The sequence below is a fragment of the Pelobates fuscus genome, chromosome 12, assembly GCF_036172605.1.
Source record: "Pelobates fuscus isolate aPelFus1 chromosome 12, aPelFus1.pri, whole genome shotgun sequence".
Taxonomy (NCBI): domain Eukaryota; kingdom Metazoa; phylum Chordata; class Amphibia; order Anura; family Pelobatidae; genus Pelobates; species Pelobates fuscus.
This window is the reverse complement of record NC_086328.1, coordinates 139,312,955-139,385,043: the sequence shown is the minus strand read 5'-3', so window position 1 is coordinate 139,385,043 and position 72,089 is coordinate 139,312,955. Positions and strand designations below refer to the sequence as shown.

General features: G+C 42.4%; 1 protein-coding gene across 1 annotated transcript; it reads left to right on the top strand.

Moving 5' to 3' along the window:
• Positions 1-34,738: 34,738 nt before the first annotated feature.
• On the top strand, positions 34,739-61,517 carry TSPAN32 (tetraspanin 32). The gene is made up of 8 exons (XM_063437433.1): positions 34,739-34,850; positions 35,319-35,433; positions 38,049-38,146; positions 48,827-48,901; positions 55,667-55,768; positions 55,877-55,957; positions 56,941-57,024; positions 61,178-61,517. The coding sequence occupies exons 1-8, from the start codon at positions 34,785-34,787 to the stop codon at positions 61,340-61,342; spliced, it is 786 nt and encodes a 261-aa protein (XP_063293503.1). The 5' UTR covers positions 34,739-34,784; the 3' UTR covers positions 61,343-61,517.
• The last annotated feature ends 10,572 nt before the right edge of the window (positions 61,518-72,089 follow it).

Below are 72,089 nucleotides of genomic sequence, written 5' to 3'. Positions count from 1 at the left end.
AGGGGGTATCACGAGAAAGGAATGGGCAAGGATTAGATAACTAGTTCAAATATTATCTCTCTGTACTGTGAGTGGGGTTTCATGGTTAATGCTGAATTTAACTTCTAGGCTATATAGCACTGTTAGAGGTATTATACCAGTATAAAGAAAATAAGTAAATATAACAGGGGGGGGGGGGGGGGGTGTATGGTAAACCTGGTATTGCATTTAAAACATCTAGCATATTTTCCATTCAATTCAAAAAGGTGTTATGCTATTTTGCATCTTAGACAAGATCAGCTATTTGCACCCCCTCAAAAAAAAATTATTGTCAACTTTGCATGAAGTTTTCTCCCCCAGCCCCTTCTCTCTCCCCCCCCCCCCCCCCCTGCCCAGCACCTTTGTGGGTCTCTCTCTCCCCCAGCCAACTGGCATGTCTCTTCCCCCCCAACCTCTGTGTGTGTCTGTTTGTCCCACCAGCCCCTGTGTGTATCTCTCCCCCGGTTTCTATGTGTGTCTCTTTGTCCTCCCCCTCCCCCCCTTAGCTTTGTCATTGGCTTCAATACCATTGTTCCTATTGCTGAGATACTATTTCTTCTATTAAGTAATTTTGATTTAGTGCACAAATGAGATGCAGAGACAAGAACATGGAAAGGAGGGGGAGATAGTGTTTTCGTACACCCCTTACTCAGATTTCTGATCTATTTGTATTGATGCTCAGACACGGTCTGGAAATTGATTTTTTTCAAGTGGACTTGAATGTTAAACCGAGATTGGACAAGTGTGATGCTGTGCAACATCCTGAGTTCGGATAGTTACATTGATTTGATTGCTTTGAAAGAGAAACCTGCCTGTCAATAGCAAAGAAACACGGCCCCTTATACAATCTTTCCGTCTTGGGGGGGACACGGCACGTATAATTATTTAACCAATACCAATATGCAGAAGTGTTTTAGGGGGGGAATTGCTATCCATTACCATTATTGTATTTATTACCACAGACCCTACCATATTAATGTTATTACCACCTAGAAGATAGCGAACATTTATATTTAAACCATTTGTTTGAAGTTTGTCACCGCTTGCCCAAGCTGAAGGTTAAAATTAATTGAAAGCACAATCTTTAGGGTTGCAGCTCTGGTGCAGATTGTGTGGTTTATAGATGTGTTTGTTTACAATTTGTTTCATCCATAAACAAAATAATTAGTCTAAATACAAACTCTGTTTAACCCACAGCCAGACAAATCGATTCATAGAGGCGTGGATTGAAAAGTCGAGTTTATAGCTTGCTCTGTCCTTTGTGGACCTGCTCTCTCTGTTTGTGACTCTCTTCACAGTTGCCCCCACACCTAACTAACTCCATAGAAATTGCAGCATGCCAATCCAAGGATATAGGGATCTGACCTCGATTCTTTCTTGTAAAACGTTAAATCCGGCCACTCTAAGGCCTTACATCATCTTACATCATCTTAAATGGTTACTCCAGGCACCATGACCACTTCAGTAATTTGAAGTGGCCCTGGTGTCTGGAATCACTTTGAAACGCTGAATATACAGAGATAAACCCCTCTCTGCATGAGGTGTAACTCCCCCTCCAGGAGAGCCAAGGGGTTGTCATCAGCCAATCTTGGACTAGAGTTCCAGACTGGCTAATGTCAATTCTGTGCACCGAATGGCTGAGAGTGATCAGCTCTGCAGAAGCTGGAAGCACATCACTAAACCACCAGGGAGCATTGGAGCTCAGCGAGGACCAAGGTAAGGAGGTAAAAAAGGGGGCAAAGAGGTTGGCCAAGATACGTCTAGCATCATAGTTACTACAGAAGGATCTAGTGTTTATAATGCTTACCATAACCTTTAATGATATGAAACCTAGCAGGTCTATAAATGCCCACCTAAATAAAATAATGTCATACATGCCATCCTTTATTGACTTCTAAAAGCCTCCTAATTATGAGGGAGGAGTTCAACTCCTTATGACAGAGGAGACAGATTCTATCACCCCATCTCCTTACATTCTCAATCACTTGAAACTACATCAGTATAATGAGAATATAATAGTATACTAATAATATAAGCAGTATAATAATAATATAATAGTATAATATAACAATCTGTATAATAATAATAATATAAGCAGTATACTAATAATATAATAGTATAATATAACAATCTGTATAATAATAATAATATAATCAGTATAATAATAATATAATAGTAATATATAATAATCAGTGTAATAATATAATCAGTATAATAATAATATAATAGTATAATATAACAATCAGTATAATAATAATAATAATATAATCAGTATAATAATAATATAATAGTATACTAATAATATAAGCAGTATAATAATAATATAATAGTATAATATAACAATCTGTATAATAATAATAATAATATAAGCAGTATAATAATAATATAATAGTATAATATAACAATCAGTATAATAATAATATAATCAGTATAATAATAATAATATAATAGTAATATATAATAATCAGTATATTAATATAATCAGTATAATAATAATATAATAGTATAATATAATCAGTATAATAATATAATCAGTATAATAATAATATAATAGTATAATATAACAATCAGTATAATAATAACAATATAATCAGTATAATAATAATATAATAGTATACTAATAATATAATCAGTATAATAATAATATAATAGTATAATATAACAATCAGTATAATAATAATAATATAATCAGTATAATAATAATATAATAGTATACTAATAATATAAGCAGTATAATAATAATATAATATAACAATCTGTATAATAATAATAATATAATCAGTATAATAATAATATAATAGTATAATATAACAATCAGTATAATAATAATATAATCAGTATAATAATAATAATATAATAGTAATATATAATAATCAGTATATTAATATAATCAGTATAATAATAATATAATAGTATAATATAATCAGTATAATAATATAATCAGTATAATAATAATATAATAGTATAATATAATAATCAGTATAATACTATAATCAGTATAATAATACGTAATCAATCAGTGTAATAACAATATAATAGTACAATAATCAGTATAATATAATAATAATAATAATATAATCAGAATAATAGTAATCCGTATAATATAATAATATAATCAGTACAATATAATAATCAGTATAATAATAATATAATCAGCCTAATATAATAATCAGTATAATAATAATATAAACAGTATGCTATAATAATCAGTTTAATAATATAATCAGCATAATATAATATTATAATATATTAATCAGTATAATAATAATATAATCAGTATAATATAATAATCAGTATACTATTATAATATAATAGTATAATATAATAATATAATTAGTATAATATAACAATCAGTATAATAATAATATAATCATTATGTGTTATGCTTATTGGTAGATAAGAAGTGGGACACAATTGCAGAAGGCTTAAACAATAGTTCCTTTAATTTAATAGAGACCTGTAGCTTTAATGATATTTCAATAAGGTTAAAGGAACACTATAGTCACCTAAATTACTTTAGCTAAATAAAGCAGTTTTAGTATATAGATCATTCCCCTGCAATTTCACTGCTCAATTCACTGTCATTTAGGAGTTAAATCACTTTGTTTCGTTTATGCAGCCCTAGCCACACCTCCCCTGGCTATGATTGACAGAGCCTGCATGAAAAAAACAAACAGGTTTCACTTTCAAACAGATATAATTTACCTTAAATAATTGTATCTCAATCTCTGAATTGAACTTTAATCACATACAGGAGGCTCTTGCAGGGTCTAGCAAGCTATTAACATAGCAGGGGATAAGAAAATCTTAATTAAACAGAACTTGCAATAAAGAAAGCTTAAATAGGGCTCTCTTTACAGGAAGTGTTTATGGAAGGCTGTGCAAGTCACATGCAGGGAGGTGTGACTAGGGTTCATAAACAAAGGGATTTAACTCCTAAATGGCAGAGGATTGAGCAGTGAGGCTGCAGGGGCATGTTCTATACACCAAAACTGCTTCATTAAGCTAAAGTTGTTCAGGTGACTATAGTGTCCCTTTAATTGCTGCAAGCGGTTATAAGCAGGAGATATTTTGTATCAGAAAGCAATATAGTAGCAAAACGGAACAGTCCAAGAATATTAGTGAGTCCAATAAGTAGTATTTTACTGAACCAGTAAGAGAAGCAGGAAAGTAGCTCCTAAGTTGCTGTTACAGCAGAGAAAGCAGGCACAGTCCAAATAATTACTTCATATTAAGAATACCGCTGAGTAGAGGGAAGATGACTTCACGTCCGTTTTGTTAAGTCCTGGAATGTGGAGTCTCAGGGAAAAATCCAATTCTTGGAGAGGAAGTAGAGAAGAACTTGATACAATCCGAGGACAGGGAGAGGAGAAAGAAGGTCATCGGTAATCAGTCCAGGGTTCGGTACACGGTAATCAGAATAAGCAGTTGTTAGGAGCTGGTCACAAAATCTAGGGGAAGCCTCAACAATAATGCAGCACTTTGAACCTCGCGCGGTCTCCCTATGTAGCGTGAGGAGGCCGCGTCAGAGAGTTCACTTGGTCCAGGTTGCGCCGCATCCGCTACACGTGGTCCAACCGGGGAGTCCACCCGATGCCAAGACGGATCAGAGGAAGAATGACTCCGAGATTGCAATTAGAAGGAAAAGTCCTGGGTATGGTGCACCATTCCCGCGCAACCCTTTCGTCCCGCCCCTGGGAGCGCCTGACCTACACAAAGGCCTCCCGTTGTGCATTAACATACCTTCTCCCCCTGGGACTACGGCTCCTGCCATCCCCCTGGGAGACCTGCTCCGCCACCCCCGGGGGTCTCAGAACTGTCCCCCGCCCCCGAACTGTCCCCCTGCCGCGCCGAACCGGGGGAGGAACAACCACTCCTCGACCCCCTACGGGACCCAGCCCTCATGGACCTGCCGCGTGACCGGCGCCTCCTGTGGCACCTAGACCTGGGGGATGGACCCCTACCCGCCAAAGTATGACCCACAGGGTCATCCTGCTCCCCCACCTGGCCCATCACTCCCCCGCCTGAGACGCGGTGTGACCGACCCGCTTGCCCCCTATCCTGGGCCGTTGTATGCCAACTCTCTGACCCCCCACCTGCCCGATGATGTTCCCCCCCTGCAGGCACCCGCACCCCTCCAGCCCTTGGAGGGGGCCCACGCAGCACCCCGCAGGCCTCCCTAGCAGGACCATCTACCCCCTGGCCGGACTCAGATCCCCTCCAGGTGGCACCCACCCCCCACTACACCCGCTCATGACTGCCCGCTGCCCCACACCAGCTCCTCCAGCTCCAAGCCCGGCAGGAGGGGACCTCCCTGCCATCACAACCAACCCCACCCGCCGGAGGGGGATCACTGAAGATACCTTGGAGCCCTGAGACCTGCCTGCCTACCCACCGAATGCACCCCATTTCTACCCCCAGACTCACCAAGGGGGCCCCCAGAGAGACCCTCCATGTCGTCCTGGCACCGGTATTACCATCCGACCGTCCCTCTCCGCCAGAGGCTGCCCTCCTGGCTGGCTGCCCCGTGTCACGCGGCCCCAGCCCACCCATAGGCCGCGCTGCCCGAGTCCTGGGCTATGGCCTATCTGGAGAAGCCTCTCCTAGGTTCCGGCGGCACGCCGGGAGGCAGAGCCTCAACCCTACGGCCACCTCACCTGCGTCCAGATTCATGGCCTGCTCCTGCCGCCTCCTCACTGCCTGGTCTCGCCACACAGGGGCCAGACCCCAGGCTCAGACGTCATCGGGCCTCCTGGCTCTTGCAGGCCGACCGCCGCCGCTGTCTTGTTCCTCCGCCGCCACCAGCAGCGATCCCAGCTAGGCCCAGATCCAATCTGCTCCTCGGTTTCTCACCACCGTCCTGAGGCCCTCCAACATCTTCTTCACAACATCCATCCTGCAGGGGAGAGAAAAAGATAAACCTACCAGGCCAAATGAGCGCACACACGAGGTGTACACAAACTCAGCCAGGTGACTCTTCCAAGATGTCTGCCTACTTATATAGCCCAGCCCCTTACCCACCATCAACCAATCCCAACTAGCTTCCTCCTAAGGTGTGTTACATCTATCTGACACACTCTATTGGTTGGTGCTTTGTACACTTGCAGATTATAGTATCGTGATGTGTGAGATTCTCAATAACCATTTGTAAACCCCTAAATGCTGAATTGATAGGGATTATGTTGGTGACCATTTTCTGCTATTTTTGCATATAAATAAGGATATATCTATTCAGACTCTATCCCTTCATTTTAAGAACCCCTACTCATCTGAACATATCTGTACTAATAAAACTTCATTGTGCATGGAGAGTAATGTGGACATTTTCCAGCATAACTTTTAGCGATGTTCTTATTTTTAATGCATGTACACCACATATTTATTCCACTTACATATTTTGTCTTATTAATGCATCTCAATTTTAAAGTCCACAATATCTTCCGAATTTTAAAAGTAATTTTGAACCATAACGCTATTTAATTTCCCTTACAGACTCTCTTCCATTTTTCTCATTAATTTTACTTTTTTCTGCCAGAGGCACATTTTAAAATTTCCACCTATGTATAAGGTTAACTTGGTGTCAATTTTGGACATTCTTCTTCTCACAACACTCGGATAAGACCAATTTTTATAATTTAATAAGATCAGCGTATACACCATTATATCTAGGTTATTATGTATCACATGAACATAATAGAATAATGTATTCTATAACTGTAACATTTGTTAAGAAAGCTTCTTTGTATAAAGTCGTCATCAGCAGTTTTACAACAAAACTAAATCCTAAAATTCAACCTCTAAATATTTATCTAAATTACACTCATATCTAAACTTCTTTATTTACCTCTTTCCACTAATTTATTCATCTAATTCATGGGTCGTCAACCTGGTCCCTACCGCCCACTAGTGGGCGTTTCAGGAATCCAGGTGGGCGGTAGGGATTTCCTCATTTGGAGAGATTGGGTGGGCGGGCGGGCAGGTAAACGAATAAGGGCCCCCCTGGTCGACCACACACTCAGAGTCGTGTGGCGCTTGTTAACCGATTGCAACATTGTTGCAATCGGTAATTAGAGGCTCTCCTAGGTGGCCGTCGTTCGACTACCGACCATGCGGCGGTCGGCCATCTTGGATCCTCTATTCTTCAGCGGTGTTTTGTTGTCGAGCGCCTGGAACCGAAATCGGCTACTCGACGACACGAACACCGCTGGACTTCCAGACCGTTCGGGAGCCCGGTGTTCGGTAAGATCGTTCCCCTAAGTACGATCGACAGATTGAGAGGAACTTTAATGTCAAACCTTATTTGTTGCGGCGTTCGGTCAGTTCAGCTGGGAGCTGAGCGGTATTCTCACAAAAGATGCGCTCAGACCCCAGCTATCTACCGAACGTTCGGTCACGTTAATCTACCGAATAAAACTCAGAAATTGTATTTTAATGTAAATTGCTAGTTCTGCTGCACGAGGGGATAATCCACCGTCCATTTTAGTGGGAATATCCTTCTCGTGCAGCAAAGCCTGTTGGGAGAATTATACTGCATGATGGGAGAAATCCCCTGAAACATCTGTACGGAAACCCCTTGCATGGGGAACTGTATAAATATGCCAGCTTGTGAATAAAGCCAGTTAGTTGACTGCCAAACTGTGTTTCGTCCGGTTATTGGGAGGATTGGGATATTGCCTTACTTTTCAGCGCTGACTGTGGATTTACCTGTTATACCAGCGGAGATCGTGGATTCTAATATTACACTCCGCTACAATTGGTGGCAAGCGACGGGATCCGACCTTACAGCCGAAAAGCGCAATTCGTGCAATTGTAACTGCCGAATAAGAAAAGGGAATGGCAAGCAGAATACAGCGAAAGAACCGACTACCGAAGTGAATGGAGACGGATTATTCTAAGCTAAAGAGACAAACATTAAAGGAACTGCTGGAAGCCAGAGGAAAGATAGCCAGCAGCAAACCAAAGGCTTCACTAATTGCCGAGCTGATGGAGGGAGACAGAGCCCGCAGCGCTACACCTCCAGCAGCCATGGAGGAGACCCTATACCAGAGGGAAATGAGGACCAGGCTGGAATTTTTACCCCAACCTGTACCACGGGACATGCTATCCGTGGTGATGGCAGATGTGCAGGAGTACGTGATGGCACACAGTCCGCGGAATGCATCTTCCCGAGCAGAATCCATTTCGGAGTCACTCAGCAATCCAGTAAGACCCAAAATCCCATACCATGCCTTTAAAATGTTTTGTGAGGAGAAGGATGAGATCGATGGGTATTTGCAGGATTTTGAGAGGCTGTGTGAGTTGCACGATTTGGAACAGACGGTATGGGTGCCGGTACTAGCAGGCAAGCTAGCCGGTAGGGCTGTACCCAGAGAGGACAGCAAGGATTACGCTAAAGTAAAGAGAGCGATATTGGAAAGATATGCAATTACCCCAGAGGCATACCGGCGCAAGTTTAGGGGCCTGCGCAAGCCAGAAAGAGATTCCCATGCAGAGTGGGCCCACAAGCTGGATCAAGCATCTCAGGGGTGGATACAGGCCCGCCAAGCTACCACCATGGAAGAATTGCGACAACTGATGCTGTTGGAGCAATTCTTTAACGGTTTGTCCCCAGAAGCACAAGAATGGGTGAGAGATCGGAAACCTCTCACCCTAACTGAAGCAGCCAAATTAGCAGATCAGCATTTTGATGCCAGGAGGCACCATGGACTACTGCCTAAAATGTACACCCGACCCACGGGACAACCCAGTCCTCTACAACCTACCAACCCCATTGCGACTCCTTTTCGCCCAGCACCAGGGAATCCACCACCCCCCTCACAATACAACGGATGGGCGAATATACAATGCCACACCTGCAAGCAGTGGGGACATATGGCACGTGAGTGCACCCAAAATCGGAGCAGACAAGCTTGGAACCAGGTCAGACAGAACCTGGCCCCAAGGGTGGCTGCTCACCATTACCAAATAGAGCCAGCCGCTCATGAGGTGTTGAGCACCCAAGCCGAGGAACCCCTGGGGATTCTACATGAGGTGATGTCGGTCCGAGCCACGGATAACCGGCAACATCACCGCCAGCTAGTGACCGTAGAGGGGAAGGAAGTCCAGGGACTTCGGGATTCGGGAGCTACCTTAACCCTGATCGTCCCCCATTTGGTTCCTGATACAGCACACACTGGCGGATCTGTGGCAGTACGAGTGGCAGGGGGAGCAGTATACCGATTGCCCACTGCTAAGATTCATTTGGATTGGGGTGCGGGGGAGGGCATGGTAGAGGTAGGCTTGATGCAAAACCTACCAGCGGATGTGGTACTGGGGAATGACCTGGGTCAGATGACCTCTGCTTTTGTACCTCAGGCTCCACATCAGGAGGCCCACCCAGTAACCACCCGGCAGCAGGCACGCACCACGGCCCCACCAGCTCACACCGAGGCTCAGGTAAGAGACCATGACAACCCCTTGACACGTATGACCTGGGACACTCCCACCCAATTTGAGGCAGAGGTAAAAGCTGACCCCACGCTGCAGGTGTACCGGGACAAAGTGAACACTGATCAGGCTGGGTTAGAGGGGGAGCGGTACATCTGGGAGAAAGGGTTATTGTACCGCATAGCAGAGCGGGGGGGTAGGCGGAGCAGTCACTGTGACCACTAAGCAGCTAGTAGTACCCCAGAAGTATAGGCAGGAGCTGCTTAGGATAGCTCATGACATTCCCCTGTCAGGTCACCTGGGAATGACACGCACCCGCTACAGATTGACCCACGCCTTTTTCTGGCCTGGGATCTCTAAGGATGTAAGGCAATATTGCACCTCCTGTGACGTGTGCCAACGAGTAGGCAAACGAGGTGACCGCCATAAGGCTAAATTATGCCCATTACCCATTATTGAGGAACCCTTTAGCAGAGTAGCTGTAGATATCGTAGGGCCTCTACCCAAGCCCAGTCCCTCCGGGAAGAGGTACATTTTAACCGAAGTGGACTACGCCACTCGGTACCCCGAGGCCATTGCTCTCTCCAACATCCATGCAGAGACGGTAGCTGAAGCATTAATACAAATATTTTCCCGGGTAGGGTTTCCCCAAGAGATAATCTCTGATAGGGGCACCCAGTTCACCGCCGAGGTTACCCAACAACTTTGGAGGGTATGTGGTATTAAACCCATAGTTAACTCAGCCTACCATCCCCAGTCCAATGGGTTATGTGAGAGATTTAATGGGACCCTAAAACAGATGCTCCGTACATTTGGCGAGACTCATAAGGACTGGGAGCGCTACCTACCCCATCTACTTTTCGCATATAGGGAGGTACCCCAAGAGTCGACAGGTTTTTCCCCCTTCGAATTGCTATTTGGGAGAAGGGTGCGGGGGCCATTAAACCTCATTAGAGAGCATTGGGAGGGGGAGAGTAGCCCCGATGGTAACCCCATTGTATCTTACGTGCTGGAGTTCAGGAACTGACTGGAGGCATTGACCCAGGCTGTACGCACCAACCTCCAGGCGGCTCAACAATAACAGCGCCGCTGGTACGATAGGGGAGCCAGAGACCGTAGCTTTCATGTGGGGCAGAAAGTTTTAATTTTAAAACCTGTCCGCACAGACAAGCTGCAGGCCATCTGGCAAGGCCCATACCAGGTAGTAGAGCAGCGATGCGACACTACCTATGTGATTGGCCCCTGCTCAGGGGTAGGGAAGCAACGCATGCTTCATGTGAACATGCTCAAACCCTACCATGAGAGGATGGAGGACGTGGCGGCATATGCTCCTCGGCCTCTGAGGATCAGGAGAATCTGCCTCTACCTGACCTATTAGAATCAGAGGACCAGATAGAGCCCTCCAAGGGTGTTCAGCTGGGGGAGCAGCTAAGCCCTTCAGAGCGTGCCCAGGTACAAGAGTTGATCATAGCTAAAGGGGCTATCTTCTCCAATTTACCTGGGTACACTCCGCTGGCCACTCACCGAGTGGAAACCCCAGGACAGCTACCTATGCGGCAGACCCCATATCGTGTCCCTGAAGCAGTCAAGGCACATATGAAGGCAGAAATTGACGAGATGTTGCAACTAGGAGTTATCGAACCGTCAGACAGCCCCCATCGGCGGTAGTGTTGGTGCCCAAGAAAGACGGCACCACACGCTTCTGCGTTGACTACCGGAGGCTAAATGACAAAACGGTGTCTGATGCCTATCCGATGCCCCGGATAGACGAGTTGCTAGATAAAATGGCTAGGTGACAGTATCTTACGACCATAGACTTATGCAAGGGATACTGGCAAATTCCGCTAGCCGATGACGCCATCCCCAAGTCGGCGTTTGTCACCCCGTTTGGCCTGTACCAATTTCGGGTCATGCCTTTCGGGATGAAAAACGCTCCGGCGACCTTTCAAAGGATGGTAGATCGGCTACTGGACGGGTTACAGGAATATGCATGTGCATACCTGGACGACATTGCCATATATAGCCAGAGCTGGGCAGAACACCTACGGCATATAGGAGCAGTTATTGACCATATAGGGGAGGCAGGGCTGACCCTGAAACCTAGTAAGTGCCATATCGGGATGGCAGAGGTGCAGTATTTAGGTCACCGGGTGGGGAGCGGGCACCAGAAACCCGAACCGGCCAAAATTGAAGCTGTTGCCAAGTGGCCCACCCCTAGGACCAAGACCCAAGTACTGGCATTTCTAGGTACAGCGGGGTACTACCGAAAGTTCGTGCCCAATTATAGTGCCCTAGCCAAACCCCTGACTGACTTGACACGTAAGAACCTTCCCCGACAGGTTACTTGGGCCCCAGAGTGTGATCAGGCATTCCAACAACTAAAGACTGCTCTAACTAATGCTCCTGTACTCGCTGCACCCGATCCAACTAAAAGATTTCTTGTTCACACAGACGCTTCGATGTTTGGATTGGGGGCAGTGCTGAGCCAAGTTGGAGCAGATGGCGGAGAACACCCCGTAGCTTACTTGAGCCGAAAGTTGTTCCCCCGTGAAGTAAGCTACGCCGCCATTGAAAAAGAATGCCTGGACGTGGTGTGGGCCCTCAAAAAGTTGCAGCCGTATCTGTATGGACAACCTTTTTCATTACTCGCAGATCACAACCCGTTGGTGTGGCTAAACCGTGTAGCTGGAGACAATGCCAGGCTGCTGCGCTGGAATTTGGCGCTGCAGCCCTTCGACTTTACTATTCATTACCGCCCAGGGAAACAAAACGGTAACGCCGACGGGCTATCTAGACAAACTGAACTTGAGAAGTGATCTGTGAGTACTTCCCCGGACATCCCCAAGCCGATCCGTTGGGATCAGACTGTGTATGCCGGCTTGGTTCTGGGGGAGCATTGTGGCAAACCTAGCCACTTCTGGACTATAATGTATGAAAGGTTGTCTATAGGCTGTATGGTATGCTATGTATATTTGTGCTGTGTATTAAGCTAAGGTAGTTCGCATGCTGGCAGCCGTAAGCTACCAGCCTGCAGGTACTTCGTTCGACGAACAGCGACTATCCGGGCTGTTCGTCAAACGAATAAGGGCCCCCCTGGTCGACCACACACTTTTAGAGTCGTGTGGCGCTTGTTAACATTGTTGCAATCGGTAATTAGAGGCTCTCCTAGGTGGCCGTCGTTCGACTTTCGACCATGCGGCGGTCGGCCATCTTGGATCCTCTATTCTTCAGCTGTGTTTTGTTGTCGAGCGCCTGGAACCGAAATCGGCTACTCGACGACACGAACACCGCTGGACTTCCAGACCGTTCGGGAGCCCGGTGTTCGGTAAGATCGTTCCCCTAAGTACGATCGACAGATTAAGAGGAACTTTAATGTCAAACCTTATTTGTTGCGCCGTTCGGTCAGTTCAGGTGGGAGCTGAGCGGTATTCTCACAAAAGATCTGCTCAGACCCCAGCTATCTACCGAACGTTCGGTCACGTTAATCTATCGAATAAAACTCAGAAATTGTATTTTAATGTAAATTGTCAGTTCTGCTGCACGAGGGGATAATCCATTTAACCGTCCATTTTAGTGGGAGTATCCTTCTCGTGCAGCAAAGCCTGTTGGGAGAATTATACTGCATGATGGGAGAAATCCCCTGAAACATCTGTACGGAAACCCCTTGCATGGGGAACTGTATAAATATGCCAGCTTGTGAGAAAAGCCAGTTAGTTGACTCCCAAACTGTGTTTCGTCCGGTTATTGGGAGGATTGGGATATTGCCTTACTTTTCAGCGCTGACTGTGCATTTACCTGTTATACCAGCGGAGATCGTGGATTCTAATATTGCACTCCGCTACATGGTTGATTTTTGCTTATAATGTAATAGCGTTTCTTACTAATAGCAATGTGTAATTGAGATTTTATTTTCATTATCTTCATGCTGTATTGCTGCACGCGATATTGTTTGTTAACATTGTTTTTGTAACATTTCATATATCTACTTTGTATCTGTTAACATATTTATATATTCCAAGTTGGGGACAGCAGTCTATAGGAAGAATTAATTCATTTGTCTCTATGTAATAGAGGATTCAAAACAGCTTGATATCGCTATCTAGGGATTTTGAAATGTATTAATGTCAGGATCGGGACAGGGATCCAACACGCAGAGTACAAACAGTAGCCAGATACGTATACCGGACCTTAGAATGGCCGGACTAACGTAAGTAGTACAGTATAGAATGGTCAAAGACAAGCCGAGGTCGAGGGTAACAGAAGACAGGTAAGCGAGAGACAAGCCGAATCAAGGGTAACAGAGATAAGCAGAGTAAGGTAATCAAGCCGGGTCAAAACCAAAAGGGACAATAGAATACACAAGCACTGAGTGACTAGAACACGACAGGGCAATGAGCTAATGAAAGAAGCTCTGTTAAATACCCTGTTCAGAGCAGTAACCACGCCTCCGAGGCGTCCTGATTGGTCCTGCAGCAATTGAGTGACAGGTCGTTCCAGAGGAGTGTCCTGATGACAACTTCCTGCCTAGATGCTGTAAAAGGCAGTCACTCCCTCGCGGCCGGCCTTGCATGACCGGATAGACCGCGGGGAAGGGAGCCATCAGGCCGTCTGGATGGAGGAACAGCCAAGTCTCTACCTCTTTCGGAGGTAGAGACCACAGGTACCCTGACAATTGTTTATTAAAGATTTCCTTATGTTTTATTTATCTAATTTGTATTTATGTAGCGCACATACTCTTTTTCTTGTTTTGAGTTTTTTCCTCCTCTAGTCGCTTGGCAGTGTATGTAGCGCCCATTTAATTATATAATTTTACATTGCATTTACCTATTTATATAGTTTAAAAAAAAAAAATAAGAAGTACATAGTGTAGTACAGTAAACAAAGAATTTTCGCTCTAATATAGTGCACTCACAAGAGTTAAGTAGGTTAAGTGCTCCAAAGGTGCCTCCTCGATGGGAATGGGGGGCTCCAAGCCCTTCCTGGATCCGCCCACTCCAAGGTAAAACAGGACTCCGGGTGATAGGTGTACTGTTAAAGCAGCTTTTATTGGTATATAAACAAAACTAAAATTGTAGTAAAATGTGTATAAAATTAGCTGTAGGTCCTACGCGTTTCGTCCCCAGTGTATGGGACTTCCTCAGGGACCAATATTTGAGCAGTAATGACAAGTAAGCATGTAAGAGCAGCCTTAGTTAATAGAGACCATCTGATTGGTTACGTGCAGTATTTTGCTGTGCATGCACATTAACCCCCCCCCAATACTAGCACAGTATTGGCTGAGATCATTAATGTTCATGATCTCAGTCATGGAGGCCGGCTGGTCAGAAACCCGCACAGCGAGGTCTGAAAGGTAAGTAAATTTCACCCTTCAAGCCGTGTATTCGTGCATTAATAACTACAGACAATCACACAGGCATAAATATACAACTCAACACACTAACAGCATATATACATAACTCCCATCAATATATCGTTAAGTTCCCATGACTGCTTATGGGGACACTATCCACCCATCTAACATGGAATACAGCTCACTTTATCTAACTGTTCGTACTGTATGGGAGTGTGACACTCATCACAGATGGACAGGAAAGTCATTTTCTGGACATATTGATGGGGATGCTTTGGTACATACTCTGAAGTTATGCATATTTTAATAAACTGATTAATCTGGATTAATACCTGCTATAGTGTGAATAAGGTAGTTAGGTAGATACCACTCCAGGGAGATAAAAAAATAAATGAATGCAAAGCCTCAAAACTGACCCAGATATTGTGAGCTAAACGATATATTCTATCAGATCATATATGGACAGGTAAAATCTAAACTATGATTCCTTAGACAACATCGCCATCTTCAGGCTTTACCGCTGTACCGTCAATGCTCGGACTGTAAATAAAAACATGACACCATGTATAGGATACAAAAAGCCAGTGGTGTATCCTGGTTTTGTGCTGCACTATTTTAACTCCCCCAGCCTCCTTACCTTTGGGAATGCTGGGGGGGCTCTTCCTCTCCCTGGGGGTCCAGTGGTTGCTGGGCTGGTTGCCGGTCGGGCGGCGCTGGCGAGGGAGCACTTCCCCCTGAGCTGTCTGCTCAGCTCACTCGAGCGCCGCCCGCAGAGTGATGCCGGGAGCCGGAATATGACGGATTTTCACCTAGCCGCCCACCTGCCTGGACTGTCACTAGCAAGGCTAACAAGACATTTACATAGAAACATAGAATGTGACGGCAGATAAGAACCATTCGGCCCATCTAGTCTGCCCAATTTTCTAAATACTTTCATTAGTCCCTGGTCTTATCTTACAGTTAGGATAGCATTATGCCTATCCCACGCATGCCTAAACTCCTGGGCATTTGGGGGCGGCTTTTTTTGCCGCCCCCTGGAAAATGCCGCCCAAGGCCTCGCGGCTAATACGTCCCTGCAAAAGGCCAAAGCCAGTTTATTCAAATTCACTGTCCGGCAAAACCTGTCATTATAATTATCTGTGTTAACATGGACAATCAACCAAAACATTTAAAAACCTAAACACCAGACGTAACCAACCCCCCCCCCCCCCCCCCCCAGCTTGCCAAGGTATGAAGGTGCCCATCCGAAAACCAATTTGGGTGGAGCATACCCAGATGCCTGCCCTTTACCTGAGGTTACCAGATCCTCGCCCCACCAGGAACCTCCCACTGAGCTTTGCCACCAATGATCAGCCAAGCCTGAAGGACCTAAATACCTCCCCAAACTGTGACAGAAAACCAAACCAAAACCCCCGAAAAAGGGAGGGTGGGACAAAGCTTTGCAGGTAATTTTTAAAACTAAAATGGACAGCCCTTTATCAGAAAGGTAATCCATCGGCTTTGGCTAACCGTGGCGCAGCAACTGTTTGTGGACAGTGTTACTGTAGCTCCAAGGGATCTGAAATGTATACTATCTGGACCACTGCATGCGATGGGCTGTTTAAAACACGTTCCAACCTTTCAATAGAGGGTCACTTTTATTGAGTGTAACCAGGGACGGGGCTGTCCTGAGTGTGAGTGGGACCAGGGACAGGGCTGTTCTGAGTGTAAATCGGAATGGAACCAGGAGCGGGGCTGTTCTGGGTGTGAGTTGTTGTGAGAAATGTTATGTGACTTATTAATAACAAATTATCCAACTAAAATGTAATTTAAAATGAAAACAATGTGTCTTATTTACACAGTCAAATTTCTAAACATATTTATTGTGGTTTAAAGACACATTACTGGGAGTATTATTGCTGTGGAGCTCTGTTATACACTCAGACACATTACTGGGAGTATTATTGCTGTGGAGCTCTGTTATACACTCAGACACGTTACTGGGAGTATTATTGCTGTGGAGCTCTGTTATACACAGACACATTACTGGGAGTATTATTGCTGTGGAGCTCTGTTATACACTCAGACACGTTACTGGGAGTATTATTACTGTGGAGCTCTGTTATACACTCAGACACATTACTGGGAGTATTGTTGATGTGGAGCTCTGTTATACACTCAGACACATTACTGGGAGTATTATTGCTGTGGAGCTCTGTTATACACTCAGACACATTACTGGGAGTATTGTTGATGTGGAGCTCTGTTATACACTCAGACACATTACTGGGAGTATTATTGCTGTGGAGCTCTGTTGTACACTCAGACACATTACTGGGAGTATTATTGCTGTGGAGCTCTGTTATACACTCAGACACATTAATGGGAGTATTATTGCTGTGGAGCTCTGTTATACACTCAGACACATTACTGGGAGAATTATCGCTGTGGAGCTCTGTGATAAACTCACACACATTACTGGGGGTATTATTGCTGTGTAGCTCTGTTATACACTCAGACACATTACTGGGATTATTATTACTGTGGAGCTCTGTTATACACTCAGACACATTACTGGGAGAATTATCGCTGTGGAGCTCTGTTATACACTCAGACACATTACTGGGAGTATTATTGCTGTGGCGCTCTGTTATACACTCAGACACATTACTGGGAGTATTATTGCAGTGGAGCTCTGTTATACACTCAGACACATTACTGGGAGTATTATTACTGTGGAGCTCTGTTATACACTCAGACACATTACTGGGAGTATTATTTATGTGGATCTCTGTCAGACACATTACTGGGAGTATTATTGCTGTGGAGCTCTGTTATACACTCAGCCACATTACTGGGAGTATTATTGCTGTGGAGCTCTGTTATACACTCAGACACATTACTGGGAGTATTATTGCTGTGGAGCTCTGTTATACACTCAGACACATTACTGGGAGTATTGTTGATGTGGAGCTCTGTTATACACTCAGACACATTACTGGGAGTATTATTGCTGTGGAGCTCTGTTATACACTCAGACACATTACTGGGAGTATTATTGCTGTGGAGCTCTGTTATACACTCAGACACATTACTGGGAGTATTATTGCTGTGGAGCTCTGTTATACACTCAGACACATTACTGGGAGTATTATTGCTGTGGAGCTCTGTGATAAACTCACACATTACTGGGGGTATTATTGCTGTGTAGCTCTGTTATACACTCAGACACATTACTGGGAGTATTATTACTGAGCTCTGTTATACACTCAGACACATTACTGGGAGTATTATTACTGTGGGGCTCTGCTATACACTCAGACACATTACTGGGAGTATTATTGCTGTGGAGCTCTGTTATACACTCAGACACATAACTGGGAGTAGTATTAGTGTGGAGCTCTGTTATACACTCAGACACATTACTGGGAGTATTATTAGTGTGGAGCTCTGTTATACACTCAGACACATTACTGGGAGTATTATTTCTGTGGATCTCTGTCAGACACATTACTGGGAGTATTATTACTGTGGAGCTCTGTTATACACTCAGACACATTACTGGGAGTATTATTGCTGTGGAGCTCTGTTATACACTCAGACACATTACTGGGAGTATTATTGCCGTGGAGCTCTGTTATACACTCAGACACATTACTGGGAGTATTATTACTGTGGAGCTCTGTTATACACTCAGACACATTACTGGGAGTATTATTGCTGTGGCGCTCTGTTATACACTCAGACACATTACTGGGAGTATTATTAGTGTAGAGCTCTGTTATACACTCAGACACATTACTGGGAGTATTATTAGTGTGGAGCTCTGTTATACACTCAGACACATTACTGGGAGTATTATTGCTGTGGCGCTCTGTTATACACTCAGACACATTACTGGGAGTATTATTAGTGTGGAGCTCTGTTATACACTCAGACACATTACTGGGAGTATTATTAGTGTGGAGCTCTGTTATACACTCAGACACATTACTGGGAGTATTATTGCCGTTGAGCTCTGTTATACACTCAGACACATTACTGGGAGTATTATTACTGTGGGGCTCTGCTATACACTCAGACACATTACTGGGAGTATTATTAGTGTAGAGCTCTGTTATACACTCAGACACATTACTGGGAGTATTATTAGTGTGGAGCTCTGTTATACACTCAGACACATTACTGGGAGTATTATTGCCGTTGAGCTCTGTTATACACTCAGACACATTACTGGGAGTATTATTACTGTGGGGCTCTGCTATACACTCAGACACATTACTGGGAGTATTATTGCTGTGGAGCTCGGTTATACACTCAGACACATTACTGGGAGTATTATTAGTGTGGAGCTCTGTTATACACTCAGACACATTACTGGGAGTATTATTAGTGTGGGGCTCTGCTATACACTCAGACACATTACTGGGAGTATTATTAGTGTAGAGCTCTGTTATACACTCAGACACATTACTGGGAGTATTATTGCTGTGGCGCTCTGTTATACACTCAGACACATTACTGGGAGTATTATTAGTGTGGAGCTCTGTTATACACTCAGACACATTACTGGGAGTATTATTAGTGTGGAGCTCTGTTATACACTCAGACACATTACTGGGAGTATTATTGCCGTTGAGCTCTGTTATACACTCAGACACATTACTGGGAGTATTATTACTGTGGGGCTCTGCTATACACTCAGACACATTACTGGGAGTATTATTGCTGTGGAGCTCGGTTATACACTCAGACACATTACTGGGAGTATTATTAGTGTGGAGCTCTGTTATACACTCAGACACATTACTGGGAGTATTATTAGTGTGGAGCTCTGTTATACACTCAGACACATTACTGGGAGTATTATTTCTGTGGATCTCTTTCAGACACATTACTGGGAGTATTATTACTGTGGAGCTCTGTTATACACTCAGACACATTACTGGGAGTATTATTGCTGTGGAGCTCTGTTATACACTCAGACACATTACTGGGAGTATTATTGCCGTGGAGCTCTGTTATACACTCAGACACATTACTGGGAGTATTATTACTGTGGAGCTCTGTTATACACTCAGACACATTACTGGGAGAATTATCGCTGTGGAGCTCTGTTATACACTCAGACACATTACTGGGAGTATTATTGCTGTGGCGCTCTGTTATACACTCAGACACATTACTGGGAGTATTATTGCAGTGGAGCTCTGTTATACACTCAGACACATTACTGGGAGTATTATTACTGTGGAGCTCTGTTATACACTCAGACACATTACTGGGAGTATTATTTCTGTGGATCTCTGTCAGACACATTACTGGTAGTATTATTGCTGTGGAGCTCTGTTATACACTCAGACACATTACTGGGAGTATTATTGCTGTGGAGCTCTGTTATACACTCAGACACATTACTGGGAGAATTATCGCTGTGGAGCTCTGTTATACACTCAGACACATTACTGTGAGTATTTTTGCTGTGGAGCTCTGTTATACACTCAGACACATTACTGGGAGTATTATTTCTGTGGATCTCTGTCAGACACATTACTGGGAGTATTATTACTGTGGAGCTCTGTTATACACTCAGACACATTACTGGGAGTATTATTGCTGTGGAGCTCTGTTATACACTCAGACACATTACTGGGAGTATTATTGCCGTGGAGCTCTGTTATACACTCAGACACATTACTGTGAGTATTTTTGCTGTGGAGCTCTGTTATACACTCAGACACATTACTGGGAGTATTATTGCTGTGGAGCTCTGTTATACACTCAGACACATTACTGGGAGTATTATTGCCGTGGAGCTCTGTTATACACTCAGACACATTACTGGGAGTATTATTGCTGTGGAGCTCTGTTATACACTCAGACACATTACTGGGAGTATTATTGCTGTGGAGCTCTGTTATACACTCAGACACATTACTGGGAGTATTATTGCTGTGGAGCTATGTTATACACTCAGACACATTACTGGGAGTATTATTACTGTGGAGCTATGTTATACACTCAGACACATTACTGGGAGTATTATTGCTGTGGAGCTCTGTTATACACTCAGACACATTACTGGGAGTATTATTACTGTGGAGCTCTGTTATACACTCAGACACATTACTGGGAGTATTATTACTTTGGAGCTCTGTTATACACTCAGACATATTACTGGGAGTATTATTACTGTGGAGCTCTGTTATACACTCAGACACATTACTGGGAGTATTATTACTGTGGAGCTCTGTTATACACTCAGACATATTACTGGGAGTATTATTGCTGTGGAGCTCTGTTATACACTCAGACACATTACTGGGAGTATTATTACTGTGGGGCTCTGCTATACACTCAGACACATTACTGGGAGTATTATTGCTGTGGAGCTCTGTTATACACTCAGACACATTACTGGGAGTATTATTAGTGTGGAGCTCTGTTATACACTCAGACACATTACTGGGAGTATTATTAGTGTGGAGCTCTGTTATACACTCAGACACATTACTGGGAGTATTATTTCTGTGGATCTCTGTCAGACACATTACTGGGAGTATTATTACTGTGGAGCTCTGTTATACACTCAGACACATTACTGGGAGTATTATTGCTGTGGAGCTCTGTTATACACTCAGACACATTACTGGGAGTATTATTGCCGTGGAGCTCTGTTATACACTCAGACACATTACTGGGAGTATTATTACTGTGGAGCTCTGTTATACACTCAGACACATTACTGGGAGTATTATTGCTGTGGCGCTCTGTTATACACTCAGACACATTACTGGGAGTATTATTAGTGTGGAGCTCTGTTATACACTCAGACACATTACTGGGAGTATTATTGCTGTGGCGCTCTGTTATACACTCAGACACATTACTGGGAGTATTATTAGTGTGGAGCTCTGTTATACACTCAGACACATTACTGGGAGTATTATTAGTGTGGAGCTCTGTTATACACTCAGACACATTACTGGGAGTATTATTGCCGTTGAGCTCTGTTATACACTCAGACACATTACTGGGAGTATTATTACTGTGGGGCTCTGCTATACACTCAGACACATTACTGGGAGTATTATTGCTGTGGAGCTCGGTTATACACTCAGACACATTACTGGGAGTATTATTAGTGTGGAGCTCTGTTATACACTCAGACACATTACTGGGAGTATTATTAGTGTGGAGCTCTGTTATACACTCAGACACATTACTGGGAGTATTATTTCTGTGGATCTCTTTCAGACACATTACTGGGAGTATTATTACTGTGGAGCTCTGTTATACACTCAGACACATTACTGGGAGTATTATTGCTGTGGAGCTCTGTTATACACTCAGACACATTACTGGGAGTATTATTGCCGTGGAGCTCTGTTATACACTCAGACACATTACTGGGAGTATTATTACTGTGGAGCTCTGTTATACACTCAGACACATTACTGGGAGAATTATCGCTGTGGAGCTCTGTTATACACTCAGACACATTACTGGGAGTATTATTGCTGTGGCGCTCTGTTATACACTCAGACACATTACTGGGAGTATTATTGCAGTGGAGCTCTGTTATACACTCAGACACATTACTGGGAGTATTATTACTGTGGAGCTCTGTTATACACTCAGACACATTACTGGGAGTATTATTTCTGTGGATCTCTGTCAGACACATTACTGGTAGTATTATTGCTGTGGAGCTCTGTTATACACTCAGACACATTACTGGGAGTATTATTGCTGTGGAGCTCTGTTATACACTCAGACACATTACTGGGAGTATTATTGCTGTGGAGCTCTGTTATACACTCAGACACATTACTGGGAGTATTATTGCCGTGGAGCTCTGTTATACACTCAGACACATTACTGTGAGTATTTTTGCTGTGGAGCTCTGTTATACACTCAGACACATTACTGGGAGTATTATTGCTGTGGAGCTCTGTTATACACTCAGACACATTACTGGGAGTATTATTGCTGTGGGGCTCTGTTATACACTCAGACATATTACTGGGAGTATTATTGCTGTGGAGCTCTGTTATACACTCAGACACATTACTGGGAGTATTATTGCTGTGATCTGACTTGTGAATGTCACAAACATTGCTACCTATCAGTAGATAAGGGAGTGTGCTGGATTTTCATTTTTATTACAAACATTTACGTGAGACAAAATACACTTTTATTTTCAGGATAAATCTTGATCTCCATGCTATGCTTCCTGGAAACTGCAGTCTAACTTACAGTGATACTATAGCCACCAGGCCCTCTGCAGCTTAATGTAGTTGTTATGGTGTCATATGGCCTTTCAGGGAAAAGGCAGTGTTTACATTGCTACCTAGTAACTCCTCTGGGGACGGTAACTCCTCTGGGGACGGTATCTCCACGCTCTGCATGTAAACGCTCCCTAGAGATACATTGATTCAACATATCACCTTGAGATTTCTTTACTCAAAGACCCAAAAGTGCTAACTTTATAACTACCTTATACATAGGGGTAGCTACTGGCATTGCATCAACTCTGATCTACAGATCTTTCCATGACCTGCACGCCACATTGTTATTATAGTATACCTTTTATTTTAGGGGCCAGTTCATCGTCAGTTATAGTCCATGTCATATGAAGCTGCTAGTAAGCAAGTCTTGCCTTTCATTTGGCATAATAGACAATGTGTTTATAGCGTTTTAGATACGCTTGCAGGCCGTGCAGATACAGATGGGTAAATCTGACATTCATTTCTCTGATTTGTTTTAGAAGCGGACAACGAGGATGTCATTTACAATATTTGGATGTTATATCAAAAATCTGATTTCCAGCTGAGACAAAACAGCTTAATAATTGTTGTATGTAAATGTCAGGATGATTACAAGAAATGCCGGCTCAGAGAATGACATTTTGTTTTAAAATAAGTCTATTAATATCAGAAACGGTAATGCACGGATGCACTGCCTTCCAATGTAGCAACAAAATCTCTGAAATACAAATGGTAATTTGTGAACTAAAAACAAAGTTCTAAAACTGCATAATTGATGGCAATAGAGAAGTAACTTCGTCAGAGTAATTCAGAGTGAGCAGTGTAAGATCATTCAAGCAGAGAAGAACAGTGGCAAAGTACAGGAAAAGCTGTGCCCTTCCCCGCTAATGAACTGGAGTAGTATTAAAACATACAGTAAGGTCTTCAGAGTATCTTGGACTGCGGCAGTGTAAGACAATGCCACCAGAGACCAATTTTAGCACATGACAGGAGGCTTCCTATTTTGCATTAACTCTCTTTACTAACTCCACACAGCAGTAGAGAAAAGTGAAAACATTAACCAATCAAAATGCAATAGGAGGTATAGTATTCACAGTCATGAGGCTCCTCCTCCTCTTTCTTTACTGCTCCATCAAGCAGACAGTTCAGAGTTTCAGGCTCTTCCTTACTGTAATTGTGTATAATCTTTTATACGCTTTTATTGGTTTTTTTTTCTATAGACTTTTAGTGCTGGGCTGTTTTTCCTCTCTATCCTTTGGGGTCCTTGCCTGTTACCCCTTTAAATTTTCCGGTTTTATCTCTCCTTTTCCTGGCACTTTTCTCCGTTTGTATTGCTGGTTCCCAGCAACATACTCTGAGGGTAACGTTCACCCTCTTCCCTCCGCTCTCCTGGCGGCCTCCCGGCCGCACTCAATCACGCCAGCACGCCGGGAAACCCCTTTCCCGTCTCCACGGCGGCCATTTTGGATCTCGCGCATCGCGAGCTTCACGGCCGCCATCTTAGGTGACACGCGATCCCCACAGTGCCGGCACGTGGTCGCAAACCTCCCGGTCTGATACACGGACAGACCTACTCTCCAGAGGACGACCCGGTCTTCACTTTGGCCCACACATACTACTGTGTGCAAGCTCACCAGCCTGGCAGGGGTCAGCAGGTTAGTCCATACACAATGACCTGCTATCGAGGCTGCTGGCCCTATTCAGTGCTAACCACAGTAACAATCAGATCAGGTGGATTTTGTGCCACCTAGTAATACATACACTGGGTGAAGCCCTTTCATTTCTGCTGCCATCAGGTGGATTTTGTGCCACCTATATCATTGTACATGACAAGGGGAATCCCTCTATGATTAGACCAGGTGGATTTTGTGCCACCTTCACCTACATGTACTTGTCTGGGTGAAGCCCAGTAAAAATCCCAATTTACCCTGCTGGGGACTCTGGTATCCTTATACCACACATTTAATTTACACACACCCTGCTGGGGACTCTGGTATCCTTATACCACGCATTTAATTTACACACACCCTGCTGGGGACTCTGGTATCCTTATACCACGCATTTAATTTACACACACCCTGCTGGGGACTCTGGTATCCTTATACCACACATTTAATTTAAACACACCCTGCTGGGGACTCTGGTATCCTTATACCACGCATTTAATTTACACACACCCTGCTGGGGTGTTTATACTTTAATTTTTCCATATACTTATGGGGTTCTACAGGTACTGCTGGTACCATCAATTATGTTGTTCCTTACACAACCAACCTACACCCTGTGCCAAATATATATTTGATCAATATCGGTCCCACTCCAAGACATTATGGAAGCATCCCAAACCCAAGCCGCGGATTCTGTTTCGCAGGAAGACGACTGGGACTCGGACACTGGCTCCCGTACTGGTTTTTTACGAGGCACTTTCCTGGATGACATCCAGACGACCTCACACCTACCCAAGAAGGGGATACCATCCTAGATCCCAAAGGGCAACGTCTCTTCGACCCTCGTAATATCCGCCACCCACGCTCTGGGGACTGGACTCCCCCCAAACACCTTTCTAAATTTATGCACCGCTGGCTCCGCAAACCGCTAGACAAAACGGTGCGCAACCGCCTACGCTCCGAATGCCCACACCCTTCGCTCCCCGACCACGTAACTCAAACTCTGGAGTTCGACCAAGTCATGACCACCTTCATGTCTCGGGGTGGTCGTGATCCCCGGAGAGGTGTGGAGAAAGGATTCCACAGAGTCCAGGACAAACTGCTGGACTCCATCGGCCCACTTTTTTCTGCATTATGTATTTGGCGGACGACGCATTTACAAGGGCTGACCAATTTGATGCCAGCATGGTAAAAGAGTGGGCACATGACATTAGAGAATGGGCACAAAGGTGTTTTTGTTTCGTTGGCAATACCAACGTAGCCCTCTCCTCTGAGAGGCGTAAGGCAGCGTTGCTCCGCATTGATGGGAAGCTGGTGGAATTGGGCACCAAGGAGTTGGGACCACTGGAACAGGGCAAATTGTTCGGGGAAGCTTTCCTGAAAGAACTAAACAAACACGTTAATATCTTTACATCCCTCAATAAGGCTCAGACTTCCATGAAACGAGTCTTCAGGGGCTACCCCAGTCAGGGTGTTTTTGGACGGGCTGGCCACCACAGGGGCCGAGCAGCCAGCCGATTTTGGCCCTCTGGCCCCCGCTCACATAGACCTCAACCCTTCTACCTGGAAGTGGGCTTCAGGCAACCCTTTTCCTACACCAGAGGACCCGACCGAGGCAGAGGACCTCGCAACCGTGGCAGAGCACGCTTCCCCACAGGTAAGCGATCTTGTGTCTCAAGTTCCACTTACCCCATATACTGTAGGTCGTATCACTCTGTCTTTTCAGAACTGGACAACCATCTCCGCGGATGCATGGATCCTCCAGACGGTTCGGGGCTACGTCATCGACTTCGTAGAACCCCCATACCAGACCGTCCCTCCGCACCCCATACAGTGCTCCAGAGAGGACCACCGCCTAATCGACAACGAGCTACGAGAGCTCAAGTCGAAAGGAGCGATCGAACCCGCTCACGACCAAAGGGGTTTCTTCAGCAACATATTCTTGGTAAAAAAGAAATCCGGAGACTGGAGACTGGAGACTGGTTCACGAGGTTGGACCACCTCTCCTGCCGCCAATTCCTCAGATTCCAATGGCAAGGCCGACCATGACAGTTCACATGCCTCCCCTTCTGCCTCAGCTCAGCCCCGTGGTGCTTCACCAAGCTGATGAAGCCAGTAGTTGCACAGCTACGAGCACAATGAATTCGGTGCATTATTTACCTGGACGACCTGCTACTGTTTTCCTCCGACAGGTCCAGACTGACACAACACACACGATATACCACACAATTCCTGACATCCCTAGGCTTTGTGGTGAATTACCAGAAGTCGGCAATCTCTCCAGCCCAGATGGTACAATTCTTGGGCTTCGAGATAGGCTCCAAGACCAGCACACTACGACTACCGATATCAAAGATTGCAGCTATCAGAAAGGAACTGCACAGAGTCATCCGCTGCCATACCATTCCACTCCGCAACCTGGATCGGATAGTGGGCTTGCTGTCCGTGTCTATTCAGGCAATCTTCCTGGGTCTGCTCCACTACAGGGCGATGCAACGCCTGAAGGCCTCCTTCCTTCGCCAGAACCCTTCCTGCGATCAAACCATTCCGGTAACAGAGGAAGTCAAGGAAGAACTCGGATCGTGGTTGGACAGCATGGAAGCTTGGAACGGCCGGGCCATCTTCGGGAACACACCCGACATAGTGCTGGAATCGGACGCCAGCCTCTGGGGCTGGGGCGCCACGGGCAAAGGCAGGTCGACAGGAGGCACCTGGACTTCTCAAGAAATCAACCTTCACATAAACTGCCTAGAACTCCTGGTGGGATCGTTCGCGATCCGCAGCCTAGTGAGGGACAGAACAGACTGCTGCATTCTCCTCCGGATGGACAACATCTCAGCAGTTCGCTACATCAACCGCTTGGGAGGAGCGCGGTCCAGACTCCTCTCAGAGATTACGAAGGAAATCTTCGACTTTTGCCTACCCCGGAAAATCTCCCTCGTGGCGGAATATCTACCGGGAGAGACGAACCTGATAGCAGATTGGTTCTCGTGCCACTGGCGGGACAGCAGCGACTGGAGACTGGACCCACTGATCTTCCGTCGCCTCTCGGTCAGGAGAGGTCCCCTCCACCTGGATATTTTCGCATCACGCAACAATAAGCAGACAACCGAGTACTTCAGCTGGTTCTCAGACCCAGAGAGCAAGGCAGTACCATGGCCGCCCACGGGTGCGTACGCTTTTCCCCCGTTCGCCATGGTAGCGAGGACGATTCAATACCTGAAGACTCAACGCGGGTCTCTGCTCCTCATCACTCCCCTATGGCGGGGCCAACCATGGTTCCCGGACCTCCTAGCATCATCTTACATGGATCCTCTCCTCATACCGTCTTAACCAACGCTCCTCACAGACCCGAGAGTGAACCCTCACCCTCTCATCCTGGAAGACCGCCTCACTTTAGTGGCCTGGACTCTTTCAGGGGCACTTGGCAGACCGAAGATTTATCGCAAACGACTAGAGACCTCATATGGGATTCATGGGCACCAGGAACCAGACGATGTTACCTGTCAGCATGGAACTCCTGGTCCTCTTGGTGCAGTGAACGGAACCTCGATCCCTTTACTGCACCTATAAAAGCCATCCTGAACTTTCTTGACCATCTTTTTTCCACGGGCTGGTCCTACCGTTCCCTCAACGTCGTGCGCTCCGCGATTTCGGCGGCCCACGTACCGGTTCTGGGGAAACCCGTCGGAAAAAAAACACTGGTATGCCAACTCCTAAGGGGCATCCGGTTACAGAGACCTCCGAGACCTAAATATTCCCGTTTATGGGACGTTGAAATTGTCCTACAGTTTTTGAGGGACTGGCCAGACAACGACAGACTCTCCCTCCAACAGCTATCAGCCAAACTGACGCTCCTACTTTGCTTAGTCTCGTTCCACCGGGTATCGGACGTACGGGCATTCGACATTGACGCTTTCTCGGTCTCCCCAGAGGGTGTTACCTTCCAAATATCGCGTCGTACGAAATCCGACTCCTCGTCGGTCTTCTATCCCTTTTTCCCTACCGACCCGCAACTTTGTGTGGTGTCTACTTTACGTCGGTACGTAGAGGTCACGTCCCTACTCCGGGTCTCATCTTCCGGCCAACTCTTGGTGTCTTACATTAGACCCCACGTACCCGTCTCGACTACCACCCTCGCCAGATGGGTCAGATAGATTCTGTCTCTGGTGGGAGTGGAGGAAACCTTCGGAGCTCACTCCGTCCGCGGGGCGGCGGCTTCGTCGGCTTTCTCGGCGGGTGTGTCTCTGGCGGATATCCTACGTTACGCGGATTGGTCACGAGAATCGACCTTTCGGACTTTCTACTTCCGCCCGAGCTCGGGGGCAGCCACGTCCCTCCTACATCAGCGTTAAAAAATGCAAAATAGGAAGCCTCCTGTCATGTGGTAAAATTGAAGATTATGCTAGCGTTAGTGTACTTATAATCTTAATTTTAGTAATTACAGGAGGCGAGTATTTTCCCACCTTCCCCACCCTCGGGGCAGTCTGGACTCACGTAAGTATTCTATATTCTAGGTATTCCTTCCTTACCGCTATCTTCCTGATTTCCCCGGTTATGGGATCATGTTCGAATATTGTTTATGTATAACATTAATTACCATTTATTGTCAGCTCTTATATTACATAATACAACATTTCAGTGTGAATTGAGTTGGGTCATTTACATTACTGCATACAGTTTTCAGACCGGTACCTAACGATTTCACGTTCTTTTTCAGCATAACTTCGTGGCATTACAGTTCACGCTCAGGATGGACACGTTTGAACCTTCCTCCAGCCATTACATTTCGTTTATCGGAAGACACCCGTTGGTGCATGTTACAAGACTTTGGACCTTTGGAACTTTATTCATGATGTCGCTTTCGAAAGAGGGGGAGGAGCCTCATCACTGTGAATACTATACCTCCTATTGCATTTTGATTGGTTAATGTTTTCACTTTTCTTTACTGCTATGTGGAGTTAGTAAAGAGAGTTTAATGCAAAATACTCGCCTCCTGTCATTACTAAAATTAAGATTATAAGTACACGAACGCTAGCATAATCTTCAATTGAAAAGTACATGAAAGATTGTGCCCTGCACTATTGCACTTCCAATTTAATGAACCAGAGTATCATTAACCCAGACAGGAGATAGACCAGATATAACGATTGATAAATATAGGTTTGTGAAAGTGTTAGAAGGGTTAGCCCTTTATGTTTAGGAGTTGCAGGATGCTCCTCTAAGAGATCACTTTTATTGTAAAACGCAAATTTTTGATTTTATTTTGATAAAACACACCAAAACTGTCTCATTCACAGACACGCACACACTGCATAATATATAAACATACACTATATAATACACACACACACTTTACTGTATATAGTACATAAATACACTATAATACACACACTTTATATAATACAATACACACACGTTGTATAATACATACTATATAAAATACACACTTACACTTTATATAATACATATACACACACACTTTGTATAATACATACACTATATAATACATAGAGAGAAAGGGAATCTGGGGTCTAAAGGCAACGACGACTGTCATAAGCGGGATGCGCCAGTGGCTCACCAGATATAGGAATCGTTGGGCTGCCGAAGTCCTGTTGGACGGCTTTGAGCAAGGTTTCTGGATTCCTTTCACTTGTCGCCCCCTTTGCTGCTGGTTCGGAACCTTCGGTCGATTTCCCGCATTTGGTTCGGGAGAAGCTTAGCAAGGAGGTGTCTCTGGGTCTCATGGCGGGTCCCTTTAGTGACCCCCCTTTAACGGGCTTGCGGGTCTCCCCCTTGGGTGTGGTTCCCAAAAAAGAGCAGGGAAAATACTGTTTGATTCATCATTTGTCATACGCTTGCGGGGGTTCGGTGAATGATGACATCTCTTCAGAACTCTGACAATGCCGACATCATCATCTTCTGGGTTGTGTTTTTGAAGTCATGTACTATATGGATACATGTCTCCTGATGGGTTGTTCAATATCCTGTTTCTACTTTTAATATCCTGTTTTTACATTCTTGGAATGCATGGTTAGGAGGGAGGCTGGTATCGAGTCCCTGCTGCATTACCTCACTTACTTTCTTTGTGGGGGTCCTGCCAATTCACCAGCCTGGGCACTGCTGCAGGTTTTGGTGGATGTTTTTTGATGGTTTGGCGTCCCATTGGCCCACGACAAAATAGTGGGTCCCGTGTCTCAGCTTCTTGGGCATTGATATTGATTCTGTGACGGGGGAATGCCGTTTGCCCTTGGATAAGATTCTAGGTTTACAGCGGGAAGGGTCTATGGCCCTAGGGCTGCGTAAGATCCAGCTGCGGAGCCTGCAGTCGCTGCTGGGCAAGCTTAATTTCGATTGTAGGATCATGCCGATGGGGCGGGTCTTTAACAGGCGTCTGGCTGCTGTGACATCCAGGGTCATCGGACCCCAGCACTTAATTCGGCTGATCCGGCCTCTGCGGGAGGATCTGGCGGTCTGGGACTCCTTTCTGGATGCCTATAATGGCCGGTCCTATTGGCAAGTGCTTGAGGTCTCTAACACGGACCTACACCTCTTTACGGATGCGGCCGGTTTGGGGATTCTGGGCTCTAGTTGCTGTGCTACCTCTTGGTCGGACAGTTGGCATGTCTCTGGCCTCACTAAGAAGCTGGCTTTCCTAGGGCTCTTCCACATTCTGGTGGCAGTGGAGGTATGGGGGTCCTAGATTCGGGATAAATGTGTTGTTTTTTACTGTGACAATCTGGGGGTGGTTCAAGCTCTCAAACGGCTGATGGCCTCCTTCCCTCCAGTGGTTTACTTGCTTTGGCGATTGGTGCTCCGATGTTTTCGTACAATTCCCACAATGCTTTACCAGCTGCATGTGCCCATATTTGTAGGGTTGTATATGTGAGTAGCGTTTCTGTGTTTGAAAGTAAGAATGTTTTTGTATGGAGTTTGTGTGTGTGCGCATGTAGGGGTACATTTGTGTGTAGTGTTAATATATGTATATATATGTATATAGTATTACAGTTTTAATAAAGGGTGTATTTGTATGTAGTGCCGGTGTTCGAATGCTACGATGTATGTACATACACACATACAATGCCACACACATACATACTGAAACAAATACATTGACACACACACACACACGTATTCCTAAACTTACACAGACACATCAAGGTCATCATTTAAATATTTTAGCCAACCCCCTGTTTCCATGCCTTTTGTGTGGGACGCTTTGTAAGCTATGAGGAAGTGACCAGCAAAGCCAATCTGACAGTGACCCGTCATGCTGTTTAAGGGCCTCAGTGCTTGAACAGGCATCAGATATGCCAATCCAAGGACCTTAGGTGTGTGGGCCCCCAACTTTTGGGTAGTTGTTCTGCTGCTCTGACTGGCATAAATGAACTCTTTAACAGACTGTAACAGTTTGCCAGGAGTTGGACCCCAGTTGCAGGAGATGGCACAAGGAGAAGGCAAAATCCAAAAAACACAGTACAGATAAAGGGGTAATCCAAAGGCAGGGTCAGATGAGAAGCAGAAGTCAGGGCTGGCAGCGGAGTATCGCAGCTGACCCTAATTGGGAAAGGGTTGCAGGTGGATCAGCACTGCTCCATCCAGGCAAGGGTCAGGAAGCAGAATAATGCAAACAGAAACTGAAGCCCCCTGGTGGACAGCACGGCAGAGAACCTGACTGGGATGCTGGAGCTGTGAGTTCAAACCCGGTCTCTTAAAGGGGCAGCCACACCTTGCTGTCTGCAGGGTTTGGGTTGCACCGTGACACAGACTCACACAATGACATATTCACACGCCTGAACACTGACTGTACTGATACACACACACACAAATCTAATGAATTTAGAACTCCATCTAACCTGGCCACATTTATGCAACCCCACTTACATTTATTACACCTGTACTTACACACATCTAGTTCCAATTAACACACACACATAATTAGCAACTTCTACACACAGTAGACAGTGCAAACATTTGCTTTAAACAGAATTTCTGTTAACAGTTTATTGCATTTATTCTGAATCACTGGATCCTGTAGTTTTACCCGTAGAGTCTACAAGTGAGAGCATTTCAGATTCGATTCGTTTTGGTATAGAATAAGAGGCATTTTATATGTATGGTAGGCAATATTCGTATAAATAAAACTAGACCACACAATAACCACAGACAACGTTTAAAGGACCACTATAGGCACCGAGACCACTTCAGCTCAATGAAGTGGTCTGGGTGCCAGTTCCATCTAGGGTTAACCCTGCAGCTGTAAACATAGCAGTTTCAGAGAGACTATGTCTACACTGAGGGTTAATACAGCCTCTAGTGACTGTCTCATTGACAGCCGCTAGAGGTCGCTTCCCCGTTTCATTGAGAAATGCTTTCCTATGGACTGATTGAATGCCCGCGCGGCTCTTGCCGCGCATGCACATTCGTCGGAAGAGGGAGGAGAGTCCCCAGCACCGAGGGAGCCCGGCACTTGAGAAAGGTAAGCGTTTAACCCCTTCCTCCCCTATAAATAGATTAACTCCTTCATTGCCACCGTACATATAAACAGATTAACTCCTTCACTGCCACCACACACATATGTCACAGTGCTTAGATCCTGTGGCTTCTTTTTCGATGAATCGCTTCAAACTAATATATGCTCAAGTCCAAATATACATAATACTATAACATTTATCGTGGTGCTGCCATGTCTCTCGTCTTAGTCCAGATTGGTGTGTGGTGTGTGCGCATCACACACAAATTTGAGAAAATGAATATGGACAACCTGCAAGCGAGCGTTCCAGCTGATATGTACAGAATGCAGAATACGTTTTATTTATGGAACATATTTGTTCATGTTGTGTTTTTGACTCTCAATCATGTTCTGTTTAGTTTTTTATTGGATTAAGCAGTTGTTTGATTAATTAATTGAGGGGTGTGTGCCCTAGTTCTACGCCTGGCTCTACGCTACGCTGAAGGCAAATTTCTTCCTGTGGAAATCACACAGATATTACCCAGAGTGGCGTATTGCACCATATGATATACTGTGGGGGTTGCGATTACCAATATCTGGAAAGAGTCTTATTTTACATTTACAACCAATTAATTCTGCCATAACCTTCGGAGTAAGTTCAGTATTTACAGCACTCTTTACCTGGACGCATTAGGAGACACTTTCATCCTGGTACGCCGTTCGGACTTACACAATAGGATCTGGAATCCAGCCGGCAAGTGGAATCTCTTCTCTGGTGTGCTGCCTACATCGCTGCTTGGATTATTTATTGGTTTATGGTTTATCGCCATTTGGTTCTGTCCTTGAAGGTGTGCAGCCTCTCATTAGGTGGTCTCTGTTAGCAGTGTTTATTTTAGGATAATTATTGTTTTATTAATTGGTTGTTTGTTTATGGGATTAATGAATATTTGTTTTTATACTTTGTTATTTTATTGCTCTGACTAGCTGCCCCCTCTTATTTATTGTTACTGTCAGCATTGCAGTTCCCTGATTGACAGCTCTGGGGCGCTGTTCGGTTAAGTGATTTCTACAAATTGCTGCAGTTCTAACTCTCAGAGTCGGCCGAGAATAGGCGCAGGCTCTTGTCAGTGTGACCTGCAAGTGACGTGTGATGATTCTGGTTAAAGCGTGTGTGTGTGTGTGTGTGTGTGTGTGTGTACCCAGAGCAAATATTATTAGCATTTATTTGATACATGGATCTTACCCTATGCAGCTTAGAAAGTTACTTTGAATTCCCAACAAGTCAGAGTTTAGTAAATAGGCCTGTCAGTGTGTTTAGTGAGTTAATTGCTTTGTTTTTCCCTGTTTTTGAGACAGACACACACACACATAGACGATAGATTTTGCGTAAGATCATATCGGACCACATTTCCCATAATTCCCTTGGGCCTGCCAGTGGTAAGTTTCGTGGTTTCTTATCAGTTCATGCAGACTGCAGGAAGAGAGAGTTTGTGTGTGCGTGCGTATGTGTGATTTTATTATGTAGTCAGGTTGTTAGTTTGTATCTGTCGTCATAGTTGTGTGTGTGTGTGTATCTGCAGGGTCCGTGTATCTGCAGACTGCATGACACCAAAGGAACCATTATGGGACAGGCGTCCAGGGTTCGTTGTGCCAAATGCCATCTCCTAGTGACCTGTCTCTTTATTATGGTAACCGGATCACTTTTACTTGCTACAACTTCTATTTATAGACTGGCTGGGCATTGTGGGTAATGTAGTATACAAACATGCGGCGGGAAGGTTGGTCATTATTCATATATACTGGATTAGTGAGAATGTTTTAAAGTGAATTCAGACTGAATTTTGTGTAATCCAAAATAGCTGAGCTGGTAGAATAGCAATTGGAGAATATTTCTAGTTTGTCTATTTTGACCTTAAAGGGATACTCCAGATACTATAACAACTTAATCTAAATGAAGTAGTTATGGTGCCAGGAGTCCCCCAGCGCACTCTTACCTTAAGGGGTTAAACCATTATTGTATTGTTCTTTTCCGTTTCTTTTTTTATCAATGGGTTGCTATATATTGCCTTATATATATTGCGCGTTATAGGATTCAGTGAATGTTATTTATAATCATTTTTATGATATACGGCCTTTCTGCTCTGTTTTCCCTCCAGCTACTGGCATTTGGAGGTTGCTTTCTGACGGTAATCACTAGGTTTGGGGGTCATTTCACTACCCTGACTTCGCCCTCGCCCGCTGACAGCCCAACCAGAGGAATACAAAATGCCAGTAAGACCTATAGATCGCATTGTTTATATTCCTGTTTCACGTGTTGTATACATCCCCAGTATTTTTAATATTATTTATTTTTATATTTAACGGATATGTGTTTGTGATTTCGGAAATTCTAAACTAAATGTAAAAATACACAATGCTGCTTACCGCTGTCCTTCCACTGGGTGCGTCCAACTTAGCTCCTTTTCAATCATTGTTCTAAACCACAGGTAGGCCACCTTCAACGACTACATCTCCCTTGATGCTTTGCCATCATTGTGGCTATAAGCATTATGGGAGATGTAGTTTACAACATCTTGCGTCCCACGGTTGTCTATCCTGCTATAAACTTTACTCCTTGCAGCTGTCAGTCAGCAGAGACAGACAAAAATAGAGAAAGTGATACCTAAACATTGTGGGAGATGTACCAAAGTCTCCTTTTTGAGTGGTTTCAAAATCTGGGCCATTTACTTAAAAACTGTCTGAAAAGCAGCGTTCTTCTTTGTACATTCCAGCTGATCTATGCACCACTGTACTCTTACCCTACTAACTAAGAATAATAGGAGAGATTTATCAAATAGTCACTAATACTTGGCACATTTTCTGGGATGTTTTTGTCTGCCATGAATGATCAGGTCTGACTGTATTTTACACTATTTATTACTTTTCTATGTTTTTTCCTTTGAGATCCTTTTTGTGTAGCGGACTCAGCCTATATGTAATTCTATCTTCTTTACACCAGAAGAGTATCCGATCTTGTAGTGTTCTCTAGCGTCTCTTTTCTTGGTGAAGGAAGTGGATACTCACAGAATATTCAGACTGTATTCCTTTCTTGTCGAGGTGCATAAATCTGTTGGAATGGTGAATTTTTTCAGATTTTATTTAAAATATTTACATAAATTGGAAGATGTTTTAACCCCGTTCCCCCCCCCCAAAAAAAAACTTTGATAAATCTCCATAATTGTGTAAATATTCTAACTCACTTTCCACACAAGAGAAAATTGGAGTATGAGAACTTCAGAAAATACAAAAATGTTTGTAATCCCAATAGCAATAATATTAATATGTGGAGTACGCTAAACAGAAAGTCATGCTACGGACAATACATTGTAATAAATAGTGAAAATATTGCCATAAATGATCGTTTAAACCAGGAAAGACTCACATCAAAGACTGATTATTCGTCAACACTTTGCTAGATCTCACCTGTTTATGTTTCTCATCTTCATTTGCAAGCTATGCCTCGGCTGGGCCACCACTCCAATGGATTGTTATGTAAATTTCTAAATCTTTAATATATATTTAAACAAACAGAGAACCATTTGCAAACAATAGGTTAAAACAAGACATCGGTGATTTTCAATGTTTTATTTTGATGTGTAATTTCTGGAGAACATGGCTGCTCCCCTATAATGAATTACAATAAACATGCCATAAACGAGCTATATGTGTATCTCTATATATTGGTGATCCCTTAGAAGGGGAGAATACACACGTTGTGGTGGGGACATGCTGTGTAGCAGAGTTTCTCAGAACCCTAACGGGCCTTTTGAGCTGTCTGTAGATTGCTGTTACAGATGTGGTTTGCCCAGGAAGTGCCTGACCAACAGATTAACAATCCCCCCCCTCCCAGTTCTGCTTTTACAAAGGCAAGTACCGTATCTTCGTATTCACAAGTGGTTGTCTGTTTAGGGTGGGTTGTAAAAAATAAAGCCCAGTCCTACTCTGTCAATGGCTATTATTATTGTTATAATAAAACAACCACATTATTTATTATTTTTAGCAATTTATCGAAATATTAACTAGATAATAAAAAAATGTCAATGTATATTTACAGAATGAACCCAATCTTGGGTGCGGTGTTTCTGGGAAATCATATCAGCACACGTTGGGACCGATGTAATGAACACGTAGATATTATTATATTAGAATTCATCCTTGCACCATGACCCTATTATATACATAACATATGGCTAGAATTTAAAATGGTTTATTGCACAGTTCAGGTTCTGGTCGTTTATCTGGCAGTTACATTAATCATTTCTGGTGAATTAGACTGCTGCTGGGTGAAACAGTTTAAACAACATGTAGTGTAAACCCTGTTGTGGTTATGGTGCTTGGAGTGCCTACAAAGATACCGTAACAGGGATTGAAACTTGATTAATGACCATACAATGGACACCATTCACTAGCCGGGTAGGAAACTACAAAAGTCATATATGTCAATGGTCAGTGAATCAGAGGCCAGGATTCTGGAAATTAGAAAGTACGAGAATCCATGCAGAAGCCAATTTATGTGCGAGTTTATGTGCGACCAATACCTCAGTCTGTCTATGACCTCAGTCAATGTTTTAAATGTGAGGGCTAAGTAATTATGGAATAAATTGCAAGCGTTATTAGTTATTAGTTACTATATCATACGTAACATTGACCCAGTTAAAGAAGATTGTTACAGTGTAAAGTAAGATAATATGTATTATAGTCTTGATGCACAACTTTCACAAGCAAAACAATTGTTAGTATGGCTAAAAAAGTATTTAATATTTATCACTTTTTCTTTAATTTTCCTTCAAGAGTTATCACTGTAAGTCTCCACCTTACACTAATGGACCCCATGTTCTTCTTTGTAGTGGTGGTGTATGGTGGAATTGTCTGTTCCTTCCTCTTCCTCAGCATTCTTCTCAGTTTTGTCTCAGTACTACGAGAGTCACAGCAGCTCATGGTGATTGTAAGTACAAACAATGAGACCAGTCATTTAGAGATAGTCTTGGTGAGTAAATTGTAACTGTAACAGGAACGTAAGTGGATAGTGACCCAGCAAGTTAGATATATAATACCTTGGCTAACTCACCAGGTTCACTGAGTACAAGTATAAGGTCCTTCATCTTCTTCATGTTCTTAAAATGCAAGCAGCAAGATTGAAGATTGTCTCAATGAAAGAATAGCAAGAACTATTAAAAACAACACAAAACAACCAAGCCAACAGGCAATTAAACATGCAACGAGCCCATGAGACGCCACGGCCTGCCCACGGCGGCAGTCCCACACCGCTACATACAAATAAAGGAAACACAAACAGTACACAGCACTGAGACGCAGGACAGGTTGTGTCATGCGTACCATACGATGTATAACAATTGTCAAGCAGTGTGTGATGAACCGTGTATAATACACTCCAAGTATTATGTATTAAACGTGCAATATCAAGCTGTATTACATACCAGGATGCATCATTACTAATCCTGAAACCCCTACCCCATCCCTTTTTCTTATTTCTGTATCCCATCCCATTCCCTTGAAAATGTTGCCAATAAAAACTTTGAATTTAAAAAACAAAACAACACAAAACTGATTGGCTAGCCAGTGAGACATTGTTGAGTGAGAACAGAAGTAGACAAAAGAATTGTGCCCATAACCTCGAGCTACACCAAAAGAGAGAGGTGGAAAAGAGAAGGAGGTGTCAGAGAAGCAGGCAAAAAAAGAGTGTAAAACCTTAAAAAAAGAACGCCACATACACCAAGGTTATGGACCAAGGCTGTGCTGTGGTGGTCTGTCATGTCAGAAGAAGCAGAGATATTGAGAAGGAATAGAAGAGTGAGCAAAAGATTTGGTGTCAGTCAACTCAATGGTCAGTTTGTATTGAGTAGTTTCAGTAAAGAGGCTGAACACCAGATTGGAGAAGGTCAAGTAGGAAGTCATAATCCAGGAGATTGGTCAGTTTGGAATGAATGAGATATTTTAGGAACTTAGAGGCAAAAGGAAATGAGGAAATGGGATGGTGGACGGTAGGTGTTTTAAATGTTAGTGGGGAAGGAAGGTTTCTGATATTTCTTGCCATACTTGGTTGGTTATCTTTTTAGTAAAGTACAATGAATAGCTAGAAGTTGATATTACAGTCTTTGTTCCTTTCCCAAAGGGAAACTACCATTTCTCAGAATGTTCACCATTGAATAACAGATTTAACAATCACACATACATTGCATTAACATTTATTTTAACAGGTATTCCTAACACTGCATTGTCTTACTAACTAAAAAATGAAAAAGCAGATATATTAATCTTTTAAACCTCACCTCGCTGGCCCCTGAATTGCCACCCCACACCCCTGGCTGAGATCATCAAGACTGATGATCTCAGCCAATCCAATGTTTCCACGTAGTGAAGCATTACAAGGCTAGTGCACATGCATGACAAATCCGGAAGACAGCCACTAGAGGTGTGTTTAACCCTGCAATTTAAACATTCCTGCAAAACAAAGTTAAAACGACAGAGGAACGCCACCCAGACGTTTTGATTGAGATGAGGTACATGGAGGAGGACTATTCAAGGGAGGGGTAAAGCTAAGGAGTTCAGTTTTAGAAAGATTCATTTCAGAAAATGGGAAGCCATTCAGTTAGGAATGGAAAAGAGACAGTTTGTGATGTGTTCCAGGAGGGCAGGAGAGAGGTCGCGGGGAGAGGTAAATGTAAATAAATACAGCAGATAGACGGTATTGAAAATGAAGAGTTAATTAGGTAAGAGCGAGTGGCAGTGTAAATGGAGAATAAAAGAGATCAAGAACAGAGCCTTGAGGAACACCAGCTGAGACGGGAAATGCGGAGGAGGAGAAGGAGACACTAAAAGGCATTCAAAAATATACAGTGAAAACCAGGAAAATACAGTGTCATGGAATCCAAGGTTGTAGAGGCTTGGAACCAGTAGAGAATAGTCAACAACATTAAAGTTTTTAGTTACTTTGGTAATGACAGTTTCAGTAAAATGGATTGGAAAACAGATTGAAGAGGGTCCATGGGGGAGTAAGTATTGAGAAAGTAAGATGGACGGGTAAACACAAGCCGCCCAAGTAGCTTAGAAGTTAAGGTAAGTAGTGATATGGGACGATAGTGAATAGTAGAAGCAGTGTCAAAAAGCTTTTTTAGGATGGGATTAATGGTTGCGTGTTTGAGGGAAGAGGGGAAGATGTCAGAAAACATTGTAAATACGCATTAGGGGTGGGATCAGACATAGGGAAAGAGATTGAATAAGATGAGAGCGGAATAGATCGAGAGGACATGTGGTGGGTCGAAAGAATAGAACTTTAGAGACTTATTGTTCACAGAAAAGGGGTAAGGAGTTAAGAAGAGTGGAAGAAGGAACAGAAAGAACTAAATGGAAGCTAACTATTGGAGCGGAGGAGGAATGAGGGAAGATTGCACTCCTAATTTGGTTAATCTTGTTAGCAACGTGACATGAGAAATCACTAGCTGTGAGGTTATTAAATGGTGGGGTTGCATTTGGGCAGTGAAGGCGTTAAAGCTATGAAAAATGTGTTCAGGATCATGATTGTAGCAGAGAGGTAGTATAATCCACAGTATCTTCGCTGGGTAACAGGAACAGCATAAAATAATCCAGGCAAATAAATACAGCATACTATAATCCCGGTAGCGTTGTAAGAATCCTTCCTTCCCAAGAACTAGACGACACATAGGCTGGGAGTCAACGGAGCTTTTAATCACAGGTCACAGTATTTATGGAACTGTCCAGGTTGTTCAGTTCCCCATGTAGTCCCCTACTGACATTACAGGGGTTGTACACTAGGGGACTACATGGGGAACTGAACAACCTGGACATTTCTCCCATCATGCACTGCTGTACGAGAGGGATACTCCCACTAGAATATACAGTTAAGTGGATTATCCCTCCGTGCAGCAGAACCAATATTTTACATGAAAATGCATAACTTTAACATTATTCACTTTATTTAAACAAATGGACGTTCGGTAGATAGCTGGGGTCTGAGCGCATATTTCGTGAAAGTACTGCTCAGATCCCAGCATAACTAACCGAACGCCGCACAAAACACACATTATTTATAAGTTACATTCAAACTATCGATTGAACGTATGGGAACAAACTACTGAAGGACCGGGGCTCCCGAATGGCTTGGAAGTCCAGCGGTATTCGTGCTGTCGAGTAGCCGATTTTAGTTCCAGGCGCTCGATGACCAAATACCGCTGGGCTAACAAAGGATCCAAGATGGCTGACCGCCGTGTGGTCGGTAGCCGAACGGCGGCCACCTAGAATCTCTCTAATTACCGATTGCAACAATGTTTCAATATTTATTGGGAGCCACACGACCTCCTGTGTGTGGTCTCCCATTCGGTAGTTTGTTTGTTTCACGAACAGTGATGAAATTCACTGTTCGTGAAACTACTGTATGAATGCTGGTGGCTTTCATGCCGCCAGCATACGAATGCTGTTGTTCGCATGAAATACATATACCTTAATACACTTGGTTCTAACAACCTTAACCCCTTAAGGACCAAATTTCTGGAATAAAAAGGAATCATGACGTGTCACACACGTCATGTGTCCTTAAGGGGTTAAAGCTATAGAAACACATTTAGACAAATACAGTTTTAAGTGGCTAGTTTTGCCACAATGATAGTAGGAGGAGATGAAATAGGTTAAATACTCTTGTTTGGCAAAGTATAGTAATGTAGCATGGATTTATAATGTAGGAAGTCAAGCAATGGTTGTACTATGACAGCCCCTAGATGGTGCATTTGTTTCCAGAACCAAGTCAAACTCAGTTCTTGATATTCAACCCCCTCACACACTGCATGAGAACATTGAATGTTTAATCAATGTGTCCCATGGAGAAGAATGGCCACAGCTCTATGTGGTAAAAACAAATATTCTGGGGCACTACATAGAGTTCCTTTTAACTTCACTATGCATTATGTCCATATTTTCGCACAGATGAAATGACTACTTATTAGGTAGGATCAGTTGTATATCACAATGCATTAGGAATGCTTATTTCTATATTATGAGTCACATGCTAGAATATCAATATGAGATGGAGAAATATATGGATATACAAAGTATCACTAAGATTTCTCATGTAGTATTCACTTTAACCACCAGGTGTCAGAAGCATTCATGAATTAAGCCAGCCTCTGTCAATGAGCTGTCAAGGGACACTTAGGGCATCAATACAATGTTAACGTATTTGATAGTTTTTGTTTTTTAATCAATATGCTGTATTATTTTCATGCTCAATTTTTTAAATTTGTGAGTCAAAAAAAATGTTTTGCAGTGCGATTGGAATAATGAGTATGAAGCTTTATTTAATGCGATTGGAATAGTGAGTATGAAGCTTTATTTAATGCGATTGGAATAATGAGTATGAAGCTTTATTTAATGCGATTGGAATAGTGAGTATGAAGCTTTATTTAATGCTATTGGAATAGTGAGTATGAAGCTTTATTTAATGCGATTGGAATAGTGAGTATGAAGCTTTATTTAATGCGATTGGAATAGTGAGTATGAAGCTTTATTTAATGCGATTGGAATAGTGAGTATGAAGCTTTATTTAATGCGATTGGAATAGTGAGTATGAAGCTTTATTTAATGCGATTGGAATAGTGAGTATGAAGCTTTATTTAATGCGATTGGAATAGTGAGCATGAAGATTTATTTAATGCGATAGGAATAGTGAGTATGAAGCTTTATTTAATGTGATTGGAATAGTGAGTATGAAGCTTTATTTAATGCGATTGGAATAGTGAGTATGAAGCTTTATTTAATGCGATTGGAATAGTGAGTATGAAGCTTTATTTAATGCGATTGGAATAGTGAGTATGAAGCTTTATTTAATGCGATTGGAATAGTGAGTATGAAGCTTTATTTAATGCGATTGGAATAGTGAGTATGAAGCTTTATTTAATGCGATTGGAATAGTGAGCATGAAGATTTATTTAATGCGATAGGAATAGTGAGTATGAAGCTTTATTTAATGCGATTGGAATAGTGAGTATGAAGCTTTATTTAATGCGATTGGAATAGTGAGTATGAAGCTTTATTTAATGCGATTGGAATAGTGAGTATGAAGCTTTATTTAATGCGATTGGAATAGTGAGTATGAAGTTTTATTTAATGCGATTGGAATAGTGAGTATGACGTTTTATTTAATGCGATTGGAATAGTGAGTATGAAGCTTTATTTAATGCGATTGGAATAGTGAGTATGAAGCTTTATTTAATGCGATTGGAATAGTGAGTATGAAGCTTTCTTTAATGCGATTGGAATAGTGAGTATGAAGCTTTATTTAATGCGATTGGAATAGTGAGCATGAAGATTTATTTAATGCGATAGGAATAGTGAGTATGAAGCTTTATTTAATGCGATTGGAATAGTGAGTATGAAGCTTTATTTAATGCGATTGGAATAGTGAGTATGAAGCTTTATTTAATGCGATTGGAATAGTGAGTATGAAGCTTTATTTAATGCGATTGGAATAGTGAGTATGAAGTTTTATTTAATGTGATTGGAATAGTGAGTATGACGTTTTATTTAATGCGATTGGAATAGTGAGTATGAAGCTTTATTTAATGCGATTGGAATAGTGAGCATGAAGATTTATTTAATGCGATAGGAATAGTGAGTATGAAGCTTTATTTAATGCGATTGGAATAGTGAGTATGAAGCTTTATTTAATGCGATTGGAATAGTGAGTATGAAGCTTTATTTAATGCGATTGGAATAGTGAGCATGAAGTTTTATTTAATGCGATTGGAATAGTGAGTATGAAGCTTTATTTAATGCGATTGGAATAGTGAGCATGAAGTTTTATTTAATGCGATTGGAATAGTGAGTATGAAGCTTTATTTAATGCGATTGGAATAGTGAGCATGAAGTTTTATTTAATGCGATTGGAATAGTGAGTATGAAGCTTTATTTAATGCGATTGGAATAGTGAGCATGAAGTTTTATTTAATGCGATTGGAATAGTGAGTATGAAGCTTTATTTAATGCGATTGGAATAGTGAGCATGAAGTTTTATTTAATGCGATTGGAATAGTGAGTATGAAGCTTTATTTATTGCGATTGGAATAGTGAGTATGAAGCTTTATTTAATGCGATTGGAATAGTGAGTATGAAGCTTTATTTAATGCGATTGGAATAGTGAGTATGAAGCTTTATTTAATGCGATTGGAATAGTGAGTATGGAGCTTTATTTAATGCGATTGGAATAGTGAGTATGAAGCTTTATTTAATGCGATTGGAATTGTGAGTATGAAGTTTTATTTAAAGGAACACTATAGTCCCCTAAATTACTTTAGCTAAATAAAACAGTTTTAGTGTATAGATCATTCCCCTGCAATTTCACTGCTCAATTCACTGTCATTTAGGAGTTAAATCACTTTGTTTCTGTTTATGCAGCCCTAGCCACACCTCCCCTGGCTATGATTGACAGAGCCTGCATGAAAAAAAAAAACTGGTTTCACTTTCAAACAGATGTAATTTACCTTAAATAATTGTATCTCAATCTCTAAATTGAACTTTAATCACATACAGGAGGCTCTTGCAGGGTCTAGCAAGCTATTAACATAGCCGGGGATAAGACAATCTTAATTAAACAGAACTTGCAATAAAGAAAGCCTAAATAGGGCTCTCTTTACAGGAAGTGTTTATGGAAGGCTGTGCAAGTCACATGCAGGGAGGTGTGACTAGGGTTCATAAACAAAGGGATTTAACTCCTAAATGGCAGAGGGTTGAGCAGTGAGGCTGCAGGGGCATGTTCTATACACCAAAACTGCTTCATTAAGCTAAAGTTGTTCAGGTGACTATAGTGTCCCTTTAATGCGATTGAAATAGTGAGCATGAAGCTTTATTTAATGCGATTGGAATAGTGAGCATGAAGTTTTATTTAATGCGAGTGGAATAGTGAGCATGAAGTTTTATTTAATGCGATTGGAATAGTGAGCATGAAGTTTTATTTAATGCGATTGGAATAGTGAGCATGAAGTTTTATTTAATGCGATTGGAATAGTGAGCATGAAGTTTTATTTAATGCGATAGGAATAGTGAGTATGAAGCTTTATTTAATGCGATTGGAATAGTGAGCATGAAGCTTTATTTAATGCGATTGGAATAGTGAGTATGAAGCTTTATTTAATGCGATTGGAATAGTGAGTATGAAGCTTTATTTAATGCGATTGGAATAGTGAGCATGAAGTTTTATTTAATGCGATTGGAATAGTGAGTATGAAGTTTTATTTAATGCGATTGGAATAGTGAGTATGAAGCTTTATTTAATGCGATTGGAATAGTGAGCATGAAGTTTTATTTAATGCGATTGGAATAGTGAGTATGAAGCTTTATTTAATGCGATTGGAATAGTGAGTATGAAGCTTTATTTAATGCGATTGGAATAGTGAGTATGAAGCTTTATTTAATGCGATTGGAATAGTGAGTATGAAGCTTTATTTAATGCGATTGGAATAGTGAGTATGAAGTTTTATTAATGCGATTGGAATAGTGAGTATGAAGCTTTATTTAATGCGATTGGAATAGTGAGTATGAAGTTTTATTTAATGCGATTGGAATAGTGAGTATGAAGTTTTATTTAATGCGATTGGAATAGTGAGCATGAAGTTTTATTTAATGCGATTGGAATAGTGAGTATGAAGCTTTATTTAATGCGATTGGAATAGTGAGTATGAAGTTTTATTTAATGCGATTGGAATAGTGAGCATGAAGTTTTATTTAATGCGATTGGAATAGTGAGTATGAAGCTTTATTTAATGCGATTGGAATAGTGAGCATGAAGTTTTATTTAATGCGATTGGAATAGTGAGTATGAAGCTTTATTTAATGCGATTGGAATAGTGAGTATGAAGTTTTATTTAATGCGATTGGAATAGTGAGTATGACGTTTTATTTAATGCGATTGGAATAGTGAGTATGAAGTTTTATTTAATGCGATTGGAATAGTGAGTATGAAGTTTTATTTAATGCGATTGGAATATTGAGTATGAAGCTTTATTTAATGCGATTGGAATAGTGAGTATGAAGCTTTATTTAATGCGATTGGAATAGTGAGTATGAAGCTTTATTTAATGCGATTGGAATAGTGAGTATGAAGCTTTATTTAATGCGATTGGAATAGTGAGTATGAAGCTTTATTTAATGCGATTGGAATAGTGAGCATGAAGTTTTATTAATGCGATTGGAATAGTGAGTATGAAGCTTTATTTAATGCGATTGGAATAGTGAGTATGAAGTTTTATTTAATGCGATTGGAATAGTGAGTATGAAGTTTTATTTAATGCGATTGGAATAGTGAGTATGAAGATTTATTTATTGCGATTGGAATAGTGAGTATGAAGCTTTATTTAATGCGATTGGAATAGTGAGCATGAAGCTTTATTTAATGCGATTGGAATAGTGAGTATGAAGCTTTATTTAATGCGATTGGAATAGTGAGCATGAAGATTTATTTAATGCGATTGGAATAGTGAGCATGAAGTTTTATTTAATGCGATTGGAATAGTGAGTATGAAGCTTTATTTAATGCGATTGGAATAGTGAGTATGAAGTTTTATTTAATGCGATTGGAATAGTGAGTATGAAGTTTTATTTAATGCGATTGGAATAGTGAGTATGAAGCTTTATTTAATGCGATTGGAATAGTGAGCATGAAGTTTTATTTAATGCGATTGGAATAGTGAGTATGAAGCTTTATTTAATGCGATTGGAATAGTGAGTATGAAGTTTTATTTAATGCGATTGGAATAGTGAGCATGAAGCTTTATTTAATGTGATTGGAATAGTGAGCATGAAGATTTATTTAATGCGATTGGAATAGTGAGTATGAAGCTTTATTTAATGCGATTGGAATAGCGAGTATGAAGTTTTATTTAATGTGATTGGAATAGTGAGTATGAAGTTTTATTTAATGCGATTGGAATAGTGAGCATGAAGTTTTATTTAATGCGATTGGAATAGTGAGTATGAAGCTTTATTTAATGCGATTGGAATAGCGAGTATGAAGTTTTATTTAATGTGATTGGAATAGTGAGTATGAAGATTTATTTAATGCGATTGGAATAGTGAGTATGAAGCTTTATTTAATGCGATTTAAATAGTGAGCATGAAGCTTTATTTAATGCGATTGGAATAGTGAGTATGAAGCTTTATTTAATGCGATTGGAATAGTGAGTATGAAGCTTTATTTAATGCGATTGGAATAGTGAGTATGAAGATTTATTTAATGCGATTGGAATAGTGAGCATGAAGTTTTATTTAATGCGATTGGAATAGTGAGCATGAAGTTTTATTTAATGCGATTGGAATAGTGAGTATGAAGCTTTATTTAATGCGATTGGAATAGTGAGTATGAAGCTTTATTTAATGCGATTGGAATAGTGAGCATGAAGCTTTATTTAATGTGATTGGAATAGTGAGCATGACGTTTTATTGAATGCGATTGGAATAGTGAGTATGAAGCTTTATTTAATGCGATTGGAATAGTGAGTATGAAGTTTTATTTAATGCGATTGGAATATTGAGTATGAAGCTTTATTTAATGCGATTGGAATAGTGAGTATGAAGTTTTATTTAATGCGATTGGAATAGTGAGCATGAAGTTTTATTTAATGCGATTGGAATAGTGAGTATGAAGCTTTATTTAATGCGATTGGAATAGTGAGCATGAAGCTTTATTTAATGCGATTGGAATAGTGAGCATGAAGCTTTATTTAATGCGATTGGAATAGTGAGCATGAAGATTTATTTAATGCGATTGGAATAGTGAGTATGAAGCTTTATTTAATGCGATTGGAATAGTGAGTATGAAGCTTTATTTAATGCGATTGGAATAGTGAGCATGAAGATTTATTTAATGCGATTGGAATAGTGAGCATGAAGCTTTATTTAATGCGATTGGAATAGTGAGCATGAAGATTTATTTAATGCGATTGGAATAGTGAGTATGAAGTTTTATTTAATGCGATTGGAATAGTGAGTATGAAGCTTTATTTAATGCGATTGGAATAGTGAGCATGAAGATTTATTTAATGCGATTGGAATAGTGAGTATAAAGCTTTATTTAATGCGATTGGAATAGTGAGTATGAAGTTTTATTTAATGCGATTGGAATAGTGAGTATGACGTTTTATTTAATGCGATTGGAATAGTGAGTATGAAGCTTTATTTAATGCGATTGGAATAGTGAGCATGAAGCTTTATTTAATGCGATTGGAATAGTGAGCATGAAGATTTATTTAATGATTACAACGGGCCCCATATATATATAAATAGTTTAAGAGCATATCTAACAATAATTTTTGTATTTCTAATAGTAGTGTTCATTTAAGTGTTTGATGATAAAGAATATGAAAATTGACAGTAAGCCTTGCTATCACTTCAATAAGTTAATATTTTCTATCTCCTATTAGTTAACGTGTGGCTGGGATCTATATTTATAGAAGTAATGTTGTTAATGACTAAGTTATTGATACATGTCCATTGTCTATAAATAATAAACATCCCATGAAGAAGTGGCTGGTGTGCTCTATTGTGTACACATATGGTCATTACGAGTTCCACTGTTTGCTTGACGTGCCCTTCTGTTCTGCAGGCCCTGGTGGTGTTCGGAATCCTGCTCTGCTCGTTGGTGGCTGGAATGACTTGGACACACGAATCTCAGGACGAGGTAACAGATTGTGACCTGCACTGTGTTCGGTTTATTCATTTATATATAACTGCACACCGAACTGCAAAATGTAGAGAAAAAACCCTCACATTTTAGCCTGTTTTAGCCCAAGTTGAATACATTTACATTAGTCTTTTTCTAATAGTAACCTGTTAAAAAACTGAATTTAGTTGGGGGTATTTGCGGGATAGAAGTTGTAATAACACCATGCCTGAATTGAGCTTTTAATATAATGCCTAGTGTCTCAGCTCATCACCTGGAGAGGTCTGTGACATGAACAAGGCTTGGCTGAGGACTGTCATTGTAAAACGTAATCTGCATGATCCATGCCTGAAGGGGTTAAAACACAAAGTAATGTATTGTGTATAACCGGCTCATTACTTCTAATGCATTTATAACGTAGTTACTGTTGTGGCTATTCCTGCACAGAGCTAACCAATGCCTATATATCATTCCACGTTCTGTTAATGCCCTTAACTTCGTGTTTGGTGATTGATGATGGAATTAACAGTCAGTTAGGCAGTATGAAAGCCCTTTTTTTTTATTAATTTCTCAGGAACGTAAGGCAGAACAGGTTTAGGGCCTCAGGAGTGTCACAATGCTACCTGCTACACAAAGAGTCAGGATAAACCCTAGCCCAAAGCTGTTGGACGACAGAGGATTTACGTCAGAGAAGACGTCCACATTCAGCATATCTTATTAGCAGCAAGCTTCAAACAGTGTGAGCAAAGTCCAATGGAAATGCTTCCTGTCCAACAACTATCACAGTGCTCTATATATCTTACAGCTGATCTGTCACTAGTGGGACACTTAAAGGAACAGTATCGGCACCATAACAACTTCAATATCTTGTAAAACTGTATTCTCTCAAATGTCCATGAAACATCACATTGCTTTTACATAGCATTTATACATTGTGCAAAAATATGAATGAGATCAGCCCTTATGATTGACAGCTGCAGTGAGGGAAAAAAGTATTGGATCCCCTGCTGATTTTGAGCGTTTGCCCACTGACAGTCTATAATTTTAATGGTAGGTGTATTTTAACAGCGAGAGACAGAATAACCAAATAAATTCCAGAAAAACGCACGTAAAAAAAAACACTTTAAGAAAATAAGAACAATGGACGCAATGGTATTCTTAGTCTTTCCAGCTTTTTATCCCATCTGGCTGATAGTTACAGAAACGTTGGCTCCAGGCAGGACTGAGCCTCGAGTTACTCTGCCCTTACAGGTCCTTGCAGTGCATCCTGGGTGGGCTAATAAAACGGAATGTTCAGGGGGATTCGCATCATTACGTGGGAAAGCCTTTTATCGTATTATTTTAAATTGGTGGTTTTTGCATGTTTATTGTATTATCTATAGAATGTGATCAAAAAGAGTTGCCCCCATTTCAATAGGTCAGATTCCACACGTTATGCTGCATGTTACTCTGTCACTTGTTTCTGTTAAATCGCTCTTTCTGTGTTTTGTAGCCCACGACGTCATGTTTATTGATCTGTTTTACTATCGCATCTTTCTTTTTCTATTAAAAATTATAAAACCAGAGGAAAATATATTCCCATCCTGACAAATCCATCCAAAGGGAATATTGGGACTATAGATACCAGCCTCACCTGAGACTTTATAAGAGCCTAGATTCTATGGTGCTCAGGTACCCAGACACTATACCTTCACCAATGACAATTGGAGTCATGTGTACGGTACGTGGCACAGACCAGGGCTATCCTGCGGCACAAACCAGGGCTATCCTGCGGCACAAACCAGGGCTATCCTGCGGCACAAACCAGGGCTATCCTGCGGCACAAACCAGGGCTATCCTGCGGCACAAACCAGGGCTATCCTGCGGCACAAACCAGGGCTATCCTGTATCCAACACCCTGATAGATAGAAATAACAAGAGAAATGGCAATCGTTGTTCACACATATTGCCTCTGATTCATTCTGCAATCTACGTTGCCCAGATTGTAAAACCGAGGAATGGAGTAACATTACTGAACATTCTCTGCTACTGAAAATGATACATATAGGATGTTTCCTGGAAATACAGCTCTGCATATCAAAATTACCAACTAATGTGCGTACACACGTATGTGCTTAGCTCACATTAGTCTGTAAGCGGACAGTCTTTGTATTGATTGTTGGCTTCATGGGGTGATTAATAAATCTCTATGGATAAAGCCTACTGATTAGTCACATTCTGCATGGGCACAGTGGGGGGGAGGGAGGGACTGTGGAGATGACCTCTCTCCATCTTGGCTCCCTCTCAGTGACAGGACTAGTGTAGGGAGGGCACTGTTGCAAGGGATTTTTTAGGGCCTCTCCTAAAACGCAAGGGTGGCTGTATGGTACATCCTCAGCTATCTCACAATAATGCTTTGCCAGCTGGGAATCTACCATTTGTCCATCCTTGCAGGGCGTATCTGTCAGCAATGACTGTGTGCTTGAATGTTTTTGTATGGAGTATGTGCATGAATGTAGGTGTGCATTTGGGTGTAGTGTTGGCATATGAATGCAGGGGTGTGTTTGTGTGAAGTGTTGTTGTTTGATTACAGGGGTGTGTTTGGGTGTAGTGTTGGCGTTTGCAGGGGTGTGTTTGGGTGTAGCGTAGTTGTTTGATTACAGGGGTGTGTTTGGGTGTAGTGTTGGCGTTTGATTACAGTGGTGTGTTTGGGTGTAGTGTTGGCGTTTGATTACAGGGGTGTGTTTGGGTGTAGTGTTGGTTTTTGATTACAGGGGTGTGTTTGGGTGTAGTGTTGTCGTTGGATTGCAGGGGTGTCTTTGGGTGTAGTGTTGTCATTTGCAGGGGTGTGTTTGGGGCGTTTGATTGCAGGGGTGTGTTTGGGTGTAGCGTAGTTGTTTGATTGCAGGGGTGTGTTTGGGTATAGTGTTGTCGTTGGATTGCAGGGGTGTCTTTGGGTGTAGTGTTGTCATTTGCAGGGGTGTGTTTGGGGCGTTTGATTGCAGGGGTGTGTTTGGGATTAGTGTTGGCGTTTGATTGCAGGGGTGTGTTTGGGTGTAGTGTTGTTGTTTGATTACAGGGGTGTGTTTGGGTGTAATGTTGGTGTTTGATTACAAGGGTGTGTTTGGGTGTAATGTTGTCGTTTGCAGGGGTGTGTTTGGGTGTAGTGTTGGCGTTTGCAGGGGTGTGTTTGGGTGTAGTGTTGGCGTTTGATTGCAGGGGTGTGTTTGGGTGTAGTGTTGTTGTTTGCAGGGGTGTGTTTGGGTGTAGCGTAGTTTGATTGATGGGGTGTGTTTGGGTATAGTGTTGTCGTTGGATTGCAGGGGTGTCTTTGGGTGTAGTGTTGTCGTTTGCAGTGGTGTGTTTGGGGCGTTTGATTATAGTGGTGTGTTTGGGGCGTTTGATTACAGTGGTGTGTTTGGGATTAGTGTTGGTGTTTGATTACAAGGGTGTGTTTGGGTGTACTGTTGTCGTTTGCAGGGGTGTGTTTGGGTGTAGTGTTGGCGTTTGATTGCAGGGGTGTGTTTGGGTGTAATGTTGGTGTTTGATTACAGGGGTGTGTTTGGGTGTAGTGTTGGCGTTTGATTACAGGGGTGTCTTTGGGTGTAGTGTTGTTGTTTGCAGGGGTGTGTTTGGGTGTAGCGTAGTTTGATTGCAGGGGTGTGTTTGGGTATAGTGTTGTCGTTGGATTGCAGGGGTGTCTTTGGGTGTAGTGTTGTCGTTTGCAGTGGTGTGTTTGGGGCGTTTGATTACAGTGGTGTGTTTGGGGCGTTTGATTACAGTGGTGTGTTTGGGTGTAGTGTTGGCGTTTGATTACAGGGGTGTGTTTGGGTGTAGTGTTGGCGTTTGATTACAGGGGTGTGTTTGGGTGTAGTGTTGGCGTTTGATTACAGTGGTGTGTTTGGGTGTAGTGTTGGCGTTTGATTACAGGGGTGTGTTTGGGTGTAATGTTGGTGTTTGATTGCAGTGGTGTGTTTGGGTGTAGTATTGACGTTTGAATGCAGGGGTGCGTTTGGGTGTAGTAATGGCATTTGCTCAAATTAATGCACATATAAAAAATACACTGCCAAACACACACACACATACTGACACACACACTGCTGCACAAACACAGATACACATAAATACAGACATACAGATACACACTGCCACACAAACACAGATAACACACACACTGACACACAGATACGCAAACATACTGAAACACAGATACACATGCACACTGTTACACTAACACTTCACCCAAACACACCACTGCAATCAAACACCAACACTACACCCAAACACACATACATATACATACTGCCACACAAACATAGATAACACACACATATACACACACTGACACACATATACACATGCACACTGTCCACTAACACAGATACACATACATACTGACATACATATACACACTACCACATAAACACAGATAAACAGACACATATGCACACAGACACACTGATAAACATACACAGTACCACATAAACACAGATGAACATACACATATACACACTAGCACATAGGTACACATACACACAGACACACAAACACAGATAAACACACACATATACACACACTGACACACAGATACACATACACACTGACACACGGATACACATCCACACTGTCACACAAACACAGATGAACACACACATACACCTTTTGGGTGCAGGAGGGTGGCTTCCTTGGGGTCCTTTGACTGCAGTAAGTACTGTCTGAGGTTGATGGGAGTCTGTGCCCAGCTCCCTGTTTTCTCTCTGTGTTTTCCTGCTCTCCCTCCCACGCAGCGCTGCGTACAATGGGTGGAAGTGACCTCACTTCCGCCTAGCACCAACCTGCAGACTGATCAGGGGCCCAGTCCAGTGTTCTATTAAAGGTTCGATGCGTCAAACCTAACCTGTGATCAAAGAACCTCACCGGGTGGACCAAACTATGAAGTCCACCTGATGGGCCCACCCCAGCTTGAGGGCCTGGTGGAGCCACACCAGTGGTAGTTCCACAATTGCTCCCTGTCAATCACTGTTATAAGCTCTGACATTTTTTCAGAAAGGTTTTTATTTCTCCTCTGCCTGGAATGGACTAGATTGTAATGTAAATTGCTAAATATTTAACATATATTTGGATTTTTAAAATGTTTAATCCATACCTCACCTCAGGCTCACAATCCCCCATTCTCCGTTTACTCAAATTGGGCAGACTAGATGGGCCGAATGGTTCTTATCTGCCGTCACATTCTATGTTTCCATGTTTCCATGGTCAAGCCCTGGAGGCTGAATCTCCTAGATTAGCACTTCTGCAGGATACTCTCCTTTACACACCGTCCTAAAAAATACAACAAACTACAGACAAATGTTTGTACACTTTGAAATTCAACAATTTCATAGATCACTCCCAGAGAAGAAAATGTACATAGACAAGTAACTGACTTTGAAAAACACAAGGGTCACTTACAAAATAATCCTGCCCGCTTATGTCAAATTCTGATTCCACCAACACATCCCACACTCCCCTCTATTTATAGAAAAAGGGAAGGATGATTTTGGGACAGTTTTTGTCTGATAAACAAAGATAATGTTCATACTTCTTCACCAATCTACTATCAGTTCTGGCATCCACTAAACAAACTATAAGTTTGTATCTAGGTGCCTTATCTCATGCATTTAATCTCCCCAGATATATTCGATAAATGTTTGAGATGTTAGAGAGGTCAGGATCAAGCTTCACATTAGGTGAGAATGTCTGATCATGGATCCATGATGGCAGAAAGTTCATGCGATGTTGCTTCCTCATCTCCAAATCCCTGCCCTCCGGATCCAATCCATAGCTCCTAGTTTGCAACAGAGGTTGAAATAAATTTAAGAACTGGGTCCATGGAGGCTATGACAGCTGTCCTTCCAGAGGCTTTATGAAATTGTATGGCTTCTCTGTTTTGGATATGTATCAAAACTGGACATGAACTAAACACACAAGACTGCCCTCTTATGTACTTCTTCCAAAACCAATATAGGGATTGCATGCTGAACAAAACACTGGGATACCAAGCTCTCCTACCACATCCCCTATGTTATTTTCTCCACCCCAATATTCCCTAAATTTTTCTTTCTAATTCTCCTTTATTCAATTCTTTTCTCTCCCTCTCTTCTCTTCAATCTCTTTTTTAATGTGCATGAATTACCAAACACGTGTCTATTAACTGAACCGAGTGTAAGCTCACAGGACCCCACCAGTATGGGTTAGTTAGAAGAGAACCAAACATTGTTTTATATTCTGGCATATTTGGAGATATGCTGTCTACGTGCTACCTTAATGTGGTGTCTATAATGATCCCCAAAAGATCTCTATTTAATATAAAATGCTGGGGTGTACTCTACACATTGCTGATCCAGAACTGTTAGTAATTGGAGTGTATAGCGACCTAAAGCTCCCATGTGGCTTACAAACGTATACATCAGGTGTGTGGCTTTGAGGCGTTTGCAGGCCCGAATTGATGCCAAGATTTGGTAGTTGAAATATTGATAGCTGATTTTCAGAAGCTGAGAACTTCAGTTTGGTGGGTGGAGGGTCTTTTCACTGTTCCTATTTACTGCTGAGTTTGTTTATGCGAATTAGGGCATTGTACATTAATAAAAGGAAAATGGATCCCAATCTCTTGTTATTTATCGCTCTTCAATAAATGTAATTGGATTTACTGACCCTTAGCAACTAAGTTGATCATTGTGCTTTCCAATATGTTTGCGTTTTATGTTGCGTGTTGAGGTAACAGCACTTTTTGCATATATATTTTTTGTTTTGGTTTTTTTCCAGGTGAAGGCTTCATACCTCGATGTTTATGATGGACTCTATGACCAGGTTGTCAGAGATACATTTGAAGGCCATAGAACACATCTTATGAGCATACATGAAAAAGTGAGTACCATGCGTGACGTGACAAACTATGAACATTTAATAATATTAGGTCAATATACTAGCAGGCCCACTAATGTGTGGAGAGTCTTACGGCTTACTCTTTCCTAGTTCCAATGCTGTGGGAAGATCAGTTGGCCTCAGACATTTGGTGTGAACAATCTGCTGTGCAAGAACATGACAGAGAGTCAGGTAAGTGGTTTGAACTCCATGTAAAACGCCCAGGTGTTATCTAAACCCGTAACCTATAGCTAATTGTTGTCCATCAGACAGTCCACGCATGTGGCAAAGCCTTTAATGTTTTTCTCTCACTTCAACCTGCTTGTACAGTTCATAGGTTTCATTATATTACACACATTATTTACTTATTAACACTTTTATTTCTAACATGGAGGTCATTTCTAACTGTGGCCTCAATCCCATAGTGTTCTCTTTTCTAGTAGTAGCTCACCCACATAGACGTGAGAATGTACTCAGATCCATTTACAGCTGTTATAGAGATCCAACAGTAAACTGAGAATTATAGTGATGCATAGTAACTTAAAGGGACACTCCAAACAACATAACCACTAGAGCACGCAGTAAGAAGTCAAGCCTATAAGCTCTAGGGCTTCGGTTAGCTTTACTGACATGCAGGGATGACACATTAACTGAGAGGATCTGCTTAGAGGTCTCACCCAAAGAGTTCCTCTCTGTTCCGCCAGGCTTAGCTCAGTGTTGGAGGTGGCCACATGCAGCCAGCACGCCAAGGTAAGTTGCCAAATCATACTTTTTGACTACTTACACTGTGTGCACCAGGACACTCCTAGCACCATAACCAGCAGGCTGGTGCTTGGAGTGTTCCTTTAAACCCAGAATATAAGAGGATGTTTATCACATTACACCAAACATTTAGGGTATCATTTACACTAACCATAGAATTATATATTGTTGGACAAACCTGTATCTTTGGTTCTGTTTTTTAAATTGGTAAACTTGTTTTTAAGCAGGCACACCCTACCACATTATCCCATATGGAGACCCATAGGATTGGCATTATGCATTTCTAGTATATGTTGGGGTGGGTACCGGTATTGACAGTCATTTATTAGTTGGTCTCAAACCCAGGAATTATGTTAGTCCGTTTACTGTCTGTTGTTGTCTTTCTAAATTCTTCCAACTCGTACCTCCCACAGGACTGTGTGCTGGTTATCTCAGCTGCATTGAATACTCATTGGAACTATGTTAAAATAGTGCTGCTCCTCTCCTTAATAATTACGGTAAGTGTTAAATGTACTGGTATTGATAAATGTCACACACAGCAATTTTAGAGGGGACTGCCATGCTACATCTGTATGTCTGGATGTGATGTGTATAAATTCAAAATCCAAAAAGTATCTGTGTGTCAAGGCAAAGGCAAGAATACTCTGATTAGAAAAAAACTATTTGGACATATCAGTCTAATATTGTGTAGGTCTCGCTCATGCTGCCAATACAGCTCTGATGCATCGAATCATGGAATCTACACAACCTCTGAACGTGTCCTGTGGTACGGGGCACCAAGACATTAGCAGCAGATCCCTTAAGTCCTGCAAGTTGCGAGATGAGGCCTCCATGGATCGTATTTGTTGTTCCAGCACATCCCACATATGTTCAATCAGGTTAAGATCTGGAGAATGTGGAGGGCAAGGCAACACCTTGAACTCTTTGTCATGTTCCTCAAACCATTCCTGAACAATTTTTGCAGTGTGGCAGGGTGCGTTATCCTGCTGAAAGAGGCCTCTGCCATCAGGGAACACCATTGCCATGAAGGGGTGTACGTGGTCTGGAACAATCTCTAGGTAGGTGGTACATGTCAAATATTTCCATGAATGCCAGGACCCACGTTTTTCCAGCCGAAAATTGTCCAGAGCATAACACTGCCTCAGCCAGCCAGGTAAATGACACACATGCACCCAGCCATGCACCTGATCTAAAAGAAAGCATGATTCATCATGATTCAACCACGTGGGTTCAATTGCACGAAATGGAGGCCACCCAGGAGAGCATTCATTAGTTGTTTCCCTTGTGGTTTCACACTTGTTAACGGATGGTTCTAACGTTCTAATGAGCTGTTGGGGTGGTCCTCATTCGGTTACCGAAGCAGTGAGTTCCAAGGGAATTGTAGAGTTCAAAACGGGAATAGTATGAGTGATGGGGTATTCCTTCACAAACACAAATATATATACAGGGAGTGCAGAATTATTAGGCAAATGAGTATTTTGACCACATCATCCTCTTTATGCATGTTGTCTTACTCCAAGCTGTATAGGCTCGAAAGCCTACTACCAATTAAGCATATTAGGTGATGTGCATCTCTGTAATGAGAAGGGGTGTGGTCTAATGACATCAACACCCTATATCAGGTGTGCATAATTATTAGGCAACTTCCTTTCCTTTGGCAAAATGGGTCAAAAGAAGGACTTGACAGGCTCAGAAAAGTCAAAAATAGTGAGATATCTTGCAGAGGGATGCAGCACTCTTAAAATTGCAAAGCTTCTGAAGCGTGATCATCGAACAATCAAGCGTTTCATTCAAAATAGTCAACAGGGTCGCAAGAAGCGTGTGGAAAAACCAAGGCGCAAAATAACTGCCCATGAACTGAGAAAAGTCAAGCGTGCAGCTGCCAAGATGCCACTTGCCACCAGTTTGGCCATATTTCAGAGCTGCAACATCACTGGAGTGCCCAAAAGCACAAGGTGTGCAATACTCAGAGACATGGCCAAGGTAAGAAAGGCTGAAAGACGACCACCACTGAACAAGACACACAAGCTGAAACGTCAAGACTGGGCCAAGAAATATCTCAAGACTGATTTTTCTAAGGTTTTATGGACTGATGAAATGAGAGTGAGTCTTGATGGGCCAGATGGATGGGCCCGTGGCTGGATTGGTAAAGGGCAGAGAGCTCCAGTCCGACTCAGACGCCAGCAAGGTGGAGGTGGAGTACTGGTTTGGGCTGGTATCATCAAAGATGAGCTTGTGGGGCCTTTTCGGGTTGAGGATGGAGTGAAGCTCAACTCCCAGTCCTACTGCCAGTTTCTGGAAGACACCTTCTTTAAGCAGTGGTACAGGAAGAAGTCTGCATCCTTCAATAAAAACATGATTTTCATGCAGGACAATGCTCCATCACGCGCGTCCAAGTACTCCACAGCGTGGCTGGCAAGAAAGGGTATAAAAGAAGAAAATCTAATGACATGGCCTCCTTGTTCACCTGATCTGAAACCCATTGAGAACCTGTGGTCCATCATCAAATGTGAGATTTACAAGGAGGGAAAACAGTATACCTCTCTGAACAGTGTCTGGGAGGCTGTGGTTGCTTCTGCACGCAATGTTGATGGTGAACAGATCAAAACACTGACAGAATCCATGGATGGCAGGCTTTTGAGTGTCCTTGCAAAGAAAGGTGGCTATATTGGTCACTGATTTGTTTTTGTTTTGTTTTTGAATGTCAGAAATGTATATTTGTGAATGTTGAGATGTTATATTGGTTTCACTGGTAAAAATAAATCATTTAAATGGGTATATATTTGTTTTTTGTTAAGTTGCCTAATAATTATGCACAGTAATAGTCACCTGCACACACAGATATCCCCCTAAAATAGCTAAAACTAAAAACAAACTAAAAACTACTTCCAAAAATATTCAGCTTTGATATTAATGAGTTTTTTGGGTTCATTGAGAACATGGTTGTTGTTCAATAATAAAATTAATCCTCAAAAATACAACTTGCCTAATAATTCTGCACTCCCTGTATATATATTCCTTCACAGTGAGAAGACGCCAGCGTCCATAGGAAAGCATTGAGAATGCTTTCCTATGGACAGGCTGAATGCGCACGCTGCTCGTGCCGCTCATGCGCATTCAGCGGATGACGGGAAAAGAAGGAGGAGAGTCCCCAGTGCCGAGGGAGCCCGGCGTGAGGGGGACCCAGAGGGTGGGGGGGACCTAGAGACCATATAGTGCCAGGAAAACGAGTATTTTTTTTGGCACTATAGTGGTTCTTTAATAGCTCTTCAAATACTTTCATAGTCACAAAAGTTAAGCTCACAGGGCTATAATTTCCAGGCAGAGATTTTGAACTTATGAACTTTTATGACCAAGTCTTAAGAACGGAACCCGGTCTGTGAGTGAGGAGTGCCTGTATAGTGATAGGCTCTTCTAATGCCCTTTCACAGAATCTAACTCCTACCCGATAGAATGGTATTTTGTCGGGTCAGATATTCGGATCAGATTCAGTCAATATTTCAATTTTGAGCGTTCAGTTTTCAGCATTCTGTTGCATATTTTAAGTGCTTGGTTCGACTGATGTTAGGATTATATTTTTATTATTTATTGAATTATTAAAATGTATTTCTTTATTCATTTGATTTAGTGGCTGTCCCCTATCCATATATCACACCAAGGTCAGAACAGCCAAAATTCAGGCAACAATTGTAATTCTTTTTACACCATATGCGCAAGTCTAATGTATATATGTTAGCAGAAAGGCAACTGTTATAATAGAATTACTATATAATATTGGAGTTCCAGTAAGGGAAACAAGTATTTGTGTATTTTTAACAAACTGTGGAGAATAGTGTGGAGCGTTTTGTGTTTATGTATTTGTGAAACACCAGTTATTGATATGTTGTTAATGCCAATTGCTTGAAAAGTTATGTAAACTTGGATATTGAGTATAGGTTTGCTGAAGGAGACATAATTAGAGCTTGCAATGTATCAGACCAGCCTGATTGCATTGTCTGGAATACACGGCTACAAATAAGGAGAAGAGAGACAATAAATTGGGAATAGATGAGAGAATCCCAATACAAAAATATGATAAAACGCAAAACCCGTATAACAGAAATAGTAAATTACAACCTGGAAAAGCAATGTGGATTTCAATCACATAAAGTACATAGGAATCTAGTAAAAGAAGTAGAAATAATACGTAGCGTCATACAGTGTATATATATTATATATTCACCCAGAAGAGTTTAGGTAGAACACTCACAACCGCAGAAAAGTCAGGCTCATCACCCTCGTGGGGTATATATCCGATCAGAAAAGCTTCTATGCTGAATCTATATATGGAAGAGTGGCCACGAAGGGGAAATATTGTTAAAACAAATATACCATTTATTGCATCGCACTTAAAAACGTATAGTAGAAATGAGCATATCTCCACTTCCTTTGGTAATTCAGGAGAAACACAGGAAGTGGAGATACGACAAAACGCGGTGCTGCGCAAATTTGGAAATTAAATCAATGCATTTTGAGCGTTCGTTGTCTTTTCCAACCTCGATTACTATGTAACTGTGTGGAAGGATCTGAGAGAGGAGATACCTGTAAAACAGCAATGTAATTTAAAGATCTGACTAACTAGCTGATCTGTGTATTCTATTTATATTGCAGGTTTATGGAATGCTCCTTTCCTCCTTCCTCTACATATCCTTCCCAAGAGGCACAACATGGGGTCGCAGAGGTGAATATAGCTTGACCAATGGTTTTAGTGGCTCCCGAATCCTTTTTCCCGCAACTGCTCTCACTCACTTGCTTCCCCACCAATCTACAAAGTGACGTGTTCTTTATCATGTCTGACGTGGTCCGCCAGCTGCCTTTTTGTCAGGGAATTATTAAAATAAATTATCACCCAGTTACAATGTGTCTTAACGTGTTATAGTAAGATATTTTACATGAATTAATCATATGAAGAAAGAAAGCTTCTACGGAACCAGTTTCTATTTCTATCTATTAAATTCCCTGTACTTGGACCCATTCTCTTATAATATTTTTATTAGTGATATTGCAGAAGGTCTTGATGGTAAGGTGTGTCTTTTTGCGGATGATACTAAGATATGTAACAGGGTTGATGTTCCAGGAGGGATAAGCCAAATGGCAAATGATTTAGGTAAACTAGAAAAATGGTCAGAGTTGTGGCAACTGACATTTAATGTGGATAAGTGCAAGATAATGCATCTTGGACGTAAAAACCCAAGGGCATCTGAGGAAAGGGATTTAGGGGTGATTATTTCTGATGGCTGAAAGGTAGGCAGACAATGTAATAGAGCAGCAGGAAATGCTAGCAGAATGTTTGGTTGTGTAGGGAGAGGTATTAGCAGTAGAAAGAGGGAAGTGCTCATGCGATTGTACAGAACACTGGTGAGACCTCACTTGGAGTACTGTACACAGTACTGGAGACCGTATCTTCAGAAGGATATTGATACCTTAGAGAGAGTTCAAAGAAGGGCTACTAAACTGGTTCATGGATTGCAGGATAAAACTTACCAGGAAAGGTTAAAGGATCTTAACATGTATAGCTTGGTGGAAAGACGAGACAGGGGGGATATGATAGAAACATTTAAATACATAAAGGGAATCAACACAGTAAAAGAGGAGACTATATTTAAAAGAAGAAAAACTACCACAACCAGAGGACATAGTCTAAAATTAGAAGGACAAAGGTTTAAAAATAATATCAGGAAGTATTACTTTACTGAGAGGGTAGTGGATGCATGGAATAACCTTCCAGCTGAAATGGTAGAGGTTAACACAGTAAAGGAGTTTAAGCATGCGTGGGATAGGCATAAGGCTATCCTAACTATAAGATAAGGCCAGGGACTAATGAAAGTATTTAGAAAACTGGGCAGACTAGATGGGCCGAATGGTTCTTATCTGCCGTCACATTCTATGTTTCTATGTTTCTATGATCGCCATCAGCCAGCGAAGGTCTAATCCTGATATGGGGAACAGAGATTTGTTATTTGAATTATATTGTAAAATCACCGCAGCCTTTGCCAATCTCTGCCCTTTCTGTAGATCGGTTTGCCCTGGACAATGCAATACATGATACGAAGCAAGTCAGTTCATCATCACGGTTATTCTCTAAACTGAGAGTTCAAAATGAATTCCAAATTTAACGACAAAATAGCTGAACTGAAAAAAAATCTCATTCCGCTGTGCTCCCAGTTCAGCTAGTTTGACATTAAATTTGGAATTCCCTTTAAATTAAGTGAGAGAAAGAATGGTTGGAGATGTTTCCTGCGCAGGCCTACCAACATTATCAATGAAATATGGTATTAAACATTATTCCAGTATTATCATTATTTTTTTAAAATTATTATCATTCTAGTTTGGCAAACAAAAGCACATCGCACACTAGTAAGTACATGGTGTGAAATAACCTTCACCCGGCCAACAAATACAATACCAGAAATCTTACCTAAACATCAGATCCATGGTTTGATGGGTTCCTCTTTAACACACCTGTATTTATACAGCTTCCCCACCTGATTATTAGTGTTCTAGAACAACACACATCATTCTGTGTCTGCCCAGGGTTCATCGTTGTAGGTTATCAGAACCCAGATATCCCATCCTAATTCTACTTTCAATAATCGTTGGTTTACTAAAAAAGGGAGATACCCCTTTGAGGCGAACATGTAAGTCCCTAAGCTATGTTTAGAATGTTTTTTTTATGTTTATCAATTTTTTTCACCATATTTTTTATTAGAAAAAAAAAAAGCACGTAAGAATTCATGCACGTTTCAGTGAGTTAAAGGGACACTATAGGCTCCAAAACAACTTTAGCTAAATGAAGCGGTTAGACCCTGCAGAAGCCTTCCATGTTTGGTTAAGGAACATTATAATGTTAGGAATATAAAAGCTGTATTCCTAACACTTTAGTGTTCCTTTGCCCCATTCCCACCACATAAATTAAAGGGTTAAAAACTCTTTAAACACTTACTTAATTAAGAGTTGAGGCCCCATGGTTCTGGCTCCATCTCCTCCTCCTTCGACCTCAGCACCAAAAGGGAATCTAACTTGCATTAGGCCTTCTCCAGAGGAAAGCATTGAATCTATGATGGGTCTGAAGACCTTGGATGTTCTCACGACATTCTCAGAGTTCCAGAAGCAGTCTTAACCCAGCAATATAAACATAGCAGGGTCTCTGGATCGCAGGGTTACGATTACAGGGACACTGCACCCAGACCACTTGATATAAAGGTTTCTCTTTACAGAACTGGAGATAAAACAAAAGTGATTTAACTCCTAAATGGCATAGAATTGAGCAGTGAGTCCGCAGGTGCATGATTTAGACACTAAAACAGCTTCAGCTCACTGTAGGTGTTATGGTGCCAGGAGTGCCCTGCTGCTGTCCTACAGTTAGTAGTCAATCCATTTTAGTACAGTTAGACAACTTATCTAGGTCCTGCTGGGAGCCTGTGGCTGCATCATCTACTTACACTCAACTCCAGGGGCCATTCTGGCTGAGAGCATCAGAGCTGACAATCCATCCACACGTCTAGTGCCATAAGCAACTGCATCATTCTTAGCATTAGCAAACAGACCAAAAAAAATAAGAAAACTAATAAACAAATTGCATGAAATTGCACCCACAAAAACAGTGATCTGGTTTGTAAAATGTAAATATTTAAATAACAGACCGTGTATAGAACAGCTAATATAAAGCTGTAATACGTTGTGTTGGTTTTAAACATTCATTCACATGTTCTTTAAATTATGCTGATGGTGAAATAAAATCACATTAAGACAGCTCTTGGTGACCTGAATAATTGTTTCATATCTCGGCAGGTTCACTGTGCTAACCTCCTGACTCTTTTGTTTTATGGGTCACCCAACAGACGCTGTAAAAGCTTTCACGGGCAATAGGTCAGAGATGGGAAATGTGTAACTTTCTTACTAAACCCACTCACATTGTGTTGCTTCATTGTCTTCGACAAAATGTGTCCGCTGTTGAATTTGACCCTCGCTTGACATGTTCTTGATGTAATTGTCTGTGTTTTTTTTGTATTGTTTACGTAATTACATGTGTTATCTGTTGGTTTGCAATGACTGTTTGAGATTTGATAGATTTAATGCGCTCTGTGTTAGAGTAAGCAATTATAGTAGCTTCTGAGAGTGTAAATTAATTTATTTCCTGAGTAGTGTAAGGAAGGGCAAGTGTAATGAATTAGAACTCAACAAGAGGAACAATTATATCCAACGTTTCACATTTGCAAACATTATTCAGTCAATCAAAAGGTTAAGTAATTGTAATTTCAGCCTGCTGTGTTAGTTATGGTGCCAGGAGTAGACTGGCACAGTCCCCTCTTTAGATGTCAAGCAGTTTTAGTATTTTATGACAACTTACCTGGGTTCTGCTGGGAACCCGCCCTACATCATTCGGTCTTCACTAGCAGGAGAATATGGTGCTGTGAAGTGGGACAGGGAAAAAGAGAAAAGAGGGCGAAGCAGTGATATGCTTCAGAAATAGTGTCTACCCATGGGAAAGCATTGGATTGGCTAAAAATCGACAATTCTGATTACATCACCAAGGGGGCGGGGCCAGCGCCATGGAGAGCTGAAAATAAGGTACGTTTTAACCCATTCTGAGGAGGCTAAGGGCGGCAAGCCACCTAAATGGTGGGTTTTCACTATAGGGTCAGGAATACATGTTTGCGTTCCTGACCCTATAGTGATCCTTTAAAAGGACACTCCAGGCACCCAGACCACTTCTGCCCATTGGAGTGGTCTGGGTGCCAACTCCCACTACCCTTAACCCTGCAACTGTAATTATTGCAGTTTTTTAATAAACTGCAATAATTACCTTGCAGGGTTAACTCCCCTCTAGTGGCTGTCTAGACATCTACTAGACAGCCACTAGAGGGCACTTACTGGTTTCTAGCACAGGAAACCTGTGCTAGAGCGTCGCTGGACGTCCTCACGCTGTGTGAGGACCTCCAGTGTCGCTCATTTCCCCATAGGAAAGCTTTCCTATAGGGAGCGCTAATGCGCATGCACATTAGGTCTCCCCGGTCGGTGGATACGCAGGAAAAATCAACACTGGGGCTTAGCAAACACTTTAGTGTTAGGAAAATAAAGACATATTCCTAACAGTAAAGTGTTTAACTGCCACCCCCTCCCTAGTGCCCACCCCCACCCAATCAGGAAATAAAGGGTTAGAAACTCTCCATCTCTCCTCCTCCACCATCAACCCCGAGGGGAAACATAATTAGCAATGCAATAGGCCTTCTCCATGGGAATGCATTGATTCAGTGCTTTCTTATGGGGATTTGAAAACGCTGGATGTCCTCATGCACAGCATGTCCAGCGTCGGTTTATGGAGTCAAACTTGGTAAAATAGCAGGAAGCACCTCTAGTGGCTGCAGACCATGTTTTCAGGGACACATATTGATAGGAAGCACATGCACAGGGTTGCCCTGCAGTATGTACAATTCAGAAGAAGGTGTATAAGATTAATAATTAGGCAATGAAGAACCCTACAGAATATGCATTATACCCTTTTCACGTGTTTTCATAACTATGACAAAATGACGAAAACATGGCAAATATGATAACCTAACTAGAAGCAGTCTTACCCCTGCAATACAGTATAAACAGGGGTTTAATATAATATGCCAATGGTTTACATTGCAAGTTAATTGGACAGGGACACTCACAAAGACCTTTTCAATAAGATGGAATGGTTTGGGTGCCTATAGTTTCACTTTAAGAAACAATCCCAGTAAATCAGAACGCTAAGATACAGAATAGATAGAACCTCAAACACTGCGTCTACACCTTAAAAACTACGACATAAAAACGTATTATGGGAATTTAATCTGGGATAAAACATAGGTAAACATACAGATTAGATGCTCTGTTTAAAACGTTTCATGGCCAGAGGGGTTAAGGAAACATTATAAAACACTGCATTGCAGGTTCATATAGCAGCAGGAGCAACGAGTAAATGCCATTAGTAAACTGGAAAACATTACACCAAAGTGAATCTTTAGAGAGGGCTGGATCTTTATAAACAATGGAACAATTTACGTTCTCTCTACTTCCATTGATGCATTATGTATTGGAATGGGCTTCCCTTTGTCGATACACAAGAGGGTAAGGATGGATGCATTAAGGCTGCTTTGTGGTTACAGGTTCTGCCTCCTGATTCCACAATATTACTAGATTCTTTGGAAAATCATTAAATCAGTCATTGTGTTTTTCCTGAATGGGAAAGGTTCAGAAACCTTTTTCTCTCCCTCGGGAACCTAAGTGATCCAAATGGCTTAATTTTCATTGCATCTGTCAAAGTGAGTTAACAGATAATACCTTTCAATCTGCTTAACTTCTTATACAGGACATTATAGTGGCATGTTCTCAGCTCAGCCATATAAATCCGAGTACCGTGGAACTGTAACATGCAAAGTGTAGACCAAGCATGTCAAACTCGTGGCCTGCAGGCCGCATGCGACCCACGATGGACATCTTTGTGGCCCGCCAAGCTGCGAGTAGATGCTTTGTGTTAAAGTAGAGTAGGCACCTGCTTTTCCCACATTGCAGGTGCCTACTCTGCTAAAATGTACCCTGCTCAGGGAGGAGAGGAAGGTGGATGCAGCGAGGGAGCTCAGTCTTCCTGATCCTCACTGCTCCCTCGCGCACACCATCTGTAGTGAAGCCGGGCGCAGGAATGACGTCATATTCCGGCGCCCAGCATCACTAAACTGTGCGCAGGGGAGCAGTGAGGAGCAGATAGAAGATCCCCACTGGACCCCCGGGAGAGGCTCCACATCGGCTCCCAAAGGTAGGGAGCAATAGAGAAAATAATGTGTGTGCAAGAATGTGTAAATGTGTGTGTGTGTGTCTGTCAGTGTGGGTGTGTCTGTGTCTATCAGTGAGTGTCTGTGTTTGTCAGTGAGAGTGTCTGTCTGGGTGTGTCAGTGTGTGTGTGTGTGTGTGTTTGTCAGTGAGTATGTCTGTCAGTGTGTGTGTGTGTGTCAGTTAGTGTGTGTGTTGGTCAGTGTTGCATTGGCTGTGACTGGACAGTGGAGTTCCTCAAGGTGCATAGAGGCACGCAACGCCACGTCACATTCCGACGTGACATCGACGTGCTCCACCTTCACAGGGTTTCAGAAGTAGCAGGAGGATCAGATTTGGGACAGGGTGCGGATGGCACAGTTTGGGGTATTCCAGAGTCACCATACTGGTAGCGGCAATGTGAGTGGAGTCTGCTTGTTGGCTAGAGGGGGGTGCTGGGATTTAGAGGGGGAGAGACAGTCAGCTCCCTCACTGAGAGACAGTCAGCTCCCTCACTGAGAGACAGTCAGCTCGCTCAATGAGAGACCATCAGTCTGCTCACTTAGAGATCCTATTAGTACTTTGTAGGAAGAGCTTCCTGCGTCCTATTAGTAATTTGTAGGACTAGCTTCCTGCGTCCTATTAGTAATTTGTAGGACTAGCTTCCTGCATCCTATTAGTAGTTTGTAGAACTGGCTTCCTGTAACCTATTAGTAGTTTGTAGGACTAGCTTCCTGCGTCCTATTAGTAATTTGTAGGACTAGCTTCCTGCGTCCTATTAGTAGTTTCTAGGACTAGCTTCCTGCGTCCTATTAGTAGTTTCTAGGACTGGCTTCCTGCGTCCTATTAGTAGTTTGTAGGACTAGCTTCCTGCGTCCTATTAGTAGTTTCTAGGACTGGATTCCTGCGATCTATAAGTAGTTTGTAGGACTAGCTTCCTGCGTCCTATCAGTAGTTTGTAGGGCTGGCTTCCTGCGATCTATCAGTAGTTTGTAGGACTAGCTTCCTGCATCCTATTAGTAGTTTGTAGGACTAGCTTCCTGCATCCTATTAGTAATTTGTAGGACTGGCTTCCTGCATCCTATTAGTAGTTTGTAGGACTGGCTTCCTGCGTCCTATTAGTAGTTTCTAGGACTGGCTTCCTGCGATCTATCAGTAGTTTGTAGGACTAGCTTCCTGCATCCTATTAGTAGTTTCTAGGACTGGCTTCCTGCATCCTATTAGTACTTTGTAGGACTAGCTTCCTGCATCCTATTAGTAGTTTGTAGGACTGGCTTCCTGCATCTTATTAGTAGTTTCTAGGACTGGCTTCCTGCATTCTATTAGTAATTTGTAGGACTAGCTTCCTGCATCCTATTAGTAGTTTCTAGGACTGGCTTCCTGCGCCCTATTAGTAGTTTGTAGGACTAGCTTCCTGCATCCTATTAGTAGTTTGTAGGACTGGCTTCCTGCATCCTATTAGTAGTTTCTAGGACTGGCTTCCTGCATCCTATTAGTAGTTTCTAGGACTGGCTTCCTGCATCCTATTAGTAGTTTGTAGGACTAGCTTCCTGCATCCTATTAGTACTTTGTAGGACTAGCTTCCTGCATCCTATTAGTAGTTTCTAGGACTGGCTTCCTGCATCCTATTAGTAATTTGTAGGACTGGCTTCCTGCGCCCTATTAGTAGTTTGTAGGACTGGCTTCCTGCGTCCTATTAGTAGTTTCTAGGACTAGCTTCCTGCGTCCTATTAGTAGTTTCTAGGACTGGCTTCCTGCGTCCTATTAGTAGTTTGTAGGACTAGCTTCCTGCGTCCTATTAGTAATTTGTAGGACTAGCTTCCTGCGTCCTATTAGTAATTTGTAGGACTAGCTTCCTGCGTCCTATTAGTAGTTTCTAGGACTAGCTTCCTGCGTCCTATTAGTAGTTTCTAGGACTGGCTTCCTGCGTCCTATTAGTAGTTTGTAGGACTAGCTTCCTGCGTCCTATTAGTAGTTTCTAGGACTGGCTTCCTGCGATCTATAAGTAGTTTGTAGGACTAGCTTCCTGCGTCCTATCAGTAGTTTGTAGGGCTGGCTTCCTGCGATCTATCAGTAGTTTGTAGGACTAGCTTCCTGCATCCTATTAGTAGTTTGTAGGACTAGCTTCCTGCATCCTATTAGTAATTTGTAGGACTGGCTTCCTGCATCCTATTAGTAGTTTGTAGGACTGGCTTTGTGATGTAATTCCAGTAAAATACAAGTTTAGCAGGCTAAGATTGCCACAAGGCATATGTATGTATATGTGTTTGTAGTATCAGTTAGTTAATAACACGTAGCTAAGATACTGTTATCACTGTACTGACCAGGTGCAGGAATGTAAGAACTGGAATTACGCGTCCCTCTCCTTTGTATCAGATGAGCCACGTGGTTAGACCGGATGGATGAGTTTAGACTCTATTTATTAAATAGGTTAAGGGTATGTGTGGGTGTAGTTAATTGTGGGAGGAGCTACAGTGCTATATAAGGAATGTACTCTATGTATTCAGTACTCAGACTTTGCTGTATTTTGGTGACGCTAGTCCCTCTGAGTCCCGATCGGTGATCCAATAAAGAATCTCTTCCTTCCTGAAGAAACCTGTGTCCATCTCTCTGTGCTTGGCTTCCGTCAGTTTCTCCGGTATCATTTGGTGCATTGGCCGGGAAGCTCATCGTTCAACGGTAGCTGAGAGGCAGAGGCGTGAGACGGTCTATCTTTGCCCACGTTCTCTACGGCTGCACCCCTGAACTTCTGCGTGGACCTCCCTTCGTCTCGGCGCCACTGGTCTGTTGTCCAGGAGATCATCGGCCTCTACGTGAGAAGTGCTGGGGTGTCCCCGTCGATGAGTGTGAACTCAGGTTCAGGAACGAGGAGGTAAGACAACTGCTGTTTTAGACGGCAGGACCCACTAGGGGTATACCGATTGTGCGGTAGGCCCAAAGGGGTTTTGAATCTGTGTATCTGCCCCCTCTGTCGGAGGGAAGGAGCGAAGGCGCACCGCTCGATCGAACGCTCTTTAGTCAGACCGTTTGATTTGGTTAGTCAGGCGGGGTCCTGGTGTAAATAGCCCTAGCCGGACACCGGTGTCTTGTCTAGACTAGCGTTCTAGGGTGTATATTACGTTCGCTAGGTCGGAGGGACCGGGAGACTAAGCGGCGCCTGTGTAAATTCGGTTCGCTAGTTCTCATCCTATCTGGGCTAAGTGGGAAGGCGTGTAAATTTGGAACCCACTAGACTTTTGATAGTGCGACTAAGAGGCGCCTGTGTAAATTCGGTTCTCTAGCTCGCTATATATGTGGTGATTGGGCAGTGTGGCTAACCAAAACGGGTGTATATAGTTTTAGGTAGTCCATTCAAGGTACTGGCCAATAGTTTAGTTGGGAATTGTAAATGTGTTAACGATTGTTTTAGTAAAGTGTATATCTTGTTAGATAGCGCGAGCTCAGCCGTCTAGCGAGAGTGTTAATAGTGTGTTGCTGTATTATAGTGCACGGTACCATAACCCTGTATATTTACTGACATTATATAATAAGTACTAATCATTGTCGTCCATTGCATGTTTAACACCATAACCACTAATAATTGTATTGTGACCTTAACTTGTGCTTTGACCTATGCTAACCGTACTGTAACCGCTATTTGTAAAAGACGATGTTACTGGGGTGTGTTATAGACGGGTAATTCGTATATAGAGAATTATAGCGTGGGTGACTGTATAGTTACGCCAAAGGGCATAATATTGATTATATAGTGACTGGTGTAACAGCTGTGTGTGTACGGGAATTCCCTGAGTGTTTATTGTTATTGTGTACGTTTCACTTGGTAACCGTACCACGTGGTGCTGTTGCCAGAGGAAACGGGTGTGACTGTTGAATAGTACGCGTGTATAGTATTCGTTGTCGACGACGTTCCATTGTTAAGTATGGGTGCGTCGCAGTCAACGATTCCGGATCCCTTAGGATGTATGGTTAAGAATTTTAAAAAGGGATTCAAAGTTTGTGATTTTGGGGTAAAGATGTCTCCTGTACGTTTGGTCACTTTGTGTACTAGGGAGTGGCCTACTTTGGTTGCGGCATGGCCGCCACGTGGCAGTTTGGATCCAACTCTGGTACAGCGCTTACACGTGGCTGTATCGGGTAGGCCTGAACTTTACGGCCAGTTTCCTTATATTGACTGTTGGAGACAGGCCGTAAATGACTCGCCAAAATGGCTCCAGACATGCCACGAGGAGCAGTGTCGCCTCATGGTAGCTAGGACTTGCTCGTCCACTAGGACTGGTGTTAGGCCCATTTTGGACACGCCCCCTGAGTCCGAGATCCCTTTGCCGCCCCCTTACTTTCCGTTAAGAAGAAGTGACGCAAACGCAGGAAGTCCTGCACCCCTCCCCTCATTACCCTCATCCACTTCCGCTTCCTCCTCCAGTACAGGATCCACCCCCCCTCGTACTAAATCTCCCCTTCCGGAACCAGAATCCACCCCCATTAGAAACGAATATCCTGATTTGGCGCCACTTCAGACTTCCGGTCAAGCTTCATCTAGCTCGGCTCGAAGTGTTTTATTTACGACCTTTTCCCAAAACCGACCTCCCACATCCCCATACCCTATCTCTCCCCGACCGGAACCCATGACTGACGCCTCTCTACGTAGCCCCATCCAAACCCGACAGTTGACTGGTGCCCAACAATTAAAGCACTATCAGATGCCTCTTCGTCTGAATCCCGGGTCAGCTTATATCGATGCCGCAGGTCA

What these genes read in the sequence shown, in the direction of transcription:
- TSPAN32 (XM_063437433.1), top strand. Translation starts at nt 34,785, where the DNA reads ATGGGACAGGCGTCCAGGGTTCGTTGTGCCAAATGCCATCTCCTAGTG. An exon ending in TGACCTGTCTCTTTATTATG is followed by an intron (nt 34,851 to 35,318) that starts GTAACCGGATCA and finishes TTTTCCCTCCAG; the next exon opens with CTACTGGCATTTGGAGGTTG. An exon ending in CACAGCAGCTCATGGTGATT is followed by an intron (nt 38,147 to 48,826) that starts GTAAGTACAAAC and finishes TCTGTTCTGCAG; the next exon opens with GCCCTGGTGGTGTTCGGAAT.